The sequence below is a fragment of the Lontra canadensis genome, unplaced genomic scaffold (assembly GCF_010015895.1).
Source record: "Lontra canadensis isolate GAN:19392208 unplaced genomic scaffold, GSC_riverotter_1.0 scaffold30, whole genome shotgun sequence".
NCBI lineage: Eukaryota > Metazoa > Chordata > Mammalia > Carnivora > Mustelidae > Lontra > Lontra canadensis.
Window position 1 is genome coordinate 7,040,605 of NW_022631024.1, and position 72,089 is coordinate 7,112,693.

The following is a 72,089-nucleotide window of genomic DNA, read 5'->3' on the forward strand; positions in this document are numbered from 1 at the left end:
AGGCTCCCGCAAAGACTGGGAAGGGAGGAAAGGCAGAGTTTAAGTCTTTAATACATACATGCATTACGACCCAGTCTCCGTCCAAGGAATGGATACCGTAGCTAGCACACGGTGTGTCCCCCACGAATGCTTAGATATGCTTAGGTACTAACTTGAAGAGCTCTCATTTACTGAACACTTACTTGCTCTAAGCCCGGCAGTCTGCTAAATTCTTAAGTACATCTCCTTCTTTAATCCCCAACACAATGCCATGGGGAAACAATTCTGGAAAGTTGAGCTGCTCATCCAAGGTCACTCAGCTAATATGTGAGGCATGTCGGGCACATCTGGCTGCAGGGTCGAAGTCCTTACCCACCATGGTACAAGTACATGGAGCCTAATAACTCTGGGTCTGGATCTGAGCATTGCCTTGAGCCAAGTAGGAACAGGGTAGGAACCAGTAATAACCTGCAGAGGGAGGAGACCAACTGCCTGCATAGCGTGGAGAGAGCATTACCTGCCTTACAGCCCCACAGGTGGGTTTTGATGTCATTCCCTCTGCTTCTAACTGTATGATCACCACAATCGTGTGTTTCTGATCTTCATATTTCTTCTCCATGAAAATGGGTTGGATAATAACATATCACAGGGTTATCATAAGCATCAGATAGGGATATATATGAAGGGTGGGTACCCAGTAGGTGTTTAGTAAATGTTAGCAGTTATTATCCTGTTTGTAAGCACATGTATGAGGTAAATCATGCCTGGAGAAACTCATATGACAGCCGGGTTTCCAAGACCAAGAATTGTCTCCAGTTGTTGCCATAGGCAGTGTGACATCTGTGGAAGGGAAACACCTTCACAGAGCACCTTTGGGGTCCCAACCCAATATATCACTTAGTTCTTCCCTTTACACTGGGAGAAGCCAAGCCACCCACCCATGAAGTGGCTGGCGGCTCCCAGCTCTGCTTAAGAGGCCAAGGGGCACCTCCGGGTCTAGGGCTGAGTGACAGGAGCAGGAGAAATCATTTCCCCCACCTCTAGTTGGTGCCGAGCACTGGACCCAGAGCCGGGCTGCTCTTGCCCTGGAGTCTCACTGCCCCAGGAGGTCCCATAAGGCATGCTCCAGCTCCTCCAGCTCCAGCTGGCATCCCTCCATCAATGTTCAAAACCAGTCGCCTCTGCTAAGAACAGGGGCAGAAGCTACAGAACCCGCCATTCTTCTTTCTCCTTGCTTTTCCCTCCCATGCAGATGCCTACACACAAGCACTCACATGCACACACACAAACACACAGGCACACATACATACTCGCATGCAAACTCACACACACACACACACACATACACACACACACACACACACCTCTTTCTTCTTTCCTCCAAAAAGCAGAAACCAAGGAGCTACCTGGTGGGGCAATATGGTAGTATTACATCTACCCCAGAAGTACCCCTGTCGCAACTCTGATCTAGCTGGAATGTGGAGGCACAAAGGAAGAAGGAAGCCATTTGCACTGGAGAATCAAGGGAGGCTTCACAGAGGTGGTGGCATTTGGACTATGGTGTCCAGATAATGGGGAAAAGCCAGTGTGATCCAGAGCTTGGATTGGGTGAAGGACAATGGCAGGAAAAGCTATAAAATTAGGCTCAGACTAGTCTTAGGAAGACTTAAATTGGGGTGCCTGGGTGGCTCAGTTAGTTAAGCATCCAATTCTTGGTTTCAGCTCAGGCCTGTCTCAGGGTCTTGGGATTGAGCCTCATGTCAGGCTCCAGGCTCAGTGGGGAATCTGCTTGAGGTTATCTCTCTTCCTTTCCCTCTGCCCACCTCTTTCTCTCTCTCTCTCTCTCTCTCCCTCTCTCTCAAATAAATAAATCTTAGAAAGAGTGACAGAGAAAGAAAGAAAAGAAGGAAGGGATGAAGGAAGGAAGGAAGGGGGGAGGAAGGGAGGAAGGAAAAGAAAGGCCTCGAATGGCATGGCGAGGTCTAAATACCATCCTTAAGGATGGTGTTTCTCAGTCAGGGTGGTGTCTCAGATCCCTGGGGAGAAACTTTGAAGTACACATGCCTTTCCTCCCTACCTCTCTCCCCTTCCACATCCCTTTCACCATTTGACATCTGCGATGGAACCTGGGAATGTGTATTTTAGTAAGGTCCATCATGCAATTCTGAAAAACGTCCTTCTTCCTCCACATTGCAAAGCTCTCTCATAGACAATAGGGAGCCATAGAAGGTGTTTGAGTGGCATGATCCAACTTGAATCTTGGGAAGGTGCTTTTGGCATCTACAGCAAAATATGGTCAGAGGAGAGTGCCCACCACAGGTTTTTGCGGTGCTTTTGTATAAATTAGAGAAAGGCACCCTAATTTCAGCAACATTTTAAAATATTGGCATATTAACCTGAACAATCTTAAGTAGTCTGGCTCTGGCACAGCAGGGTCATGAGCAGATGGCCCCTCCAGCCATGCTTGGTGCCACTGACATGTAAAGAAGGGGAAGGTGGGGGCGCCTGGGTGGCTCAGTGGGTTAAAGTCTCTGCCTTTGGCTCAGGTCATGATCCCCTCCTGGGATTGAGCCCCGCATCATGTTTCTGCTCAGCAGGTAGCCTGCTTCCCTTCCTCTCTTTCTGCCTGCCTCTCTGCCTACTTGTGATCTCTCTCTGTCAAATCAATAAATAAAATCTTTTTAAAAAAATTAAAAATTTAAAATTTAAAAAATTAAAAAAAGAAAGAAGGGGGAGGTGGAGGAAGGGAAGTGAGGGGTCAGGGCCAAGGTGAGGAAAGCTCTGGCCCTGAATTTAATCTGTCCCGTGGGCTAAAATGCACAGAGTCAGAGTCCCAACTTCTTTTTAAGTTGAAGGCCAGAGTGTATGTGTGTCCCATGAAGAATGGGGTGCTGTTGCTGCAGTGTGGTGTGACCTCTGGCTTGGCCAGGCTCTGCCCTGGGGGAGATTTCAGAGGTCGGTGGGCAAACACACACTTCATCCACTCCCACCCTGCCTGACATTGGCATGCATACCATTTACAGAATACACCAAACCCCCAATCTTATCCCTCAGATGGTACTAGATTCAGAGAGAAGGAAAGTGTCATCAAGTCTCCAAAAGAATAAGTGGGTGCTCTCGGGAGTCATCCACAGTGTGATCAAGACAGGAGCAGCTGTTAACATGTGTATTCCCCACCATATGTGTTGTGTGTGGTCTCCCCTGGCTGTGTGCACAATCCGGTGTGCCAGCTGGGAGACCCGATTCTTCATGACCATGCACACCCTTTCATATAAGTTAGTCTATATTTCTTTTTTTTTTAAAGATTTTATTTATTTACTTGACAGAGAGAGATCACAAGCAGGCAGAAAGGCAGGCAGAGAGAGAGGAGGAAGCAGGCTCCCTGCTGAGCAGAGAGCCCGATGCGGGGCTCTATCCCAGGACTCCGAGATCATGACCTGAGCCGAAGGCAGCGGCCTAATCCACTGAGCCACCCAGGCGCCCCAAGTTAGTCTATATTTCTTATATGAATGATGTTTCCTCTGATGTACTGCCCTTGGGCAGTGCACAACCTGAACATCTGTACACAATGGCTCTGACAGTCCAGTGAAAAGTTCTGTGTATCTTGCTCTATCCCCACAGGACTCTTAGGAGAATCGACTAAGAGATGGAAAAGCACTTTGATCCTAGATTTTATTATTATTGTTATTTTACTGCCCTAAAAGAATGCCCCTCCTGGGTCTTTGAATTACCTAGACCATTTCTTTTTCTATTGACTTTGGATCCCTGAGAAAGAATCACATTTTTGTCAAGTTTTAGTTGCGATAGATTTGTGAAATGATGGAATGACAGACCTAAAAGGCACCCTAGGGATTATCTACTCCCATCTCGTGCAGATGGGAAAACTAGAGACAGAGGTGCAGTCCCTGGCCTAAGGACACACAGCAGGTTAGCTTAAGCCCTTCACCTTGACCCATTTGCATGGTGCCATGAGGTGGGAATATTGCTCCGATGGGATGGGTGAGGGGTGTCACAGAAAGGCAGGACATTGGATATCCTCTCATCTCTAAAGCTCTCTCCACAGGGACCTTTTGGAAGCTGAATGGGACAGTGGCCCCCTCTTCCTGTCTGCACCCGAGTCAGCAGGCTGGAGCTGGCTCAGAGCTTGCCAAAAAAAGGAAGTAAACAGGTGTCAGGACAAGGGTGTCCCCACATATCGCCTCGACTGCCTCTGGTGTTCAAAAGACGGTTAACACTTCACATGGAACTCTTGACAGAAATACACTATTTTGTGCAGACTTCCTGACAGGCTGGCAGGAGAGTCTCTGGAGAAACAAAAGGAGATTTATTGGAAAGAAAAGAGAAAGCATTTGGGATTGTATGAGGAGTGGAAGTGGAAATGTTTCTGGTGAAAAGGAGGGCTGGCCACCCGGCAGAGAAAATGCAGACACTTTCGATCCGTCTTGCTCAACAAACTACATCTCCATGATGCCTTTCTAAACAGAATGATTTAATTCTCCCTCTTTACGGGGTCCTTGCTGCTGCTGACTGTTAAAAAAAAAAAAGCGTACAGTTATAGCTCTATGACTATAGAGGCTACCTTTTGGTGACTGGCTTTATGGTCAGAAACGTCATTATTAGACACACTCTGCTTCATGCTAGTCTGTGTTTGCTCTGTCCCCAAAGCAGATGGCAAACTTCTCCCTGTGCAGGGACTACATTGTTCTGAGTACCCCTCCCATTGTCCAACCCAGGGCTGAGAATCCAGCAGGCATTTAAGATCATTTGGAAGGGACTTTATTTAAAAATAGAATAATAGGACAGCTGATCTGAGAAACCTGAACATGCTTTGGGGGGACAGCGAGATGGATTGTTGAAGTATGAACTTGCCTGAGAACCTGAGACAGGTGAGGGAAGCGTGTGTGTTATCAGATGGCAGAAAACAATAACAACGAAGACAACAACAGTAGCAATAGTAAACTCTTCCTTGACCAATGGATGGAAGGGCTGCCTTCTGTAATTGCCAACTCCTTGAATATTTATTTAATAATTCAACAAATATTTATTGAGCACCTGCTATAGCAAATATTGGGCTAGACCTTTGGAGGAGGGGATGGGAAAACAAAGAAGATAAGGTCGCTGGCCCCCCTCAGAGGGATCAGGTGTGGAGGCAGAGTGCAAGGGAGGATAGAGATTGATATCATCAACGTAGGAGCAATGCGCCATTGAAGGAAAGAGGAGGTCCCTTAATTCTGCTAAGGGAGAAATGGTGTCAACTTCACAGACGAGGTAACTCTTGAAGGATGGGGTAGAGGGTTGAGGGGTGGGTAAGGGAGCTGGAAGGGTCTTCTAGACAGGGGAAACTGCCAGAGGTCTTGAAGAGCAGGGGATATTTAAACTGCAACAGGAAGTTCCATGGGGTTTGGAGCAGGTTGGGTAGAAGTGAGAAATGAGCCCATGAGTGCCTGGTCGGGAGATTGGGTGGTTGTGAGCAGGAGAATAGGCCTCTGGTGGGAAACCATTTGGATGGAAAAGAAGAAAAAAACACAGTCAAAAAGACAAGGTTTCAAACACACATAACTGAGCAGCTCTTTGGTGTTGTTAGCCACTTTGGGGAAAAAGACGAAGAATCCAGTTTGGGGGAAGAAATAGTGAACACAGCTCTGCCCACTTCCCTTGGTTAGAGCTACCAGTGCCCAACATTGAATGGTATTCTATTATGAATTATTGTTATCTTCCCATGAGAAACACATCTTTCTTAGAAATGAAGACATATACACAGATATAACAATACAAGACAGACGGGGTACCTTTCAAAATAAACACCTCTGCAAGGCAGAAGTCTCTGCAAGACAATCATTGGAGAAATCAGAAAAGGCTTCCTGGAGGAAGTGGCATTAGATTTCAGCCTTGCAGGATGCATAAGAGTGCGACCCACAGAAATGTTAGTAAGGAGCACAAGCCGAGGAAACAAGGGGCAGTGGGTTAAGGTAGTTTGGCTGTAAGGGAGAGGGAATGGAGAGCAAGCCTGGAAACAGGAAATGCCAGTGGGAATTACTAATGAATTAGGAGCACAATGGGAAGCCACTGAATGTTTTTTAGCAGGGGAAAGACTCTGGACTTCAGAAAGTCCTGGCTGGCAGTAGCAGAGGTCCCAGTGGAGCCATGGAGGGAGCTTGAAATAGGAAAGAGAAAATGACTTTCTGAGCCGCCCATCCCATCTCTCATGGGTTGTCAATTCTTGGGCTCATGATAGCCCTCTTCTGGGACTACCTCAAGAAAAGCTCTCACAGCTAATAATTTTATGTCAAGCCTTGTGTAAAGCCAGGTTGGATTAATTATTGATGCAAACTTAGGCAAATGAAAGCTTGCTCTGGCTTGGCAAGGTTCCCCTCAGCAAAATTAGCTTCCACAGCTCTGACTGCCTCCTGGGGAGAGGCACAGACCTATTGGTAGCTCAGACCCACCAATGGTGGGGAGTGGGGGCGGTGGGACAGGGACACATGCATGGAGGGGCTTTGAACCCCCGACTTCAGATCTGTGCCCAGAATCTTAGCCACTTCCCAGCACCATCTGTGCTAGGGGTGGGAGAGCAGGCCTGGAATGAGCAGGGAGCCGCTCCCAGGCCTCCCGTGGATTCCCTCGCAGCCGGGCGTGTGCAGAACACAGTATCAGAGATAACAGCCTCGCAGATTCAATTCCATCCCATTTAATTAAATGGCTTCAGCGCACACAAATTGCAGCAATGGATGCAGGCTCATGCCAGACACACAGCTGCAGACCTGTGACACAACACACTCTGGAAGGTGCAGCCAAGACCGGTTACCACCCCGAGGGAGCCTAGCACCCAGAAAGGTAAGAAGAGAAAAGGAACACACTCCAGCCTGTACAGCCTCCCAAAGCACATGAGCCTCCTTCAGTCACGCCTTCCACAGACACTGAGAACCTACTATGTGCCGAGTCCTGTGTGTGAAAGAGATGGCCTTGTCATGTAGGGACCCGAGTCTCCTGGAGGCACAGAGGAGCAAAGAGACCATGACATGCTGGTGCCCTCACTGTTTTCATAGGACAGCCCAATGAAGAGTACAGGATAGGCCTGCAGGGCAAAGGGGTCTCAGGTGTGTCTGCACAGTCTTCCTGCAGATGTGAGTCCCTGGAGGGGAGAAGGAGGTTGGAGCACGAAGTGTATTTATCAAGCACACTCTGCTTCACAGGCACCATGAAAGTGCTGGGCATTTGGAGGAAACAAACCTGCAAGCTCCCTGTCAAGCTTCCCTTAAGCCCTGACCTCCTGTAAGCTTGAGGAAGTGTATCCCCAGATATGTGTATCTGGGGAAGTGTATCCCCAGATAGACCCAGACCCCTAGGAGGGGACAAAACTGGAGTAGATCAAGTGAGAGGGAAAAGTATCACTGCAGTATAAGAGGATCAATGACCTTGGCCATATAATTGACTGAGGCATCCCCTCCACCTCCAAGAAATGGACATAATGTGACATGGGCTCTCTACCCATTAGGATTTGCGTGTGAAAGTTCAGGGACATGGGAGGAACTCAACACAGGTCTCAAATGAATGAAACATGGCAGATATTTTTGGTCAAGTGATAAGTGTTCACCACACAGGCGGTGAGCACTGTGTTCTGGTTCTCAGTCTCCTCCCTGTCGAGTGTCAAGTGCAAGGGAGTGTGGTTTGGGGATAGCATTTACTGAACAGTGACTCATTCATTCATTCAACAAATATTTCTGAGCCAGATATTGTTTTTGGATCCTGTGATTATGATAATAAACAAAACAGACCTGGCCCCCTGCCCGCTTGATTTTCATAGTAAGTGGAGAGGTGAATACAAATGAAATGGGCCCACAAGTGAATAAAATCACCCATGGTGGTGAGTGTGCCCTGAGAGGAAAATGCAAGAAAATGTTGGAAATGTAAGCAAATGGTGAAGAAAGAAGGCTTCCTACCGTGGGGACTATGCCAGTGGTTTCCCATGCCCTGGAAGCCTTCCCCAGCTCTGGTCAGGCTGGTTCCTCCTTGTCTCCTCGAACTCAGCTTAGACATCATCTTCTCAAAACAGCCTTCCCTGAACATCCTTAGGCAATCTCTAGTATCACCCCTTTTGAATTTTCCACAGAGCACTCATCATTACCTGCTATTTCCGTTTTCTATGTGTTCCTTCGTTTGTCCATTGCCTGTTTCTGCCTGATAGGATGTAAGCTGTCTGGCAGGTGAAAGCGAGCGCCATCTCCATGTTCCCAGGCTCTGGAACAGCCATAATGGGAGCCATGAAATGCAAAGTCAATCAATGAAGGACACACATCCAGGAAGACAAGGAGCTGAGATTCCAACCATGTCGGAGCCCAGAGCTCTTCCATCCAGATGTCCTCAGAGACAATGATATGAGAAGATGGCAACTAGCATTGAAAGTTTGGTGATCTCTGAAAACATGTGAGCTGTCATGAATCTTATCCCTAATGGGGGGTAAAAATAGAACCTCCTCCTAGAGTTACTGTATAATGTGCTTAGAATATTATATACCGCTGTTGTTAATAGTACTACTAGAGGTGGTGCTGACCATGGTGCTGATCATGGTGGTGGTTGTCATGGAAGTATTTTAAACATTAAAAGCTACTCTCAACAAAGTGAGTAACTGAAGTTCACTTCGAACATCACCAGAGGAATTAGTTCTATTGAAGGCTTCAGAGAGCCTCTTCCTTCTTGATTAGATTAGTGAGAGGACCCCCATGAATCGCTCCAGGGTGACTGCCAATATTTTCTTTGTACTCACAAATAAAAAAAACTGTGCTCTGATAACATGAACCCAGGGTTAGAGAACAGACTGACATAGATTCAAATTCTGACTTTACTCTTTTCAGTTTGCTTGAATCTGAGGAGACTGATAATTCCCTAAGCCTCACTTTCTTCATCTGTGAAATGAGAACAAGAAAAACTGCTGTGTGGGGTTGTTAGAAGGGTAAAATGATACTATGTAACATTGCATATAACATGCAGCACAGCATTGGGCATGTAATAGCTTCTCCAAAAATATCACTCTCTCCCCTCTCACTTTGCTCAAATGGACAGGGATTGATGAAGTCCTAGGGGATGCCCTAAAGACCTTTCTCCTCCTGAACCCAATCCCTAACTTTCCAAGTGACTTCAGGCCACAAACCCACAGTTTTTGAGCCATGGCTTCCCAGGCTTGAGTGCTAGAGTAGCCAATTTTTTCTAGCTTAATTATATCCTCAGAGAAAGTGCCTCATGGTGCATGTACTAAATTAAAACATTAATTAAAATAAAACATGAGCTCAGCAACAATTAAAGCAGGAGGAGAAATATATAATAAAATAATTCATACATACATATATAGCACACCCCAACCTCGGTCCCAAAGCCCTGAGGATCTGAGAATGGCTTGAGAGCTGACACCCAGGGACTGGTTCCCAAATTGTGTGGGATATACAGGGATCCACAGGCTTCCAAAGGATAGGCTCTTTGCATCTCACAGGGTAGAGGTTTTAAAACGTTAGCAGAATTCATCTTTCACCCATCTACTAATTCAAACAAAGGCATCAGGTTAAATGCAGTTAGGTGTTAAGATGCAGAGAAATTCCTTCCGTCATTAAACCATGTTTTTTACACGCTGTTCCATGTTGGTCCCTATGCCAGACCATGGGGATGCAGCAATGGCAGTTTGGTTTCTGGCCCCAGGCAGAGCTTACAGTCCAGTGGTCACTAGGAAGCAGAAGCCAAGAGCACCCAGTAGCTTGGGTCCCATTCTGCAGATTCTTCACTGCTTCCAGAAAACAGGTTGCACTCCCTTCCTCAGAGACTTTGCTTGAGCTACCTCCTCTGTCATGAGCCCCCCTCATCTAACAAAGCCTGTCTCATGGTTCAGAGCCCTGCCCAACACCACCACCTGTCCTGAGAAGGTCATGAGCCTGCCCTAACCAACTCACCCCCACCTACTGCTCCCTTCAATGAGTATCTTCCTTCCCAACTGATTGCACCATCTCCTGGACACAACGTGGACTGTTTAGCACTGATAGGTGTATTTTTGTGAGGGCACACCACAGAATAGGGACCTTACAGAACTAAAAGGGGCCTGAGAGAGGATCTGGTCCACTCCTTTTATTTCACAAACATAGGACCTGAGAGGCCCAGGGCAAAACCAAGGCCACAGTGTTACATGAGATGGCGCAGAGGCAAGCTTCCATCCCCCATCTCTTGACTCCCAGGCCATGCTCTTTCTGTTCCTACTACTTCCAAAATGTCTCCACACCCTTACTTGTTATCCTGTTCCTTCAGGTTTCTGGGTAACAAAAAGAGAGGCTAGTCTGGCTGCAGGATCTAAAGATGTGGGTGGCCAATCTCACTGTAGCCACAGGCAGTGGCTGTCCCTGGCACATCTCAGTGGAACTTGTATGGTGAACAACTTCCTACAAGACTTCCTGATTACTCAGCCCATCCCCAGCTCCCCTCTGTGAGGTCTGCCATGTGATTCGTCAGCTCCTCAAGGAGAAGGGGCTGATAAATCCTTACATTCCTGGTTTCATCAACTCTGCTGTTCCCAAGAGAATTGATTCTCCCTGAATCAGTTTCCTCTGCATTTGTGATAAAAAGGACTTGGAGCAAACACTGGGTGTCACAAACACTGGGTGTCACATCAGCTAACACTGGTGTCAAACACATCAGTTGTCTGAGCTGAAAAGCTATGAGAGACAGCAGTCAACTTGGAGCATGGGTTTGAGTCTCATCTCAGAACATCTTGCTGAACCTCTTCCAACTCTACAGAATCCTCTCCCTCTTTCATTTTCTTCTCTTCCTACCCCTGTGATGGCCAGTGGCTAGGGCACTTTTGGAAGGGATGGAAGGAGAAAGGTCACAGATGTGGTCCAGTCTTCCATCCCAGAAGTGCCCTTCTATCTTCTGCATCACTTCTACTTGTGAATACTGGACAGAGGTCCATTTGGGGCCAGACTTCTTTTCATATCTTGACCCCAAATAAACATAGGGAGCTACTCTTGGAGTTACTCTGGCAATGGGGATTCTGGAATCACATCCCCCTGGTGAATGTTGCGCTCTTTGATTCTTCTGAATCAGGCAAAATCACAGCACTGGGTCAACCAGTACATTCCCATCCATTCAGCAACGTTCCCTGGTGAAAACCTCTGTTTGCTTTTCCTTTACATCACCCTGCCTTTACCCTCAATGACATTAAATTCAACATAAATTGGTCTGACCATTTCTGGTGCCCTCCTAGCTGAGCAGACATCACGGAGCAGAGAAATGGGATGAGGTTTAGAGGCAAGCAGACCTGGATTCAAGCCCTTATTCTGTCCTTCCTAGGTGTGGGATGCAGGACAAATATCCTAACATCTCTGGGCCTCAGTTTCAGTAAATTGGAGATAATAATAGTGTCTGCTTCACAAGTTTTGTGAAGATGATATGAGAAAAAACTATGGAAAATACTTACATAGTGTCTGGCATATAGTACATATTCAATAAATATTAGCTGGGATCACTGGCTACATTGTCATCATTATCCTAATCATTAGTAGTAATAATAATGGTATTAATAATTCTTCTTAATTTAGCACTCATCCTGTTCCTGTCAAAAAGAATGCTTCTAGCAGAAATCCCCACCAAAGTCTGAGTGTTCTTTTAATACAACCCTCACCTGTCCAGGCTTCCACAATTTGGAGCCTCTACTAGAGCTCATGTGAGATTTGGAATCTAACAACATTTATTAAGCACCTACTGTGCAACAGGCTCTGTGATAGGCACCTACAAAAACACACAAGAGAGCTTCTGCTCACTGTCTACTGAAAAACAGACAAGGACACAGCTCAGAGTGGTAGCTTCCCTTGGGGATAGTCACTCATTCCTTCATGATGGCATCACCCCAACATCACCTCCTCCAGAAAGCCTTCCAGCTTACCCCAGAATCCTGAGTTCTCTCTGGTGAAGTCCCACTGTCACCTGATTCAGCAGTTCCTTGATGAGAAGAAATTGCTATCCCTTACACCCTTCCATGGACTCAGTTCTGCTGACCTCAAGTGGGTGATATTCTGAGGATCCATTTCTGTTTCCTTTATACAAATGGGACATCTGAAGGAAGCCAGGTCTGCCTGGTTCCTTACTCCCCTGGTCTCATAATGCAAAAAAGAAGGAGGAGGAGGAGGAGGAGATAAGAGAAGGAGGAGGAGAAGAACTCTTGACCTGGAGTCCACCTGCTTGGTTTACTCTCACTCTTGAGGACTCAGATGAGACACTTCCCTTTCTGGCCCCAAGAGTCTCCATCTACAAAATGAGGCTGCCTTCTGGGACTGTCATGATGACCAACACAGCATGAATCACAGTGGGGCTGATGTGCAATGGGACTTGCAACAAGTCATTTCCATTTTCTCCTGGCCCTTCTCCCTAGAAAGCCACTGACTGGTCACACTTCCCTGCAGAGCCTGGACCCCAGACAGGGCCAGAGAAGTCATATGCAATTAAAATTTCATTACCTTTACCAAGTAGAGTACAGTACATTTACTAATATAATTACACTGCAATTCTCGAAGCCAGTGAACAATGTGCATTTACGAGGTGGTGTCCTCATTAATTACAGTCCCTTCTCTCTTCCTAATCCATAGTCTCACCCATCTTCCTCATCACTTTCTACTGCTCAGAGGAAGAGCCTAACTTTCTTGCAAAAAATATGAAGGTGGGGATTCAAGGGCTGCTTTTATTTCTCCCCTTTGACTCTTCCAGACATACCGATGGCAGATAGAGGAGAGGGGAGGAAAGAAGATCAAAACACCTCTTGCTTCTTGCCTATGCTCCACTACCATGACACTCACCTTGTCTTCTTGGGACAAGAGCTCAAGATGCATGCAGATGAATTTCTGATGCTCTCCCCACCCACACACTCCTCAATTGGACAAGTGCCTTTCTTCAAATTCCCTATGCAGGACTGCTGGCCTTGAAGAGGTAAGATGTCAGGGTTGAGCCCATTTTGGGGAACCCAAAACAAAGCAAGAAGTTGGCCTTGCCCAGAGTTGATAACCTCACACAGCTGAGACAGTCCTGACATCCCAGCACAACCCATCATTGGGTCCGCACAATGCAAGACTCTCATTCACGTCATCATGGCTGTGATGTGCAAAACGCTTTGACTTCTTCAGCTCTCTTACACCTTATCTCTTCTGGCTCTCACATAGGCTCCATGAGGTAAACATTCTTCCCATTTCTCAAGGGATGAACCAAGACTTGGAGAGGTAAAGTGGTTGAACCAAGAATACTCAACTAGACAGTTATGGGGTTAGAATTCAAACCAAGTCTCCTGGAAAACCTCTCCTCTGCCCTCTCCGTGGTGCAAAATGGGAAGAGCCAAGGCTTCACCAGCCCTTAATCTTCCAGCTCTGATGCTTCTTAACTGGGGGCCCTCCTGTGAGTCACTTAACTGGTTCCCCTCTGGTTCCCACTCAAAGTATCCTTCATAGCCCCTGAATCATAAGTATAGGTTTACTGCTGTGATTATTTATTTTCTGGCTCCCACATTAAACTATAAGCTTCTGATCTTATTTATCAATATATCCTCAGTACCTAGCAGAGTACTGGACTCATAGAGGTGTTTAATGAGAATTTATCCAACAACTGAATGAACAGATGAATAAATAGCGAAATAAAGATCTCTCATTATCTGTGTGATATCAAGGGACATGTTTTCTGATATTCCATTTACATCTACTCTGCTGGGCTATTGAGGAAATTAGAAATAAAGTATACAAAGTATTTAGCTCAGTGCCTGACACATAGTAGGTACTTAATAAATGGGGGCTTCTATTATTATTACTTAATCAATACTTCAAGGCCAAGTCTCTCCCCACACGCACACCATGCCACCTCTGTCTTCAGGAAAATGAGGCCTTCAGAAGGTATCAGTGGGACATGTGCTTTGTCACTGACATTTTCATACAGATGAGAAAAGCCCATTAGAGCCATCCCCTGCATATTGGGAGCTGAACTGGTAAATTGCTTTTTCAGCACTCCCATTCGCAGTTACCAATGTGATCATCACTTGTGCTCAAATCCTGTCCTTGGTCCCCAGCACCTGCAGCAGGCAGCATGACAAGAATTCACTTCACCGAGGGTCTTTGATTGTCAAAAAAGAAGAAAGCAATAGTGTTCTTTAAAGCTTGAGTGACCAGGGGTGCCTGGGTGGCTCAGTCAATTGAGCACCCAACTCTTGGTTTTGGCTTGGGTCATGATCTCAGGGTCATGAGATCAAGCTTCTTGAGGGCTCTGTGATCAGGGAGTCTACTTGAGGATTCTCTCCCTCTCTCTTGGCCCCTCTCCCCACTCATGCTCTCTCTCAAATAAATAAATAAATCTTAAAAAAAAAAAAAAAAAACAACCCTCGAGTGACCAGATAGGAGCATGGCTCTGGGAGACTGGGAACTCATGCAATATCTCCCAGTTTGCTGAATGCTCTTATGTAAAGTACTCCCATGGTGGGTCTCAATTTGCCCATCTGTGAACTACAGGTGGTACCCACCTCATATGATTAGTGCAAGTAATGTTAATCACAGTGACCAGTAATTAGGGTTCATTATGTGTCACAAACTGTGCTGAAAGCTTGACTTCATCCCTACATGTTCTCAACAGTTCTTTTCAAATTAGATTATTATCATCCCTTTATTCAGATGAGAAATGGAGATTCACGGAGGTTAAGAAACATGCCCAAGTATGTAGGTGGCAGATCAAAGATTAAGACTCAAGATCTTGACTACCAGGCTAACATGCACTGATGAACATGGGGTGAGATGAGCTTAGCCCCAAGGGGACAGTTATCCCCAATGTTCTGTGATATTAACTCCAACTCTGTCACTAGCTTAGGGATCAGTGTGACAGATCACATTTGGGGCCTTGGGTTCTCCATCTGTGAAATTAAGGAGTTGAACTAGGTGTTATCCAAAGCTGTTTTGCATGTGAACATCCTAGACTAAGATGTCTCAGGTGTGGGTCCAGTGTTATACACAAAGATGATCCAACCATTGTTGCACTGAACTGATCTCCCTAAGCCCCAGTTGAAGGTGGTACAATACAGCACACTGGATATGAGAATCAGATAAGCCAAGGTTAGAATATCAGAGTTGGTTCCTTCCTGCTGGGTGAAAACCCCTTTTGCCTCAATTTTTCCATCTGTGAGATAGAGATAATACCTCCAACCTCACAGAGCACTTGTAACTGTCAAAGTCAACATACCCCAGCCAAGGAAGTCCTATGACCCAGCCACACCAACCTCTCGGACCTCATCTGCTCCCAGGCTTGCTCTCTCCCACTCAGCTTTGTCCACATGCTCCTGCCTCAGGACTTTTGCATTTGCTCTTTTTCTTCATAGGCATCCTTCCTCCAAGTAGAAATTTGATCATTCCCTCATTCCCCCACCAAACCTTTGCTCAAATATCACCTTCCATTACAGCTTTACAAGATCTTTCTATTTAAAATTTGCAAACCTCTCTTTCCACCCTCCCAAAGCCTGCCAAGCTCTCCCTAACTCTTGACCCTGCTACATTTTTCTCTCTCACCCCTTCTCACCACCTGACATGCTATATATTGTCTGTCTCTAAAATGTTGTGATTTCATGATATCAACACTCTGTTTCACTGTGGTATCCCCAACCCCTGGAACAGTGTCTGACACATATTAGGTGCTCACTAAAGACGTCTTGACTAAACAAATGAATGGACAGTGTTATTCAAGGAATAAATACTCTTTCTTTTCCTTCTTCTTCATAAGTCTTGCTATTAATTGAACACTTACTATAAGCCAAACCCAGTGCTAAGCACTCTACTAACAATATCCAAATGTGAGGTCATTGCCAGTACCTGGAACTTCAAACGATTTGCTCTCCCAAGAATCTGAGATGCACTTTCTCTACCTATCATTCTTCGCATCCCTGGTTCTCCCCAGACCGGTCTCTCAGATGTGTTCAAGGAACCAGTGAATCTTTTAATTAAAACAGTCTTCTGTGATGAATCTGTTATTACAGAGCCTTACCTATGTAAAACATTAATAATACAAATTTCATTTGTTTATGTCAGTGCCAAGCATTAATTTTTAATAGCCAAATGTATGAGTTATGAAAGGCATTAATGCAAACCAAATCACCAGCTGAGGATGAAAAGGAAATCTATTTTTTTAGGGTAAGCAGTAGCAATGAAATATTATTGTAGCTTCCAAGCAAGAAGAAGAAAATATCTCTTCACCCATCCACAGCCAGTAAATAAATAAATAAAAAGAAACAGGTGAAGAATGTTTATCAGCGCCTTACCATCAGTTCTAAATTGGAGCAGAGAGCTGTCCCTTTTGTCCTGCTGGATCTCGGGTGACAATTTCAAAGCAAGAAGTTTGTACAAAATTGTCCTAAATATCTGCCCTGGTCACATTAGCACTCCTAGGATAAAATAATAATAATGATGTGTTAATTTGTAAAGCATCATAGATTGACAAACACTTTCTTTCATTACCTCCCCGAGTCCTTCAACTCTGAAAGGGAGGAGAATATATGCCCATTTTACAGATGAGCTCACTGAGGCACAAAACGTTTTGATAACAAGGCCAGCACTGCAGTGACTATTAGTGAGAAAATAAGGCAAGTGGGCAAGAAAAGGCAAGGAAGAAGAAGGGGAGGAAAGAAGACTAGACAGGTGGCCAACAGGAGAATGTGAAGGAAGGGGAGGGAAAGGAAGGAAGATGGAGGCAGGAAGTCTAACTTACAGAACACTCTCCAGGTGCCACACATCTGCCCTTCTCCAGGCCCATTTTCCATCCTCATCAGCCCTCCTCAGAGGCCTAGGAAGCTCATATCTCAGGACTTCCTCACCAGCCTTTGTCCTCCCTGCCATCAGCCAATAGGAGGTTTTCAGGAGAGTGGCAGGTGCATTTTTCCTATGCACTCTGCCCTCCCTGCTTCAGCACCACCCTCCTAGCAATGGCGACACCCCTCTACATTTCCAGCTCCCACCAGTGTCCCCAAGAACTCTCTGCCCTCTCCCTACCCCTTCATCCCTAGAGATGCCAACAGCTCCCCACTGATCCTGACCTCCAGGTGCCTGAATCTCCTGTGTTTCCCCCTTATCTCTGCTCACACCTTTGTAGTTGGTCTCTCCAGGAAACCCTCTTCAACTGAACCATCTGGACTTCATTGAAGATGATTTCTCTGTCCTGCCTGGATCTGACCTACACCATGACTCCTTTCACCAATAGATGAAATTGCATTACCGATAAAGAAGCTGATCAGAAACACATCGGCTATCACTCCCTTGGAGCTTCTCACCTCACTGACAGACATCTCAGACAGTTATTTCTAAACTAAGACTTAAACTTCCAGCCTCTGCAGTCAGGTCCTGTCACATTCTTATGGTTAGCTGGAACAGCTGGAGGCAGGTGCTGCCCTTCCTGAGAAGGTGATAACAACAAGAACATTCAGTTCCTTCCAGACAAAGAGAATGACAGTGTATCGATGTATATTTGACATTGTATGTAAATTATTTAAATATTTTTAAATGTATATATGTGCCTTCATGTGTAACATTTATGTTTACATATCTACCTGTGAAATAAGTATTAAAATCTTTATTTGTAGATGAGGAAATTAAGCTCAGGGGCCATGACTAACTTGCTTTTCTAAGATCATGCAGTCATTTTTTTTTTATTGTTGTTGTTGTTGTTGTTGTTGTTAGCAAAGTGTGTCTTTTACAGAGTGCTGACTCTGGAGCAACATGGTGAATATTATAAATCATCACATTGAATCCCCTCAACAACCTTATGAAATAGTGATACATTCCCATTTCCAAGATGAGGAGATCTGGGCTTAGGTCATGGGAGAATGCATCCATTTGAGTTCAAGTTTTCTGACTCCAAAGCACCTCTGCCTTACTGTGATGGCACAGTAATCCTATAAGACAAGGCCACTGTATTGTCCCTCACACATGTCCTGTGCCATAAAATAATAAGCACTAATTCATTCTCAGTGACCATCCAAGACTATCACACACTGGGGCTAACCTTTCCTCGTAATCAGGTAGAAGACCAGGTCCTCCTAACCACCTGCCCCATCCACTTGCTCCATCTCTTCTCTAATACTCATAGATACTTTTAATCTCATTGAGGACTGAAGTCAAAGATAAAATCCTAGGATGAACAAAATAATTATCCATGCAAAAGAACTAGCCCTGTGGCTCTTCGAGCTTAATAGATTTTTTTTTATTTTAATTTTAAAAGTCATGTACTCTTATAATATCATGTGTTACAGAAGGGAATCAAGTAAAAAATGAATACTACCCATTTCTCATCTGGCTCCAAACCCATTTCTCAGAGGTAACCACTATATATAATTTATGTCTTGACCCCCAGCAGAAATTTTAATATATTTTGTACAAATGAGATTAGGTTAGACAAACGGTTCCATGGCTTCATTTATTTCCTCTAACAATAAATCTTAGATATGCTCCCATAGCAGTACATATACTTCATTCATTAATTCATCAAATATTTATGAAACTCTGCTGTGCCAAGCCCTATGTGAAATCCCGCATGTATGCTGGTAAACGGATTGGTCTTCACCATCACCATCACCTCCATCATCCATCCGAGCAGCTGACCAGTGCCAAGACCCTCACAGTGACCTTCTGTTATTATTAGGACAACCTATGACATGGGTAATGTTAACATCTCCACTTTCCTAATAGAAAATAAGGTATCAGAAGTTAAGAAATCCACACGAAGTCACTATGTTAGTTCCTGGTGGATTTGGGATATGAACCCAGATCTCAGATTCTTTTTTTTTTTAAGATTTTATTTATTTATTTGACAGACAGAGATCACAAGTAGGCAGAGAGGCAGGCAGAGAGAGAGAGGAGGAAGCAGGCTCCCTGCTGAGCAGAGAGCCAGATGTGGGGCTTGATCCCAGGACCCTGGGATCATGACCTGAGCAGAAGGCAGAGGCTTAACCCACTGAGCCACCCAGGTACCCCCAGATCTCAGTTTCTTAAGCAAACATGTAATGTCCTATGGATCTTGTCTTCACTGAGTTCACATTCTGGGAAGTAGGGTGGAAGGGGGAACCTATAACATGCACATATGGTAAGAGCTATTTAAAGAAAACTAACAGGGTCCATATTATTTAGTATCTTATATCATCTTTTAATTAACCATTTACCCATTGATGGATACGTGCATCATTTCTAGTATTTCATGATTACAAACAACATAGACTGAGCATTCTGATCGACCCAGCACCGGGCAACTGTGTTGGGAAGATAAACTACTCAAAATTGAATTAGAGAGGCAAATGACATTTGCCTTGTTTATTTTGATAGATATTCCCAAATTGCCCTGCAAAAAGTGATGTCAGATTGAGTTCCCACGTGTGGCGTCTGTGAGATCCCGTTTCCATTTTCTCTCCAGGACTAGCTGTTAGAAACCGCTTTAGTCTTCAGTGAAAAATAGAATTTCATTTATGTTATTTTCATCTCGTTCCTTTGAGCATCCTCCCATGTGTTTGTTAATTGTGGTCACTTCTCAATTTTGACTCATTATCTTGAGAGAGCTTGTGATTTAAAGAAAAGAACTTAAGATCAGGACACAAGAGATCTGGGATGGGGTCACCCCATCCAAACTTTGCTAGCCAGGAGGTTAGCACTGGGGCCCTAGAACTCAGAAATGTTGGGTCTGCTGCCTCCTCAGGACAACCCTCAGAAGGTTCTGGCACGGCTGCCCAGAGGGGTTCTGCTAGGGGATTCAACCACCCCATGCAAGTCACTTCCAAAGCTTTGGGATAAAGCACCTCAACAGGGGGACCGTGAGGGTCCCCCATGTCCTCTCTGAGCTCACAACCCACAAATTGGATCACTAATAACCAGTTAAAGTGAGGGAAATTCGCTGTCCGTGGACAGTCACATGAGGAAACAAGCTTCTTCCTCTCCTCCCAGCTCAGTGTCTGAGGGGATCATGCAGGGGAAACAGAGGGGACAGTGGACCTCTCCTCCCAAGCCCCACCCCAGCCACTGAGGTCCCTCCACTCAAGACTTCATGGGTGAAAAAGGGAACTTCACACCTCATATGAGGTTGGAGCTTTAAAAACAGACATACATAGGGTGCCTCAGTGGCTCAGTGGGTTAAGCCTCTGCCTTCGGCTCAGGTCATGATCTCAGGGTCCTGGGATTGAGTCCTGCATTAGGTTCTCTGTTCAGCAGGGAGCCTGCTTCTCCCTCTCTCTCTGCCTGCCAGCTTGTGATCTCTCTCTCTCTGTGTGTCAAGTAAATAAAATCTTAAAAAAAAAAAAACAGATAGACTTGAATCCTAATCATCAAAATAAGACTGTTTTAATACCAAAAGTAACTGACAGACAGTCCTGGAATCAGCCTGAGAGTTGTCGTGATGAGAGCCCTCACCGGGCGTGAAAGCGGGGTGCGGCAGGCACAGCTGGTGGCAGTTATGAGGGGGAAGAATTTAAGCATTTCATGTTTATATCCCAACCAGTTAAGACTCTTCATTATTAGTAAATAATGAGAGGATTGACTCAGCCGGTCTTTTCTACTTCTCTAATTCTGAGATTACATGATTTATTCATTCATTCAACGCGCATTTGAAAAGTATTTACACACCAGGAGCCGTGCCAGCCTGTAAGGCTGAAGAAAGGAAAGAGCTCTCTCCCCATTCTGCCGGGGCTTTGCGCCCATGAGGAAGACAGGCTCCACAAAGCAATGGCCACACCATGGCATGGTAAGGCAGGTGTATGCGAGAGCCAGTGGGACAGAGGGACAGGGAAGCTGAAAAGGAACTGAGTCTCAAACGATGAGAATGAGGCTGGTGTGGTGAAGGAGATGATCGCACAGAGAGGAGGTGGGGAGTCAAGCCAAGGAGCTTGAACTCAGCCCTTCGAGAAATGGGAATTCATGGGAAATTTGGGGACAGGAGGTGTCATGGTCAGTGTGTGTTTTCCAAGGATGATCTGGATCCAGTCTGGAAAATAGATTGCAGGAGCTGGGAAGAGAGGAGAGTGGAGGCAGAATCAGGCCTTGCATCTATTATCCCCTGTGTGTCTGAGCGCCCCGAGGAGGCAAGGCCAGGAAAGCACCTTGTCCTCCTTTCTTTCTGTCCCCACAGCCTAAGCAAGAACAATCTCCTCTCCTTCACAGAGATACTGTCCCAGCAGAGTGGGGACCTCTCAAGACAGAAAGCCTGAATTAGGAGAGAGGATGGAACGAAGTAGGGAGAGAGGCCCTTGGCTTTCATAGCTATAAATTCTGCCCCAGTGAATTTCTCCCCAAACATAACCCACAGCGACATTGACGAGGACCCCCTACATCCAATACAGGCCTAGATTCACCTACAGGCAAAGCTTATCAAAGAAGTGGGAAAGCATCCCCCTTGTGTGAACACCCTCTTGTCACAAACAAGTCTCACAGATCATAGCACAGCATCCTCCTGGTGGAAGGAAAAGATGATGCTGTCCTCAGGCTTGCTGGTTTATTGCTTGCTTGGACACTGAGAAAGAGACATCAGAGGACTACTGAATGGGGTCCTGTCCTTCAGGTTTAAGCAGCTCATGAAGAGCCTACAGGATGGTAGGAATGGACATATGTCCGTGGCATCTTCATCCTGAGCCCCCAGCTCCATCCTGGGGTACACAGCCACGGTCCTCCATGCCCCGAGAGCTCCACACAGCCACCTTCCTCTCTCAGCGCAGATGTGACATTTGCACCTCCTCTTTTTCCTTAGACCTTTTAAAATCCTTTCCTTAACGTCCTCCCCCACACCCCCACCACCCTGCCATATAATTCCTACTTACCCTGTGTCTATGAATTAATTGTCAGTAACCTTCACCACACCTGGTTCCATTGCAGGAAGTGGTATTTAGATCACAAAAGCAGAAGAGAAGGGCTGTGTTGGTTTCCCAGAGCTACCGGCACAAATTACCATAAACAACAGAAATGTATTCTCACAGCCCCAAAGGCTAAACGTCACAACACAAGGTGTCAGAGGGCCACTCTCTCTCTGAAGCTACGAGGGAAGCATCCTTCGTTGCCTCCCCCTTAGTTTCTGGTGACTCCTGCCATTCGTATGCATTGCTTGGCTTGCGGCTGTGTTTATCCAGTCTCTGTCTCTGTCTTCACATGGCTTCTGTCCTCTGAGTTCTTGTGTATATGTGGCCTCTCCTCTTATAAGAGCACTAGTCACCGGATTTAGGACCCACCCTAATCCAGTAGAACCTCATCTGAAATTAACCAATTACATCTGCAAAGACCTTATTTCTAAATAAGGTCATCTTCAGAGGTTTCAAATTATATATGAAGCTGAGGGGACATTCTTCCACCCTATACAAGGGACAAGATCCTCTGGAGAAGTGCATTAAAAAGAAAATCAGACCATTTGCACTACGAAAACTGAGCTCTTCCTCGAATCTCTCCAGGACCTAATAATGCTAAAATAGACTCTTTCTCCTGCCCGAGGTTGAGCCATCTCACCCCAGATTGTTTCTAAACAGCCAAGTGAACGGGGCTTATCCCAGGACCCTAGAATCTGGAACGCCTGATTCCAATTTGGGTTCTTTCCATGTCACCACACTATCTCAGGAAAACAGGTGTGTGTGTGTCTCCACGTCGCTACACATTGGGTTCCCTGGGGGGGATGGAGCCAATGACCCACAGAGAATGAGGAAGACAGAATTTGCTTTCTCAGCACTGTGGTGCCCAAAGCCTGGGGCTGGTGTTCCAAGGGGCAGGCCTTGGCTCTGGCCGGGAGACACCAGATGAGTTTAGCTCAGCATCTAGACTGTTCTACCTCCTAGCAAGGAGCCTAGTGGTGAGTCACTCACACCATGCTCTTAAGTTGGAAAGGGGAGGTGGTCTCCTATGGCATTTATAAAACCTTTTCTAGTAAGACGCAGATGGATTTTGATCCTTGCCTCTGCTCACTGGTAGGAAAAGGGAAGTTGAGTGGTTTCCAGGACCTGGGAATGGCAGACCTTTCTTTCTTTCTTTCTTTCTTTCTTTCTTTCTTTCTTTCTTTCTTCCTTCCTTCCTTCCTTCCTTCCTTCCTTCCTTCCTTTCTTTTTGCCTTCCTTCCTTCTTTATTTTCTTTCTTTCTTTCTTTGTTTCTTCCTTACTTACTTCTTTCTTTCTTTCTTTCTTCTTTCTTCCTTCCTTCCTTCTTTCTTTCTTCTTTCTTTCTTTCTTTCTTTCTTTCTTTCTTTCTTTCTTTCTTTCTTTTTCTTTTAACCAACTCATATGAACCTCGATTGTATCCAGGTCAATGCAGTGAATGGCAGCCCCAGGACTCAACTCAGCTCCTATCAGGTGAGAGACCATAGAGTCCCAGAAAGATGAGAGAGAGAGAAGCAAAGTTGGGGGAAGGCAGCAGATAGAAAGAGATAAACTTGAAGGTAAATGTGCCAAGTTTACTCCCATCTACAGAGCCCCAAGGCAGGTGTACATGGATAGGCTGGAGCTGTGAGCTTTCAGCATAGAGTGTGGGTTAGCAGGGGCATGGACGGATGATTGGTGTCTGGAATGTGTAACCCAGGATGGTCTAGCTGGCTGGCCTGAGACCGAATCCCAAACCTGCAATTTCCCTGCTGCAGGACCTCCAGGATTGCCACTGCTGTTGGCCTCCACTTCCTTACCTGTGCCCGGGATGGTACCCTGGTGGCTGTGACGGTTGAATGAGCTCGTGTACTTTCAGAATGTATTTACACACCCACCTTGTTCCAAAAAGGATTTGTGGCACCTGTGAGATGATACAGACGCAGCACTTAGCGCATTGCTTAGCATGTAATAGGTCCTCAATCAACGTTAACCTTCCTTCCGAAAGAAACCAGCAGCAATTCAGTCTAATTCAATGTGGAGAGAATTCAGCAGCCAAACTGAATTAGGGAAATGTAAGTATTTTTAGAGAAAAGTAGTCTAAGTAAGTAGATCACCTATTCTTCCAATAAAAAAATAATAACTTGGGAAACTGGGTAACAATATGAAAAAATGTTATGATGTAAGTTAAAAGGCAGTGAAATAAAATAAAATAAATTTGTAAAGGGGGGGGAAGGCAGTAACTAACACTGCATTTGCATGAGGCTTTGTATGCTGTGCCAATTTAACAAGACAGAGAAATTTTACCACCCCTGCCCCTGCCCTGCAGACTTTCTTTTGTAAGGAAATGGCATGTGTTTGGGGAAACTATTTGGGAAGAGGGAGGCTAAATGCAGAAATGAACCTGAGTGAGGCAAAGGAGAGACCTTTCCTGTGACTCCAGAGAAGAGGAGTCATGGATGAGAAATTAAGCAGGAAAGGAAAAGAGGACAGAGCAGGGGGAAAAGGGCAGGAGACCACCTGTTGCAGACTACCTGGGACCTTCTCAAGAGCCCCCCCACCAGTCAAGTTCATGCCCAAGTGATAGGGGGGCTTGTCAGGGCTTTGAGGGAAGTGCCTGGACTTTGTGCTCAAACAGATGTGAAGAAAAATAAAAATACTGTGTACAGACAGGATCATGGACAGAGCCAAGCCAGGAAGCAGGGGGCACAGAAACCTGCAGAAATTGCGAGAAGACTTCAAACACCGTGGCAGTACTGAGTCAGAGAATCAGGGGGTATGCTGACATCAGCGTTACGTTTTTTATACACGAAGAGAGATATAGAGAAAAAATGCACTCGGAGGAAAAACCGTGGTTAATATAATGGTGTATGTCACTGGAGCGTTCCTTCCATGCAGGTGCACACACACATGCGCGCATGTACAATCACATACACCCGATCTTCTGCCCTCCACTACCTCTCCACCACTACTACTCAGGCATGTAGCATGAGCATTTCAGGTGGCACTAAATTTCTTCTTCTATTTCGTTTTTAATGGCTGCATAGTGTTCCATACTATGGTAGCATAGGATGTAACCAATTCCCTGATTTTGGAATCCACTATTCTAAATACTCTTCCAATGCATGTTTTCATCCATAAATCTGTGCATGAACAGACATGGTCATTACTTCAGGATCCATCTCTAGAACGAGAACTGCGGGATCTAACAAGTGTATGTATTTAAAGCTTTGGTGACATGTGGCGAAATTGCCCTCCGTGGATATTGTACATATTTTAGACACCACCAGCCATGCACCAAAACGACCGTTTCCTCCACGTGCTCACTTAGCATTGGGAGCCGTGATTCTCCTTCATCTCTGCCAATTCAAGGAGTGAACATTGCATATCATCGTTGCTTTAATTTCTGTTTCTTTGATCACCAGGGAGATCATTGTGTATTGTTTACCAAACACTCAACCTTTCTAGTCCACTTTTTATTGAATTATGTGCCCATGTCCTTTGCCCATTTTATTAGAGTTTCTTTGTTTTTTTCTTGTATTCTTAAGCTTCAACCATTTGTCTGCCATGTATGTTGTAACTGTTTCTTTGGTTTATATTTAGCTTTTTGACTTACTTATGAAGTTTTCAAAGCATAGTAGTTTTGTTTTTGTTTTTGTTTTTGTTTTTTTAGTTTTATCTACAAATTTTTTTTTAGTATGAGTTTTTTAAAATATATTTTTAATACTTAGAAAGGTTTTCCCCATTCTGCAACCAGGTAAACTTTTTTATTATTTCTAACCCAAATACACTTTTTTTTAAACTTTTCTTGTCTTCAGTCTACTTGGAGCTGAGGGATCTGTATAAGGCAGTGATCTAAATCCATGTGTTTAATGAATAGTCAATCATCTTGACGTCATTTATTGACTGACCCATTATGTTCCATTAATGTGACACATCACCTCTGTTGTGAGTAGTATTCCACACACCTGATGCAGCTGAGGTCTTTGCACTGACTCCATCTGACTTGGTATAAAATCTTGAATCACAATTTTTTCTCTCAAAACTTGATCAAAATTGCTGTGTCATCTTTCCCTATTTAGCTTGCATTCCCTATTTTTCTAACCTCTAAAAGCTTTACACACAAGAAGAGCCATTTGTGTTATGAAGGTTTAGAAAAATTTGTCTAACTATTTAAGATTCTACCATTTGGGGAGGTAAATTCTTTGAGATTTTCCCCCTCGAGCACTCTCACGTCTGTTGTCATATCATATCGTGTTCACTTAATGCATTTTATCTTTTCTAGAGAATTATTCAGTTTATCCAGATTTTCAAAGTCATTAACTCAAAGAGTTTTACATAGTATTTTAGCTCAATTTCCACTTTATCAGAGTTTTGATTCCCTTTCTTGTATTCAGTGTTGAATGCTTAAGCTTTGTCCCTTCTAATTGCTACGATTGTCAAAGATTGTTTTATATTCATCTTCTCTGCTAATTAAATCTGAAACTGATTTACCAATTCTACTACTCTTCTCTTTTCTAATTTATTAATTTCTGTTCTTAAATGTATTCTGTTCTGTTTAAATAATTCATCAACATGGCAGACTCTTTTTTAACAGCCAAACAAAAGTGCCAGACTTCAGGACAGGATCAATGGCATTTCGTGTCCCGGGGATGTGAGCTGCATCCTCACGATGGCCAGGGCTGCCGGGCAGGGTTTGGAGACAGGTCTCTTCCTAGCTGGTTCCGCATGAATTCAGCGTGCTTTTCTTATTCCACGGCACTGATGCGTCCAGCAAAGCTTGTTCACAAAGTCAGGGTGAAGGGAAACACCTGAGTGCCCTTGAGAAAACACAAACTACCCTGAGAGATCTCAGATTCTAGCAGACACGGGAGAAATGATAGGGATAAAGCTGCCTAATGAACTGATGGGGATGGAACCAGGAGAGTTTAAGCAATGAAGATCTGAGTAATGGGAGACAAGTTCCCTGCTTTCGCATCTCCAAAGTGCTGTCAGGGACTAGAGAGCAGAATCATTTTGCTGAAGTCCAAAGCTAGGCCAGTAGGAGCTCAGTGGAAGAGAGATACGGACTATCCGGAGGTACAGTGTCCAGCTCTCCCTTGTATTGCTTCTGTTGTCATTGTCATTCATCCCCAAGGCCACCAGGAACATACTTGCAGTCAAAGTTGACCCTTTGCTCTTCACAGTGGGAAAGAACACATCCCAAGGGAACCACAAAGAGAGTCAGGAAGGTGCGGGGCGGGGCGTGGAGGTGGTGCCAGGAATGACTCACTATCAGATTTAAGCCTCTGTTAGGCAATGTGGGAGGGCTCAAGGAAGTGGGTTCACATGATTGGATGCCACCAGCAAGTGGCATAATTCTGTAACTGCTCATCTTAGTAAGTCCTCCGAAAAGGGAAGGAAGAACACGGCAAGGCTGAAAGTGACATAGAAAAGAACCATCACTCATTTTAGCTGGAAAAAGGATTGTTTGGCATGCTGTGACTGGAACCATGCACTTACGGTCTGTGTCCAGGCAAGATTACAAAGTGGTCTTGCTGTTTGTCTCATTTGCTGCAGTCAACGGGTGACCTTGTCTGACTCTGGGGTTCTGTGAGGGTGCTTGTGTCCCACGGGAGAAGGTCATGGCCCAGGCGGAGCACCAGGCCAGCTCCTAACAACACTGAGGCTTAGCTGTGAGTGAGTATCAGAGGCTGCTCCTGTCTTTCATGGCCACACAAGAAAATCAGTTCCATAGTTTACCTCCCATTGGTTCTGACTCTGAGTGTTCAATGCTGACCTCACTGTCTTCCCCTTAAACTTGACCTTTGTCCAGTGTGCCCCACTTTGGTAAGTGGAACCTCTGCCCACATTGGAACACAGGTGAGATATCTGGGTATCATTCTAATCTCTTCCCACTCCCTTGCCTCTTTGCATTTAATCCCATCACAAATCCCATTGATTCTGCCTCAAAATTAAACTCAAACCCCTAGAAGTGTTTTTGCTTTTGTCAGATCTTGACTGCCCAGGTTGGCATCCAGGGAGGAGGCCACATGGATGGCCACTGTCCTCTTTTCCACTAGGGCCTGGGATCGGTTTGGACTTTGGAGAAAAGCCAAAGGGGATGTGCAGGTAAAAGGTTGTACATGGCTTAGGACACAGTCCCCATGTGGTGTTGGGACCCTGGTCACTGTGTATGGTATAGAATCAGGGAGAGAACACTTTCTCCAACTCCACCAAAGTCTGCCATCCTCTTGGAGTGAGGTTGCCAGCAGAGAAGGGCAGGTGTGTCCAAAGAAGCTGAAATCTACAGAAACAGCATGGAAAACAGAAACAGAGACCTTTGTGGGGGAAACCAGAGCAGACAAATAAGAACAGACTTTTCATGAGCATTTAAAAGCCAGGAGAGACTCAATCTGGAAGATTTAGGTCAGCAAAATATGAATACAAATATTCATATGATTCTGTTGGTAGACCTAGGCTTGAAGTCTGTGCCCAGATAATTTACAGGGCCCTGGACTAGTGCTTCTCAAACGTTCAGGAACTAAGGACCAGTTGGTGTTGATGTTGACTCCCAACCCATTGTGGGCTGTTGGGGGAACTGCTGTGTGTGACCAAGACATGATTTGTTCCCCCTGCAACTCACCATCTATTTCCGGCTACACACAGGCTGGTCTGTACCCCTGTTCAAGAAGCCCTTTGATCACATGCTTGGATGTCTCAGCAATGCCCCATTGTTGCAAAAGGTTTTAAATACTTACTTCCACCCATTCTCTGGACTTACTGCTCCTCTGCCCAAGAGGAGGGGCCAGTGGGTTGGGAAAAGCAGGGTGGATGTTTTCTTCCCAGCAGTTCACAGACCAGCACCAATTTGGGAACCTCAGTTTGTCGAACATTGTCCTTGATCATCAAAGTCAATGATATCACTTAAAAGTCACCTAGTTTCATATGCCCTCTTCTCAAGACTGTGGCATTTTACCTAGCCAGGGTTGACTGAATGTCTCAGACTCATAGAGGCCAAGATGGAATTAGGACCTGGGAGAAGTCAGCAAGAATGTGACTGTCCAGTTGCATCTGCTGTCAAAGATGATGTGTATATGAGTTTCTTATAACTGCTGTGACAAACACAAACTTGGGGTCTTAAAAGAGTACGAATTGATTTTCTTACAGGTCTACAGATCAAAAGTCCAAAATGAGTCTCAGGGACAAAAAACAAGGCAGGACAGAGCTGGTTTCTTCTGGAAGCTCCAGGGAACAACTCATTTTTGCTTCTTTCCAGCTTCTAGAGTCCATGGCCACACCACCCTAAGACCTGCCTCGACATCACATCGCTGTCTCCAGCCTTTGACCCACTTGCCTTTCTCTTATAAGGACCTTTTTGATTATAGCTAGGGACCCTAGATAATGTCCCCAACTCAAAATCTTTAACATGATCATGTCTGTAAAGTCCCTTCCCCTGTATAAGTTAAGATTCCCCGGTCCTGGCAATTATCCAGCCACCCACAGTAGGGAAAGTATATATATATATATATATATTTTTTTTTTTTTTGAGGTGTCTTACATCAGGCCTGATTTCCACGAAAAAAGGGCTGGTTTTAAATCCTCCTAGGCTTGTGTTCAAACTCGAGCTCAGACATTTCTTTATGGTGTGACCTGTAGCATGTCCTTTTCATCTTTTCTGAGTCTCAATTAGTCCATTTGTAAAGTGGGGTCATCTACCTACCTCACGGGGTTACTGTTAGCATAAATATAAATGTGTACTCCAAGGGCAGAACACCCAGTAGGTGGTTCCTTTGCTTTTGGGGGGGGCAGGTAGTCCTGTGTCTTCTGTGCCTTGGGGCTCCTATCTCACTAATAATCCTCAGGGGATGCATGTTATTGTAACTTCACATGTGTCTCTCTCTTGTTCGTCTTTTATCTCCAGGAAATCCACCCCCAACTCCACCCTCCCAGCCAATGCCTACAGCAGCAAAGGCATTTTTCCAGCCTGGCCTAAACAGAGCAGAGACAGCAGGCAGCGCCCAGGAGGCTGGCCACAGGAAGATACACAGCCAGACCTGCCTCCTCCCCATCCTCTTTGAGGCCAGACATGAAAAGCCTTTATAGAGAGATGCAGGGAATTGTCATTAGAGCCTTTCTTCTCTTGATAATGGTCCTGCCAGAACCAGAAGAAGAAAAAAAAATGTTGATGTGCTATTTATTATAATATGTGGGCTGCAGGGTATATACAATCATGGAAATCATTCTTTATCCAAAACTGCTACTGTAATTGTGCCAGTTTTAATACTGTGTACAATCTGAAATTTTCCTATTGGTGGTCTCAAAGAAAAATTAGAGAATTTTAGCATTTTAGGGGAATCCGATGCCATTTAATACATCTTCCAAAAAAAATCCAATATATAGTGATTCCATCTCTACTTGCATATCTCTAGTGACAGGAAGCTCATTACCAATTTCCTCCAAAGATCTTGCTGTTTTCTTTAAGGTCTTGAGGGTGAAAAACCACTCTCCCCTCTTCTTTTGAATCAGTTGTGAAAGAGGTAAGTCAGCTGGGGATAACCTATCAGCCTCAATGCTCATAAAGCAGGACTAGAGTAGGAAAATTGGACGTGAAACCAGAATGGGCTTTCTATGCCAGCCCTCTGGTCCAGGGCCAGCTTACAGTGCGAAGTGGATCTGTGAGCAGCCTCCCCCCAATCCAGCCCCTCGGGGGAGCCTAGCTACCTCACATGCCACTTGGGCTTAGAGGACACAGGAAGGCAGTCCTGTGCTTGTTTGAGAGAAAGAGAGTGGCAGGTGGCCCCTTGCTCCACCATATTCTCAGGGACCAATAAATGCAAACTCTCACCATCTCACCGATGGGGTAAATGCCTCCTCCCATGGCTCAGAGGCAACAACAGCCTAAAACCCAGTGGAAGCTTTCTCTTTCAAACTTCCAAATGTTCTTGTTCCATGGGCCAGCGGTAACACGGTGAGGGGAAGTGTGGTTCTGCCCCATGTGATTGTTTCGGTCTGTTTGATTGCTTTCTTTATGAACCAAAGCCTGTTTTCCATTCAAATCCATCCATCCTTCCCAGTTCTCCGCTCTGTCAAGGACTCCTTGACGATACGCATGCACCACCATGGGCTCCCTCATCTGGCAAATCTCCGTTCACACCACGACCCCGCTACTGACTCGTCCTGGGCAAATTGCTCTACTTCTCTGAGTCTCCAAATCCTCACCTGTGAAATGCAGGTGATGATGGTCCCTCCCTCTTGAGGGTTTATGGCAATCCACTGAGATAACACTCAGCACTGGAGTACTGTCAAAGTTTCATAAAAACTCACCCGTTGTCACTGGCTCAGGGAGTAGTGGAAACATCCCATAGTATAATATAGCACAGAGCACGGAGCCCAGCAGGTGGAAGGACTCTAAGCGGCTGCTTCAGGGAATGCAAGAGAAAACCCGGGGCCCAGACTACACCGTTTTCCAGATACCTCACTGAGGGGGAGGTGGCCGACGAAAACCGTGGCTTGCTCACGCACTGGCATCTGTAGGACATGCTTATTCATCCATCCAACATTTTCTCACTCCTACTCTGGCTCAAGCCCCACTCCAGGGCCTGAGGCCACGGATGTTAGTTTGAGGCCGCCCCGGTCCTCACAGGGCCCACGCACCTAGCTAAGGCTGCAGTGCATAGCTACAGACTGCGTGCCTCCAAGAGGAGGAAGATGGCTTCCTTGCGGTGTGCTTGGGGATGCTTTCTGGAGAAGCGGGCATTTGAAGTGAGCTCTGAAAGGTGGCTAGAACTGGATGGGTAGAGTATATCAATCATTAATGCCACAATACATGCTCTGTAACAGCCCACCCCAAGACTCTGGGGCTTGACACAAAAAGCACGTGATTTTGCTCGTGAGTCTGTGCCTGGTCGAGTGGCTCCGATGATCGTGGCTGGCACTTTCACACAACTCGCTGTTGGCTGAACATCAGATGGCCTAGAATGGCTTGGACTCAAAAAACAGGGTAACTTTCTCCACAAGCTTCTCATCCTGCAGCAGGATTGTCCACAGACAGTCTCCAAGGGACCACAAGGAAAGAGCAAGCCACAGTGTGCACATGATCTTCAAGCCTCTGTCTGTGTCACATTCGCTGACAAGTCCCGTGGCTGAGGCCAGTGTCCAAGGGAGGACCCTGCAACGTTATGGTGCACAGGAAGGAAAGGGGAAGAGCAGAGCCCTTTAACTTCATCAGTCTGCACAGGAGGAGGGAAGAGGAGAGCAAGAGGGGAGGCCCAATGAGTCCTCATCACAGGGGAAGAAGGAGCTCTCCCCTCCCATCTGGACCCAGACGCACCCCAGTCAAGACAAACCCATTTCTTGGGCATCTACACGTGCCTGACATTCAGCACCACTGTCTCATTTCAAGGCAGAAATTCCCATCTTATAGATGAGAAATTAAGGCTTACAGCCTTACAGTGGAAGAACCAGGATTCTACCCCTGGTCTGTCAGACCCAAAACCCTGTGTATTTTTGACCACCTCCCTTTCATGTCCATTAGGAACAGAGAGGGAATTAAAGATTGGACTCTGATGTTCCAGAGCCAGAAGTCTGCCTCTGATCCCATCTTTGGTAGAGAGCTACCCCGCTTTCTATCAAGCCTTACTTTGCTCCAGAGCTCGCCTTCCTCACCACCACCAAGACCCTCCCCGCACTCACAGCCTGCATTCCCAAATCCCTATTTGAGCTTAATTAGGTTTGCACTAAGTTCATGAGTTTCCATAAACTTAATGGGCTCTAAAGAGAAAATAGAGATCTTTCTCGCCAGGTGTTTATTTCCTTCCCAAGTTGTCCCCACTGCACTCTGAGACTCATTTCCAAGTTCCATCTGGTTAATGGGTGCAGGTGAGATCGAGCAAGGCAAGACATCCCCTCCCCAACGTGCCCCCACCTTGGCCCCAACGACAGCACACTCAGATGTTCCCCTACTCCCCTCACAAGACGGGAATGAAGTGAGGAACTCAACAGGCCAGGCTCTGCCCCAAATCCAGCCTCACATCTGGCCCTAGACATCTTTGAAAAGGGCCTACTATGCGCTGAGCACTGCACCTATACTCTTACATTTCCTTGAGCAAACTGGCAGAGTATAGATTCTACCTCTGTTGATTTTGGCTTCTTTCGAGCTAAGGAAATGGATTTGTAGGGGTAATTTGCACCAGGTCACCCAACTATATAAATAATAACTAATAATAAAGTTTAAACCTTGCCTGTCAACCATACACCCACCTACCTCCCCTCTCTGGGGACTCGGCAAGCATAAAGGTAGTGATCTTGAAAGCAAAAAACCAAATCCCCCACAAGGCAAAGGCAAAGAAAAAAACCCCAAGCAGTGGCCTCTGGAGGGTAGAGATGACCAAAGCCTTTGTTCTGTCTCTCTTTGTTGTCTCTCTCCCCAGGGAGGCTGCTCAGTACCCTGTCCCAGGACATGTGGTTCCCACTGGTCCTCAGTCTGAGACGAATACGATATGACCTTCACCCAGGTCCACAGGCCGTTGTGGGGAACCGATTCTGCCTGGGGCTCAGAGCAAGCTTGGTGGTTAGGGGACAGTCTGCGTGGGTTGTGAAGGATGAGGGAAGTTCACAGAGCAGATGGAGAGGGACAGAGGGAGCTCTGAAACAGAAAATGCAAAAGGCCAGAGACTTGAAAGCGTTTACCTTATCCCCCGAGTGGGTCTGGGATCAGGTAAATCCAGAGGATGAAGTGATCAGGGCTATGGAAATGGAGAACGGCTTCCAAGGGCCTCAAGTGTCCGAAAAAACCATTTGGGTTTCGTCCTGTGCACAGCGGAGGGTTTTTAAGCATATAAAGCCACATGACTGCAGATGGGATTTGGAAAGCTCCGTCCAGGGAGATTGATTTGAGGAGGTAGATACTAAGAGAAAATGAACTTTGGAGGGACTGTGACAGGTCAGGTAACAGTCGGGTACTACGCTCGGGCCCTGGGAGCTTTCCCAGTCATGCTGGCACAGGAGTCTGCAAACTCGGGCCAGGGAGTCACCTGCCCCCTGCTGCCTATTTTTTGTAAATAACATTTGAAAAAACAGCATCACCGTCCACTTATTTACGTACTGTCCCGGTTGTTTTCCTACTACACCAGTAGGGCTGAGTGGTTGCCACCAAGACTGTCCCACCTGCAAATCCTAAAATATTTACTCCCAGATCCTTTCCAGAAAAGCTTGTTGGTACCTGTGTGCGAGGGAACTGCTACGATCCCATTTTACCCACGAGGAAACTAAGACCCTGAGAGGTGAGGCCACTTGTCCAAGGTCACACAGCCTGTAAGTGGAGGCAGAGGGGTAGACCAGGAGGCCGGTGGCAGAATCATAGAGTGAAACTGGGAAGGCGGCTCCAGAATGCCTGACCCCAAACCCACTGTGGCGATCCCTCTGGCACCACCCAGTCCCCTTGGGTCCAGCCACCACTGAAGTCAGCCAAAGAGACTCAGGCGCCTCTTTGTCAGCCAGAGCCTTCCCTCTGGTCCCCAAACCAGCATCAAATGACTAATTTAAAACCTAATGCTTCCACCATGTCCACCCTGGCTGCCCCTTCGTCGGCTTATCGCATCCTATTCAAATCCAAAATAAATTATTTCAGCTCTGCAGCCTTTGGATAAAGAAAAAAAATGAAATTAAAAAATAAAAGAGGAAGAAGGAAAAGCTTTGAAGGGACAGCCTGCCTGCCTCCCTCGCCTGCAGTTTCAGGCCTTTTTTCTCAGCTGGCACTGATAACCTTCAGGGGCCCGGGCTGCCAGGACAGAGCCACACCTCTTCCCAGACCCTCGACCTTCCACAGGTAGCAGGACAGAGACAGGCAAAGATTTAGGCACACGAGAGTCCTCTCTGTCCCTCCAGCTTGACAAAGCCCTGTCTACCTCGACCGATCACAATCCTGTGTTTTCAGTGGGGAAGGATTGCTGAGGAGAGAAGGGGGGGACCCGTTGATAATCATTCATTCGTTCTTCAAGTTTGTATTACTCCCTCTTCTGTATATACACCAGGTGCTGGGCTAAAAGCCAGCCGTGCACCATTCTCATCAAACCATCAAGCCCACTGTCCTTCCCAGTGGACAAAGCCTTTTCTCTTTGATCTCCCTAGACCCTCCTGTTAATTCCCTGAGCAAGCTGGGGGCAAAATCATTAGAGAGCTTCCCTCCATGGATGGGGTGGGTAGGTGACAGAATGTCTCTGATTCTGTCCCTCAGAGTCCCTGGCAGCGGAATGGGCTGGTTAAGTCTGGCCAGACTGACGTGGGCTTGCCGGCTGTGTGATCATGGGACAGGGCTCTTCCCCTTTCTGAGTCCCATTTTACCCATTTCTGAAATGGGAAAAAAAATGAAATCTATTTGGTGGGATCATGAAGGGGCTTAAAATGAACAGTAGTAAGAATTTCATGCGCAGTAAGTTCTCACTGAATGATTGGCAGGTCTGCTAACGATGCTGATGTTGCTGATGGATAAGATGACAAAGAAGGAAGGGAAGGACAGTGGCGATTGTTTGGCACCACAGCTGACTCCCCGTGGCCCTTACTCTGCCTCGGTGGAATGCCAAAATACTGGTGTGGGTCCTGACTGCACCATAGACGTCCTCCTTGACCTTGGACAGATCTTCCCACTTCTCTCCTCTCAACTTTCCTACAACAAATGAGGGAGATGTGCAAGACAATCTCTGAAACTTTGTGTTGGTCTCACTTGCTGGGAATTTAAGCCCCAAGAAGCCAGAAAGGACCATCCCAGGCCCTGGGTGGAGGGAACAGATGGAAGGCAAAGGCAGAGCAGACACCTTGCACGTTGAATGCCTCAACTGTCTTTAAAAAAACGTGCTCCTTCCAGCCCCGGGCAGCTTAGAGGGGGTCTCTCTTCTGCCTTCCCTGATTCCAGAGGGACAGTTGTAGACAGAGAACCCTGGCAGGGAGGATCAGAACCTGTGTCACAGATTTCCTGAGCATTGAGGGACTCCATGTGTGTAGCAGCTGGGGACCATCCTTGAGAGGTTGTTTGAGGAAACTGCTGGCAGGGCAGGGGTGGATCTCCAGGAGCACATCTGGAACTGAAGATGTCTTCCCCACCTTGCCTCTTGCTCCGGTCCTCAGCAGTCTCCATTCCCAAGTGGACGGGCCCGACTCAGATGCCCTCAGTGCTCAGATGGGACAGCCCACATACAGGGAACACCCAAGACACAGCCATGGGCTTTTGTCATCGCCCCCCGTCTGGGAAAGTGTGCAGGTGGGAACCAAGACTCCATACAAGGGCAGACTGACATCCAGCCACTGTATGAGGTCAGGGGCAAGTTCATGGACCTGCCCTTCTCTCACCCTCCCTGCACTCCAGGCTCCCTGGTGCATACTGACTCCCCAGTTAATAGTGACTTGTGCACCATTCCGTGGTCTGACCCCCAAAATGACCCTGAAAGCCCTTGGGAGGGATCTGGCCGTGTTTTAAATCTTCTGAGGAAGAATTACCCTCCACCCCTTGGTTCAGGACGGTCCCTACCCACAGCCCCAAGTCCAAGCAGGATAATCAGGGACTCCTCATCTCAGAGCTGCGTGACTTTGAGCAAGTTCATGAAACTCCCAAATGCCTTCCTCTGTACAATGCAAAGAACCATCCCTGCAGCCCAGACTTGTCAGCAGGATTGAAAACCTTAAGAATGCCTGGGTTGGGGGGTTTCCACTGTTGGGGGGGTAGTTTCTTGTTCTTCGTGTGTCAGGCAATATGCTAAAGGCGCACAGCCGTGGACTCATTTAATCCCTGCAGCCTCCCTTTGTCCCTGCTCTCCATGGCAGGGAGATAAAGCCCCGAGAGAACTAGAGACTTGCTCTGTGTTGCCCAGCTAGTGAGTGACAGAGCCAAGCTTTGGAAACAGGCTCTCAAACACTGTGCTCCCCAGCTTTCTTCATGACGGGCCTGGAGTGGTCTAGATCATAATCCCCGCCTGGCCCACTGGGACTCTGAAGCTCAGGGAGGTTAAGGGTTTGCTCAGAGCCATGCAAGAGCTCAGTTGTGTGGCTACCATGTACCCCGGCTGGGGGCAGAGCTGGTCCGCCTGACCCCCAACCCCCAGACTCTCCCTGTGACTCCCAGATGCCTCTGCTCACCATGTTTCATTACTTAAAAAGAAGGAAAGAAAAAAAACGCCCTGAACAGTTAGCAGCAATGAGGCCGATGGAAGACATCACATTGGTATTAAATTATGGATAGAGCTGGGCTTGCAGCCCACTCCCTCCCCCTGCCACGCTCCAGCCTCCTCGCCCACCTCTGGGCCGGCCTCTGACAGCTTGTCAGGAAAGGTTTCTCTGCACTATGGGTGACTTGCTAATGGGCTGATTATGCCACTGGTGTGACCAGGAGGGAGTGAGGAAGCACCTTGGCTTAACCTCCAAACCTCTACAAGGAGATTTCACCTCCATCCAGACAAGAGCTGGGCCCTCTGGGTGGGTGGGAGAGGGGGCTGGCTGCATAACCTTCTCCCTTGGTGCCTTTTCCCAACCAGCATTTAAGGCAGGCAGCCTGGTGTAGGGAAAGGTTCAGAGAGACCAGATCTTCTATTCCAGCTCCAAGACCTACCTAGCTGTGTGACCTTGGGGAAGTTGCTTGCCTTCTCTGAGCTCTAGCTTCCTCTTCTGCACCATAGAGATAAATAACAGTACAAACCACATAAGGTCCTGACAAGGTAATGTGAGAGGAACAGGCTCAGGGACAAAGATTGAAGTTGGATCTCAGACTTCCTGAGTCTAGCAAGTTAGTAGAGATGACAGGGTGGGAATCGGCAATTAAAATAAAAAATAAATAAACTGTACCTCTGAAGAAAACTGAGATGGAAGGAAAAGATGCACTGATAAATGATGTCCTCAGCCGCCCTTTCTGATGGCCAAGACTTAAGCCTCTAACTGTCCCCCAAGTGGAAGAAAGGTTACAGCTGACATGGAGGTAGGGAGGTGGCCCAGACAAGAGGGAGCTGTGCACAGGTAAGGAATCGCTTCTTATTAGATGTTTATTCTGAGCCAAGCATTCTGTGAACTGCACCCTGTCAACCCCCTAAGCAGCACCAGGAAGCAGGTTTCTATTTTACCCATTTCACAGATGAGGCAAGTAAAGTTCAGAGAAGAGGATTGCCCTGCTGAGAATCACATTGCTAAGTCATAAAACCAGGGTCTAAACCCAAATAAACCTGACCACAAATCCTGCGTCTTCTCCACACACTTATGGCCTGATGGGCCAAGAGGTCAACCAGCTGTCTGGATCTGCCCGTGATGCCCTCGGTACCTTCTGTTGGGCCTGGAAAGGGGAGGTCAGGGCAGAGCTGAGGCCAAAGGACAGGGAGGGAAAAGGAAAAAGTCCCCTACTGCCTGGGGATGGTAGGAGGAAGAGGAGGACCAACAGGTATATGCTTCTGAGATGCATGGCCGGTGTCAGCAAATTGATTTTCCTTCACCTCTCTGGACCTCCCCCTTTCCACTTAGACTTGGGACTCCTCATACCTGCCTCACCAGGATTAAATGAGATGGTGCAGGGTGCTCTGCAGATGACCTGGCACATGGGAGGTGCTCAATAAGTATCAGCTGCTCTCCATGGCAGCATGCCCAGCAAGTCCAGGTGAGAACACCAGCCCCAAAGAGCTCATGATTAAAGCATGTGTGCTTCCATCATTCACATGTGTGTGTCTGTGCAGGTGCATGTGCAGGTGCGATCATGGGCGTCCTGGGTGAGCATGGGCCGGGCTTGCCACCAGGGGTGTTGAAATAACATCTTGCCTATCCTCAGGATGCCTTAGAAGAGAAAGAGAATAAGCGTGAAAGTGACCAGAAAGGGAAAAGAGAAAACAGAGAGAGAAAAGAAAGGGAAGAACATCTGGAAACTCATGGTCTGTCTCTCTGTCTCTCCCTGTCTATTTCTGAGTATCTTTCTCCCTGTATATGTGTGTGTGTCTGTGTGTCTCTCTCTGTCTCTCTCCTGGTCTCTCCCTGTCTCTCTCTCTCTCACAGACACACAGAGCATACAGTCTCTGGGCAATAGCCATGCACATGGCCCTACTGCATGCAGGCACAGGCTTGTACAGACACTCCTTGACCTCTGCCAATGTTCACTCTCCCTCTTCTCCCTACGCACACACCCGTGACCCAGATAGCATCAGACCCACACATCAATCACCTGTCCACCCAGGCTGTCTCCAAATCTGCATTCCTGCTCTATGGGAAGCAGTCTCTCTACACCCACATCCATAGCAGAACCCCGTGGGTGCCCACACTGCCCACAACACTCTGCATTCTCCACTGAAACACTGGTCCCTACCGTGGAACTGCCGTCCCACTGTTGTTATCTTGGACCACCCACACATGGGGACCTGCTAGGGGTTGGAAGTTGGGGGGACATATGTGATAAGAGGGAACCTTTCTTCCTGGCCCCCAATGTTTCCTCCCAGATGTAAAAGCATAATCCGTGTAATTCCCGCTCGCTCTCTCTAGTAAGCATGCGCTCTCTCTCTCCCTTCTCTTCCCAGGGGACATGGAGAGACTAATGTTATCTGATTTGTGAATTGAGGAAGAAAAACTATGCATGCTCAGCTCAGCTCAGCTCAGCCCTCTTTCTTGGGAACAAGCCCGAGCTCCGGGCATGTAGTTCTCCGCTCCTCCCAGCCGCCATATTGGGAGAACATGTCCGCCATCCAGCACTCCTCCAACTGGATGGGTCAGCCTTCCCAAATGTCAAGGCCAGTGAACAGAGACTATTGGCTCTCACACTAGGCCATGAGCTGCCTCAGAGACCCTGACAACATACTCGTCCATTCATCCAAACAGTGTACACCCACCCCCCATCTTACCTGCATACATTTCCCTTCTCATCTAAAACCCATTCCAATTTACAACCTACCTCCCATAGCAACCCCACGCTCTTGGTACAGATGCACACCTTCCCCGAGCACCTCCCCGCCCACATGCCCTTCCCTACCCCCATTCCCCATGTCCCCATGACAAGCCCCTCCTAACTTTTCCTCCAACTCCCCTCCCACACTACCCGGATCTCACTGCAAGTCATCCCCCTGCCAACACAGGCAAAACCAGGTCCTGTCACAAAGCAATTCTGCCCAGCCCACCAGATTTTTCACTTGGCTCAGATAGATAACTAACAGGACCATCTTCCCAGCTAATGGGAAAGAAATCTGGTGAGCTCAGTTGTTGCCGATACGCATTTAAATGGCTGCATCTAGGAGGGAAATCTAAAATGAGAGCGTGAAGGGAGGCTGGGACACTGGGGGAAATTTCGCTGTAATAACTGTGTGAGGCGAAGCAAATCAACAGAAAGCTGTACACTTGCTTGGGGAGAGACAGAAGACTCTACTGTAACACGTGCACTCGGAAACTTATTGGAATCTTAACACTTTTAATATAATGGCATTAGTGTCACGGTTCCTTATGTATAAACTTCACCCGCCATACATAATGAACGCAGAGCTATTTCCCAGTGCATGTGATGCTTGGATGTGGGTGCAGGCAGAGGTTATGGGCTTAATGATATCTTTAGATATCTTGTAGCCCAGAAGTACAGATGGAGCCTTCATTTGAAGACAGAGCAGACCTAGTTCAAAGCTAGGCTCTCCCACTTATACATTAGGTGACCTTGGACAGATTTCTTCACTCAGGAAACATCCATCTCCTTGTCCATAAAATAGAGATAATGATGCATACCTCCAGAGTTGAATCAAAGATCCCATAAGTTATAAAAAAGCACTTGACAAATAATAAGCACTTCATACATATCATTAATAGCCCTGGTTTGAATCTTGCCTCCAACACATCTTAATGGAGTAACCTTGAGAAGGCTATGTCACCTCCCTGTTCCTCAGTTGCTTTATTGTAAGATGGGGACGTTCACAGTCCTCACCTGGGTGATGCATGCGGAGCACTGAGTGCAATGCCTGCGCTTTCTACTTGCTTGGTTCACACCAGTTACCAGCACCATCACCACCACTGGTTAAATATGCTAAAGTTTATCAAGCACCTATTACGTGGTGCCTTGAAGGACAGAAGAAAAAAGAACATGAACCCAGACCGTAAGCCTATGAGCTGCCCTAAAAACCACATTTCTGAGAAGTGGATGAAAGAATCAGAATGATACAACCAAAAAAAGAGAAGACTCAGGGAGATGTGTTTACAAAGCACAAACACCTTAAGGTTTTCATAGAACAAGGAAAATGAGATTGTTCTGTGGGACCAGAGAGGGCTGAGCCAGGACTGGGGTGGGGACCATGAGGCTAAAGGGGTGCAATTTTAGCAGCATTCAATGAACTTTCAGATGAATTATCTAACAATGGATGGCCAAAGAGTTAAAAAGGATTAAAAAAAAAAAAAACTCTCTTACAGGAAATAATTAAGTAAAGCTTTAACCATTTAAGGGAAGAAATGGAATCCCATAATTTGAGGGAAATTTTGATCATCATCCTACCCAACCACAGCTACCACGTCCACATGCCTGTTTGGAACGAACTCACCAATTGCTTCTTACCTGGTTTCAAAATGTAGCTACAAGGATTTGTAGCTTTCTATTAAAAATGTTTCATCACAATGTCCACTTGATGAAGTTTTATTTTCCTGGAAGTTATGAATTCAGCTTCAACCTTAAGGTCACCTGCTCCCCTAGCCATAGGATGGCCTCAGGATCAATGGTCCCTGGTCTGAGATGGGACTTGGGACACAGAGTGTATGTGGCCCATGGTGAGGACCATGATGATATCCATGGGAGGTAGCCAGAGGGAACAGCAAATGCAAAAGCCGAGAGGAAGGAAGAAGACAGCCTGTCTTTGCCTCTGGAGCAGCAAGAACTGAGATTGGGGGACACAAGAGGCCAGATCATGAATGGTCTTGGAGGCCATCACGAGAACTGTGGATGTCGTCTTGAGTGTGGTAGGAAGCCAAGGGCAGGACTCAAGGGGGGGAATCACACTTGACTTGCTCCAGTCCTCCTATTCTTCATCTCAGCTAACCTTCTAATTAACCATGTCCCTCGGGCCACAAACCTTAGCGTTATCCCTGACTCTTCTCTTTCTTTCCTGTTGGCTGTGTTTCCCAATGGAACGTGTCTCTGATCACATAGCATCACCTCATCCCTGCCACCTGAGCTAAAGCCATGTACCACCTGGACTGTGGCAGAACTGTCTCCCTTCCACCCTCACTCCTCAGTCCATCAGGGAGAGTGCCACTGCATATCACACACATCCACATATATGCATTTGCCTGGTAGAAAAAACCATTTGCGAGAAAGGACCATCCTCTGTGGACAACGGGAAGACTTCTTCCAAAGAAAGAGAACCAAAAGCAAATCCAAGAATAAGAAGTTGAGATACAAGACATCTAAGTCAGAGAGGGTAGTAATAATGTAAGCTCCCAAGGTCTGTGCAGAAATCCTGAGATGTCTGGGCTTCCATAGAGGATAGAAGGAGGATCTGATCCAAATGTATCTGGGTCTTAGGAGGCTGAGAAATTCCAATTCACTTCTGTGATATGAATACATCTAAGAGATTACGGAGAAGGAAATACAACAAACTGGTAAGAGGCAGCTGTGCAAGCATGGATAATCTTTTCTTTTCCTCATTTTCTCAAGCTTCAAAATTGCCAACAGTGACTATGTTTTATAATCATAACAAATATATTAGAAGTAAAAATCATCAAATGGGATCCCATAAGTTTCTGCATTTCTCCTGGTATAGATTGAACACCTAAGAAAGTAGGACAGGTTCTTCCTGTTCTAGAGAACACATTCCAATGATGGACTTGAAGCTGGACAGTGATGTGTCACAGACTGGGGTTGAATGTCAATGCTGACACCTATGATCATTTGATGGGCTCTGGGCCATAGACATATCTCCCCATAGACATATCCTAAGCCTGTGCTGCCAGTGTTTGAGACCTGAGCACAGGATAGCTTGTTCACCGGTTGCATTTTGCAGGATTCCATCTGGAGTTGCAAGCTTCTAAGACCCTTTTTTTTTTCTTTTTTTGGGGTGAGGAGGAGGGGCAGAAGGAAAAGGAGAGGGAGAATCTTAAGCAGGCTCCATGCCCAGTGCAGAGCCCAATGAGGGCTCTATCTCATGACCCTGAGATCCTGACCCAAGCCAAAATCAAGAGTCAGACACTTAACTGATGGAGCCACCCAGGTTCCCTGTGCTGAGACCTTTTCTGAGTCTGAATCTGTCTTCTAAAACATCCACAGACCCTCCCAGCATCCTGTCCCTGGAAAACTGACATATGCATGCCATTCACATCTTTATTCAGTTATAATATCTAACAAATATTTACCAAGCATGTTCCACGGGTCTGGACACATTTTAAGAGGCTTACATGTTTTAACTCAATCCTCACAACCGATAGATAGATGTTAGCAGCATCATCATTTGATAGATGAGCAAAATGAGGGATCCAGAGGTTAAGTATCTTCTCCAAGACCTCAGCAAAAAAAGGGGCAGGAGGCGGGATTTGGCTCTGTGCTCTTTGACACCACACTACCCAGTCTCTCAAGTTCTTGAGGTCCTGCTCTGCGTCAGGCTTTCTGATAGTGATGCAGACCCAGAAAGGACTAGGCACCTCCCTGCAGAAAGCCTAGGAGGTGCTGTGTTTAAATATAGTCAGTGTTATGCTGACTTTCCTACTGTGGGTCCTTGGGCAAGTTACTTGCCCACTCTGTTCTTTGGCTTCTTCCCCTGCAAAAAGGAAGCTGAAATTAACACCTGCTTTATGAAACAGTTGAGAGGATTAGATGGGTTAACATAAGTAAGGTACTTAGAGCACCTGGCACCTACAAAGTGTTCAATTAATGTTACAAATTATTATTATTAATTATTATTACTATTATAGGATATAATGCAACACAAAAAGAAGACTGCTCCGTGCTTCCTAAGACGTCTTCAGAGAGGTTCTGAGAGCTGAGTATTGGAGGAGGAGCAGCCTTTGCTGTCTGTAAGCAGCAAGGTGGAGCTCAGGACAGCAGGAGCCAAGGCCCGGAGGTCCCCAGGCATGAAGCAGCACATCTTCACTCCCCATGGGCTTTTAACCACAGGCTGTTGTTCTCCCCACACCCAGGAATTGGGGGCAACTTCCACTGATGACCTGTGCAAACCACCCTAATGTGTGGCCTCTGGGGTTGGATGGCAACGGAAGACTTTTTCTGGGCTTTAGCTCTGTTTAGCGCTGGAAGAGTGCAAGCTTCAGCTTCAAAGAGAAAAGGCATTTGAAAGGCTTATGAAAGGGCTTAGGAGCCTTCTTGTACATCAAACACACGTTACAAAGCAACATTCTGATGAGTTAAGTGCAAATGAATCAGAAACACAAGGATTAAATTTCCCTTGAAATACACACAGGTTTAAAGATTAAGAGGAAATTGCCTGGCGAAACGTGTTTCGGGTTAAACACGGTGAAGGAGTTCAAGTTGGTTCCTGTCTGCCACTTGCCTTTATCATTAGTGTAAATAACAACAATAATAATAGTATCAACACTGCTTGATATACTTCTGGCTCTCTCGGGGCCTATGGGAAGCTGGTAGGTAGGTGCAGAGAATGTTTACACGTAATGATTAAAATGGAAGGATACGCAGAGAACCAAGATGGCATGCGAGAGCTGGGCCGCTGTCTGTGACACCAGTTTCTGCTTTGCTGCTTGACTCCCAGCTAGGCTGTATCTCCCATGCCGTGTTTCAGCCAACAGAACACGGGCATAGGAGGGTATGTCATCTCTAGGTCTGGTTCTAGGTAATCTTGAAGGCCACATCTCAAAGATGGCAGAGTCTTTATCCATTCCACAGCCGGTGGGCATCATGTGAACCCAAAATAAACTATCGTGTGAAGCCATCCAATTTTTAGGACTTCTTGTCTCCGCAGCGAATGTCCCTTTCACAAAGACAGATAGTTGAAGGGCCACATGGCAGAATAAAAAGAAACTCGGACCATAGTTCCAGGCACCTGAGTCCTAATCACTGCCTCAAACATGCGGTGTGGGGCTCTGGGCCAGTCCCCTTCCCCTTCTCTGGGTCTCAGTTTCCCTTCTGGTAAAATGAGGAGAGTAGATACGGTGCTTGCCAAAGCCTGGCTGTAAGTTTGCAGATTAAATGAGTCTAAATAACAAAGTTTAATTCTCTTCTCGTCAACAAGGGTTTATTAAACACCTACTAATTTTCAAGCATTGGAGCTACGGAGATATGCAAGTCCAGGCATTGAGAGTATAAGCTTAAAGGTAAATGATTATAATATAAAAGAGCAGAAAGCAAATGAGAGATGATAGATAGATTGGGGGAGAGAGACCAACCGGATTTGCCTGGTAGGAAGTGGTAGCATAAAAGAAAACCACCAGAGAGGCACCTGGGTGGCTTAGTTGGTTAAGCGTCTGCCTTCAGCTCAGGTCACGATCTTGGGGTCCCGGGATCGAGCCCATGTGAGACTCCCTGCTCAACGGGGAGTCTGCTTCTCTCTCTCCCTCTGCCCCCTATCCTCCACCCTGCTCACGCTCCCTCTCTCTCTCAAATAAATCAATAAAATCTGGAAGGATGGAAAAAAGAAAGGAAAAGAAAAAGCAAGAAAGGCACAAGAAGACAATGACATTTGAACTCATCTGGGAGGAGAGAGGGCTGCTGTCAGGCTGACAAGCAGCCTTCCATACAGATCCAGGGACTTCAGAGCTGATAAGGGTTCTTATTTCACAGACGGAGAAACTAAGGCCCAGAGGACTTACTTAGACACATTGCTGATTAGTAGTAGCATACTTGGGGGTCATTAACAAATTTCCCAGAGTTTTAGTCCCAGTCCAGAATTTTTTTTAGCAGTGAAAACCTCTGGGAAGCGAGCAGGGCATCCCCCACAAGGTGTGGGGTAAGAGGATCTGTCTTAGTCCATTCGGGCTGCTGTACAAAATATCTCAGACTGGGTAGCTTATTAGCAAAGACCATGTGCCTGCATGGTGGGAGAGGGAGAGGACCATGTGTTTGCACTGTGGGAGAGAGGTGCAGGCTTCTCAAATACCTTCAGTGACAAAAACGTCCTAGGAGCCCTCTGACACCTCAGACCAGAGTAGGAGGTATATTTGTTGTCCATGGTTGATGCAACAGCTTGCCACAGATCCAGCAGCTTAAATAATGCAAATTCACTTATCCTACAGTTGTGTAGGCTGGGAGTCCAGCAACGGGTGGACTGAGCTGAAATCAAGGTGTCAGCAAGGACTGTATTCCTTTTTGGAGGCCTTTGGTGGTCAGTCCACTTCCTTGCTTCCAGAGTCCACCAGCTCCCATCATTGTATCCTGAGTGTCTAGAACAGCATTTTGTGCAAAGTAGATGTTCCTCTCAAGTTTCTGGAGGCCACTTGCATTCCTTGGCTCATGGCCCTTTACCCTCCACATGCAATGCTGGCAGGGGTGGTGGGAGCCTTCTGATACTGTACCTCTCTGACACTCTCTGCTGCCCCCCTCTTATGTTTGTAAGGATTCTTGTGATTACATTAAGGTGACCTGCATAATTCAGGACATTCTCCCTATTTAAAAGTCACCTAATTGGCATCTCAGTGCCATCTTCTACCTTAATTCTCCTTTGCCACATCATTTACCATATTCCCAGGTTCCAGGACTCAGGACATGGACATCTTTGGGGGACCATTATTGTGATTATCACAGAGGAGAAAGTGTCTTTTCATTCTTTTATACTTTATTAAGTGCCTGTTGAATGCCATTCACTGCTCTGGGGTCTATGGACAGAGTAACAAGACAGATCTTTTCTCTGCTGTTGTAGAACACACAGATGAAAAAGACACGGAAATGGACACCAACCAGGAGTGATGACACAACAGAGGAGGTATGGTGCTAAGGGTTGGAAGACATCTCCAAACCGAATGTATCTGAATTTTTTGCTTTGCCTCATGCCCAGATTAAGAGTCAAGACATATCTCCCAAATGGGTTAGTCTCTATCAAAAAAGAAGAAGAAGAAGAAGAAGAAGAAGAAGAAGAAGAAGAAGAAGAAGAAGAAGAAGAAGTAGAAGAAGAAGAAGAAGAAGAAGAAGAAACAAGATTTATTTTTAATGAACCTGTCTTAGCTCTGAATAATCACTGCTTCCTTTTCTAGGGTGACTTTATTATAGCTTAGTTTGGATGCTTGTTTGAGTGAAACATCAGCCATGTGCCAAAGGCTGTTCTAGATGCTGAGGATACAATGTGAGAAAGACAGCACAGCCTACAGGGAGGTGAAGAGGAGTCTGTGTGCAGCCACCACAGAGGACGACAGTGTCTCTACTCTTCAATGTGGGGTCCCGGGGAGCAGGACAGAGTGGGGGTCAGAGTCACATAGCAGATATTACAATATATAGACAAAAAACCACAGCCAGGGGTTCACAGGTTAACAAGGGTCAGGAAGAGAGTCTGCTTCAAAACATCAAGAGGTCCACCCTAAAGACAGTCTGAGTCCAAAATCAGAGACTGGAAGCAGGCAGAGAGGAGTCAGAAGGACACTGCTGAGTTGGTCTACAGAAGGTACTCCTACCCATAATATGAGCATTAAATAAAGTTCAGCTAAAATAGAAAATGTTTTCTTGGTCCTCCACAGATGAGTAAGTGTTTCCAGGTGTGGTGGTAGGTGTTGGCCCAGCATCATGGAATTGACATGAGGTCATATCTGGGCTACCGTGATGGAGGATGAGACACAGACCTCAGCCACCCCAGCTGCCCCCAGTGGTGGCCAGCCAACGATCAGACATATAAGTAAGCATACCCAGCAAAGACCAGAAGAAACACAACTGCTCTGACTAAAAAGACAAATTCCCAGACTCGTGAGCTAAATAAATGCTCATTGTGTTAAGCCAGTGAGTTTGGGGGAGGTTTGTTACACAGCACTATTACGACAATACATAATTGATATCCATATCCATGCTGCAAGGAACACTGGGAACAATATCTAGTATTTTCAGCCTCACTAATGAGAAAGAATAATGGTTACTGGGTAGACAACAAACAATGTCTGCTACAGCAGCCAAGAGGAATGACAAATATCTACAAGTCCATAAAAAACCAAAGATAATGCCAGTGTAATTCTTCAAAAGGGATTGGCCAGTGGGTGAAGGGTTAAGCAAGGAATGAGATCAAAGTAGCCAAGTCCTTATGCAGCCAAGATTTATCGTGTCTTTCTGCCTGAGTTGTGATGATAAATACATCAGGGACTGTATTATCAGCAAGACAATGGCAAAATCATGGGATGGCTCCCTATAATACAGAATTCATGAGTCTCTGGAAGTAGTCTGAATTAAAGCACTTCCCCTAGGTCATTTCAGCAGAGTTTGGACATTCACATTTTTAATACATAGTCCGACTGAGTTCCCACACCTGGCAAATACCTCAGAGAACCCTCACAACTCACCCCGGGTATGGTCCAAACCAAACCCTACAACCAAAAGTGGAATTAACCCATGTCCTTAGCTTCCACAGTCCCTTGTATTCGGGTTATGTGTTTCATTTCCAAATAACCTTCATGACCTCTTAGAACACTTCCCTCTACCAGAGGAGGTTGATGTCAACCCCCATCTCAGATGAGAACATGGAGGGCTGAGAGGTTGTCCCTTGCCCACTGTCATGAACAAAATGAGGAGAAAGCGTTTGCTCCTTCTGTTTTGCAGCTCTGTCCACAGAGCTCCCTGTGTCTTCCCTCTTCACCTAACCTGAGTCTCTGCTCAAACACCACCTCTTCAAGGACAACTTGCTGCATCACCCTTTCTACATTACCACCCTGTGTTGTTCCCTCACTCTGTTTTATTTTTGTTAATAGCTCTTATGCTGCCTGACATGGTGTCACATATTTTCCTATTAATTTTTAGTAAGTCTCCTTGATAAGAGTGCAAGCTTTCTAAGGGCAAGAACCTTGTTATGCTTACAGCTATATTCACAGTACCTATGGCAGTGACTGATACACAGTAGACAGTCAAGAAATATTTGTTAAAGAAATGAATGAATGAATGAATGTGATAATCAGGTTGACCTCTATTCCACACCTGTGGAGGCTCAGAGCCATACAGGGTCATTCTAACTCTGACCGCTCACTTCCGAAGAATGTATCTATTAATGGAACAGTTCCTTTCTGCTCATGTTTCACCTCTATCCCACACCACCTAAACCCAGTGAGAAACCCAGATGTCTCCATAATTGTCACCAGAAACTTTCCATGCATGCATAGCATTTTCAGGCAGAGTCAAGTTTACTCATTTGGCGTAGGGAGTGAGAGAAGAGGTTGACATTATATGAAGACAAACAATTTCACAGCACACATTAGGCATCACAGCTTTTAAGATGTCCTCTGGTCCCATCACCATCAAGGAATTTCCAGGGTACTTCTCCCAGTCCCTCATCCCTCTTGCTCTCAAGCTCCCCTTCTCCTTGCCCTTCCCCTCCCTTCCCTCTCATCTCACCTTCCTAGGTAAAATGGCACTTTGGGCATCTCTTTTCAATGATTTACATGGCCTGGCCTCTCTGCTGCACAAAGGCATTTTCATGAACCAAGACAACAACTTCCCTAGAAGAAATTCATGTCCCAACTTTCAAGAAGTTGGCTATGCTATGCTGGGAAAGTCTAGGAAGATCAGAGCTCCCTCATCTATAAACACAAAGCAAGTTGGAAACAACCACCCTTTCTTATACACCTATATGTCCATTACCTATATGTCCCAGACACAACATGACATAGAGACTATGTTCTCCATGACGGAAACTAGATAGCTGAACCTCAAGGAAGACCAAACCTACCTTCAGTAACTGAGCCAGTTTTCACGTTCAGATCCGTATTCTAATGATGGCCCAAAACTGTGCATCTTCACCCCACCTGTTCCTCTCCTGATTTCAGCAAATAGCATTCCAGACAGGAACCTCAGAGTCCTCCTAGAGTCTCCTGCTCCTTCACTTCTCATGCTACATCTCCACTTAGTCTCCCTAAATGTCACTCAGCCCAGCACCTGCACCCCTTGGCCCCCTCCTCTGCCACAGTTGTGGCCAACATCTCCCCACTGGACATGGTCTTCCAGACCCTACCTATGCCCCCACCTCCAGGATGGCCCCCTCCAGTCCCCTACACAAAAACTGCTGCCAATGGGGTCTTAGTAACTTATATTTAGTTGTGTCACTCTCTTGATTACAAGCCTTCCATGACTCCCTATTGCCTTAGGAGGAAAACCAAACTCCTTCCTTAGGAGGAAAACCACACGGCCCTTCAAGATTTGGGCTTATAGATGTCCCCACTGCAGCCCTCATACTGCAGACAGAACAGCGACTCTTCTCCATCAGTCTTTCTCTCTCATTATCACCCTTTGCACAACCAGTGTGTTCAGCCTTCAGCTTCATCTCCCACATTTTCTCTGTCTGAAAGTTCTTACTCTCCTTTCATGGCTCAGATCACTGTCCCCACTCTCACCACACATCCAAGCCACCTTTCTCTGGACTCCACGGCAGCCATGCTTGTTCTAACACTGCCCTCATCACACTGGACCACAAGACCCACTTTACGTGTCCAACTACCCCACTAAACCATGACCATCTGGAAGGCAGGGACTGAATAATTTTACCGTCTCCTCTATGTCTGTCCTTTGTGGGTGCTGAACACATAGTAAATACCCAATGAGGATTTGTTGAATGAATGAATGAATGAATGACTTAAAATAACCCCTGCCTCCTTCTACCACTAAAAATGATGCACAGACCCACCAACACCCCACTACCACCTGCTCTGTCGTATTTTATTCTCTTTCTTGGTAATTTCATGAATCAAGTTTTTCATCTTTCCGTCTTGTGATTTGACAACTCTGTGTGTATATATATATATATATATATATATATATATTTCTAGAATTTGAATAATGTATAAATCCTCTTTAAAGGAAAGTGCTTTCCGCAGGCCACCCCAGTTCCTCCAGATACTCTGACCCAACTCTGAAAAACATTGAGTTCATAAAATGAAGTCTTATTCTATGAAAATGTCTTTTGATGATGAATTAGCACTGCTAGAGAAGCTTTGGCTATAAAACCTGTAAAAATAAAGAAGGAAATGAAAGCAAAATAATAATAATAAATTCTCATAACTCAAGGAGACTCAAGAACATGGTTGCAGACCCCCAAGCTTCATGATCCCAGTTTGAGAAACACTGGACTAAACTCTTAGAACTATAGAAAACCCAAGACCACCTTACCCAACTTTCTTGTCACACAGATGACAAAGCTGAGACCCAGAGAGGGGCATGGTTTGCTCAAGGTCACACAGCAATGCAGAGGGAACCTGGAACTCCTGGTGCTTAGTTGTTCTTGCATCTATGTTCCCTTCTGAATTATCTTGATAGCCATTTCCCTAATCATATAATTACAACCTCCATCTACTTCATTTTTTCCAGATGTCCAAAGCCTTTGAGGAATACTTTTAACCTTTTCTTATTGTTGCTGAAAAAATGGCAGACTGGTACAAAAAGAGAGGTTTCCATGTACATTCCTCTGGGAGACAGAAACAACTGCCACCAAAAGAAATGTGCGTGGAGATGACCCTCGTAACCTGAACCTTTCTCACAGCCACACAGAAGCCTTCACCAGCACCTCATGCATTCCTTCAGCAAGTATTAATTGAGCCCTTATTGTGTGCCCAAGTCCCTCCAAGTCAGGAGACTGAGTCTCATGGAAAGAAAGTGACTGGCCCAAGACCTGACCCAGTAAATGGCAAACCCCAGACACAATTAAAATAAACTGACTCATTTAATTTGAATTCCCTGGGCTCTTGAAAGCAGTTTGCTTTAGAGCGAAGATCCCATGCAAAACTGATCGATGGATCTGAAAGGAGACATACACTTTAAAATAATAAACAAGAAACCATTTATAAGGAAAGAAAAATTGAAGGGCAGAAAGTAATGAATCACCATTGCAAGTCGGCACAAAAAGAAAAATTAGTTCATAAAAATGCAGTTGGATAAATAATAGGTTATTTCATCATGTAAATATGTCCCCAAAATAACTTTATTGAAACGAAAACATCTATCGCACCCCAAACTGTTCATCACACTAACGTATATCTAGAATCCTAACAAATTTATGAAAATGTTATATTCCGTAATCTTCCTGATCCAATGCAAATAAATAGTTGTGCTTCGACTGTCTCGTTACGAAATGATTAATCACAGCTGCCAAAAGCAGCCAAGAAGCTAATTTTGATTTCTCACATTGTGGGTGGCATTTGGGGGAGTCTCCAAGGACTGTATCTCTGAGCATGGGACCTTCTGGAATAAAGATCTCATTCCTCTGCCTCCCCCCATTGGGGCCAACCCGGGGAAGAATCATCATTCTCATTTTGGAAGCTGAGTACAGCTTTTTCTAGCTAAAGAAATTCAAGAGTTTCTTGTTGGACAGAATGAGTCAAGAGAGGAAGGAAGGAAACTAATATTCACTGTGGTCATTTTTTTTTATCCTCAATACGCCTACCCTGCAGGGATGAACTACTATTATTGACTCCAGGTGAGAAAATTGAGGCCCGAATCTTCCCCAAATCACTTAAAGATCAGCCTAGCAGAAAGGTGACCTACTTGTTCAGGCTCGCCCAAGGCTTTGGGCATTGCAAGTCTCATGTCCCAGAAACCCCCTCCCGTGTTGGCAAACTGGGACAAGTGATCACTATACCCAGCAGCTCAAATGTGGGTTTCCCTGATCTCAAAACCCTAGGCTCTTTATAGTTGTACAATGCCTCCAAGAAATCTCAGGGACTGCAATTTGGTGGGTTTGGAGACAGAGGACAGGGCTTGAATCCCAGCTCAGCTTCTAGTCCTAGAAGCCATGTGCCCTCTGGTGCAGCTGCTAAATCCCTAACATAAATTGGGGCAGGAGAAGATGGAGATCACACTTAACTCATCTCTACCCCTGATTTCCACCTGCCCTCTCGTTATCGGCCCCATACTCACCATCCTAGACTCAAAAGTGGAGATGATATAAAACCTCTTCCACCTCTGTTTACAATCCTATTCAACTACCTATGTAATTAGGGAAAAATTTTTTTTTTAACTTTTACTTTAGAAATGCTGTTCCAGTTTTTAAAGAGTTTATTTTGGAAAGGATGCTAGTTCCTGTAGGAAAAAAAATGTTTCTGGCTGAAACTGTGAATTTTGTAACCGCAAGTTCTTTCAAAGGCAGGAAGGCAAACTCTTAAAAGGATGGTTACTAAGGAGACAATTGTATTTAAATTATCAGCTCACAATAGGCCCAGCAAAGATATTGATTGGAAGTGAGAGGGTAAAATTATTTTCTTCAAACTGGGAGAAAACCCGAGGGTCTGGCTAGAGGCTCACCCTTCCCCAGGTGGAGAAAGACAGTGATTGTAGTGGTTTCCTTTATTTAATTGCAAATGCTGAGAACTGAAAAAAGATGCTTGCTCTTTTTCTCCATAATATTCTCTCCCTCCAGTTAGCTGGACCTGGGAGGAACAAGCAAAAAGAGAAAGGAAATGGGTTGTGCTCACCAAGGAACTAATGGTTCATAGGAGAAGCTTTCCTACTAATCCTGAAGCCACATGAGAAACTAATAATAGTAAAAACATGTGTACTCCTGTCTATATGAGTGAAATTTTTAAAATATTGTCCTTTGTGAGCACATTGAAGCCTCACAATAACCCAGTGAGGTTGCTGACTATTATCATCATTATTATTATTATCATTTCCATTTTACAGAGAGGAAAGCTGAAAAGGATTAAACAAGCAGTTAGAGGTCTCAGAAACATACTTGGCATAGCTAGGATTTGAACCCAGACATTTTACTGGGTTCATTTCACTCACCCCTAGAGGCTCCACGACCACCTACTTCTTCCTTAAAGACTTCCCAGATCCCTGCCCTGCCCTCTCGCAGCCCCAGTTCCAGCCCTGGGCTCTGTGTGCACACCACCCCCCACAACCCCCCCCGCCCTCCCCCCCCACACACCCACGCCATCCAGCACTGAACCAGAAGGGTGATAACTGCACTCACTCATGTTTCTGATCTGTTTGAGCCCCTGGGCCAATCGTTTTTTTTCCCCATCTCTGCCCCATGCCCAGTGCTGTGCCTGGCACCTAGAAAATGCCCAGTAAATGTTTCTCAAATAAATGATTCAGGGAATGATCATTCCAGAGTCTGGTGACTTCATATGATTTGAGTTATTGCATTTTCTCCCCTATCTGGAAAGAAAAGCTCCCAGACGACCCCTCAGCTGTGTTCTGATATTGTAAATAATTGATCATAAAGATGAAACGCACAAGCTGGACAGAGACCAGGGAACCTGTCAATATCGTGGGAATAAATCTCCATTCACAGGGGCCCAGAGCCTGAGCTGGCTTCCCAAGGCCATTAAGCTATCACTGCGGCTCAGGCATTAGTTGGAATAAAGTGTTTGTGTTTGTTTGTTATCATTTCTTAGTAAAACTAATTAAGGAACTAATTGATTGTTTTGTTGTTCTACTAATTAACTCCATATGGTGCCCATTTCCATGGAGATAGACTATGAGTTATGGGAAGGACTCTGATTTAACGTGTTGTTTCTGGGTTTGGGGACAATCCTTTAGAATTAAGTATCCTTTCCAATCTCATTTCCTTTCATTGCCACAGCCATGTTCTTGGCCTCCCCAGCTCCACAAGGGTGGGGATCTGGGGCCTTCCAGGGGGCAGGCAGGGAAGCACAGGGAGGAGGGAAGAGCTCAGGGCTGGAGAAGATAGTAGAGAAAGTCCTGGGCTCAGATGATAATACCTGTGGCGAGGCTTCCATTTTTTAGCACCGACTGTATACCTGGTGCCATGCTTAACATTGTGTATACATTACCACAGACCCTGCCAATGACCAACACCCACATTAGTCGTCCCAGTTTTGCAGAAGAAGAAACCCGAGTTCTCAGAGTCACTTGCGTAAGGTCATCCAGCTAACTGGTGTGTTCATTCATTGATTCAACAGATCCGTACGTAGCACCCTCAATGGGTGAGGCACAGTTCTCAACTCTGAAGCAGCTCTGAATCAGATTCCCTCCTTCCCCCACGGCCCGTATGTTCTAGAAGGGAAAACAGATAATAAATAAGAAAACAAATAAGATTATTTCAGGCAATGATGAAGGCAAGAAAGAAAACAAGTCCGGGTGGTAAGAGAGTGATGGTGGTACATTTTTAAATCTGTTGGGTAGAGGGGTGTCTGGGTGGCTCAGTCAGTTAAGCACCTGCCTTCTGCTCTGGTCACGATCTTGGGGTCCTGAGATCGAGTCCCACGATGGGCTTCCTACCCAGCAGGGAGTCTGCTTGTCCCTCTGCCTCTGTTTCTCTCTATGCTAGTGCTCTCCTTCTCCCTCTTTTTCTCTCTCAAATAAGTAAAATTTTTTAAAAGTCTGTTGGTTAGGAAAGACCTCTGTGAAACAGGTGACATCTGAACTGGAATTGGATGAGAAGAAGAAAACAGCCATGTGACTGTCTCAGGTGTGACCCTTCTGGACAAAAAGAACAGTAAACAGAATGCCAAAGCAGGAAGGCACTTACAGTGTCCCAGGACCTACTGGAAGTCCAGGCAGAGGGAACCAGGGGGAGAAGGGAAGGGGAGGTGAGGTCAGAGGGCAGGGGTCCAGGCTATGAGACCCTTAGATATCTCAGGAGAATCTAAATTCTCTTTTGTGTGGACAATTCAGTCCACCTAACTCTAGATCCCACCTTCTTCTCATAGCCTGTGAGTACGGGTACCGCCTGGGCCATCCCACAAACACATGCAGGACACTCACAGAGCACCTCGACTAGATGCTGGAATGCAGTCATGACAGGGTCCTTTGAGACAGACCTGCTCGGTGACTCCTCACCTTGAATCCTCAGATTCTCAAGAATCAGAGAAATTAGTCTCAGGACACCTGGGCCAGGAATGGACATGCCCTTTAACCAAAGAGAGGTCCCAATGCTTAGGTCAACCTTTCTTGAAGGTCTAGGTCATTATGCAGGCTACTGTTCAGTAAATGTTCACCTTCTTTCCCTTCCCATGGGGAGTGGGATATCCTTCCCCACCAGCTGATGCTGGGCTGAGCCGTGTGACTTGCTTTGGCCAATAGAATGTCAGCAGATATAATGGGAGCACAAGCATTACATGTGGGTTGCCTAGGCCTTGTACTCTAGTGATCTATCATGAGACAGCTTCTCCAGCAACTGCTGTCCTTCAGCCCCCCCAAAAAACCCAAGTTCTAGAGCCAAGCCCAGCCAGCCATCACTTGGAAGAGTTACCCAGCAAAACCTGGCCAAGATCAGCTAAACCACAGTTGATCCACAAGCTGGTAAGCTGAAAAACACTTATTGTTATAAGCTACTGACCTCTAGGGATGTTTGTTACACAGTATTACTGAAGCGATAGCTAAATATACCTATGATGGGGGCACCTGGGTGGCTCAGTGGGTTAAACCTCTGCCATCAGCTCAGGTCATGATCTCAGGGTCCTGGGATCGAGACCCGCATCGGGCTCTCTGCTCAGCAGGGAGCCTGCCCCCCCCAACCCAGCCTGCCTCTCTGCCTACTTGTGATCTCTCTCTCTGTCAAATAAATAAATAAAATCTTTATATATATATATATATATATATATATATATATATATATATATATACCTATGATGTCCAAACCCTTGACTAGAGGCTGGAATGCAGAAATAAACATGGTTAAGGAATTTTATCTACCTTTGAGGAGCTGAGAGTTTAATAATGACTCTCTTTTAGAAATCATAATTATATTAACTCAAGTTAGAAACGCTGGTAATTTTACTTTGAGTGCTGCCCTGACTGGTATTTACATAATTACAAATGTTAAAGTCACAACATTAGGTATAACTTCGTGCACATAAAGGCGGTGGTGACTAATAAAGGGAAGTCATGGTATGGTCAAAGTTTGCAGCCTTGGGACCCAGACATACTGAGCTCAAATCCTGATTTTGCCTTTTAGTAGCTAGATGACTTTGGAAAAGAAATGTAAACTTTCTGGGTCCTGGTTTTTACATCTCTACAGTGGAAAAAAATAATGCCCCTTTCCGAATGAAGTTGTCAGTTTTTTACAAAAATATATGTCAAATGCCCAGCATGATGTGGTTCTTCAGACACTCCCCTTTTAGCTGTAGGTTCTTAATAAACATGTAAGGGACAGGTTCCATATAAGGTGGGATTTGGGTGTTCAAATTCCATTGCCAGTACCCTCCCACTCTGAGGTTTCCTGAGGCTTCCTGAAACTATCCACAAAATATCCCAATGAAGAATCAAGCAAACTGTATTAACAGAAAAGCTAATAACCCCCAAAGTAGGGCTTCTGCGTCCAAGTTGAGTTCAGGAAGGAGGCTGAGGCCGAGAAGCTAGGAGCAGCTTTTTTTCCTCCACTTGGCCTGCCCCAACAGCCCCAAGGAAAGAGGAAATCCATCTGCTTCTCCCTCATCACAGACTGGAGAGTGAGCTGGGGGCTGGCTTACCATCTGCACTCAGAATGCATACTTCTTTTCCCATGTCATGGATGTGGTGGGTGCCAACACATGGAAGGTCATAGCCTTTCCATAAAGTGTTTTTGAGGAAGGTCTCCAAGAGGAGGAGGGAGTATGGCTGGTAGTGGTTCCCCAAAGGGGAGAAGACTCCAGAGCAGAAGTTCCATCCTCCCTGAGCCCAAACTGAAATGAATACTGAGGGGTAGAATTATGTCCCCTTGGTTCCTACAAAAATGGAATTATTAGATGTTTAATGTGACAGCCAAAAGAAAAGAAGAAAAGTGTGTTTGTGGAGCTGTGGCACAAAGAGAGTGTTCAGATTGATGGAAGTGATAGCTCTACTCCATTTCATCCTGATTTGGCAAATCATCCCATTCTGGATGCCATGGCTTTAAGTGGACATTACTACCTACCATGTACTGAGAAGGTCATTTTATGTTTGAGAAACCAAAGTCCAAAGAGATCAAGTGACCATCTTGAATTCATCCATCTGGAAGTGGCAGAGTCAGAACTTGAATCCCCATCTCCCTGACTCTGTAGCTTGATCTCTTGGGGCCTCTGAGTAATCATGTTGGTGGTTAGGTTAGGGGTAGGCTGGTGTTTGTCAGACATGTGAGCTACCAGGCCTCATCTAGTTCCCTCTAGAAATTGGGCTTAGGAATATCAGAGTATCTGCCAGGTAGCAAATACCATGACATTCCTCCTATATGCCAGTCACTGTTCTAGACCCAGCGGACGCAATTGTGGACAAGATAGTCAGGATCCTTGTCCTTTATGTGCTTAGTTTCTAGTGGGGTGAAATAGCAAACAAGGAAGAAGGAAGGAAGAAGGGAATAAGGAAGGAGAATGGAGAGAAGGAGGGAGGGAAAGAAAATTTCAGTTATCGATCCATGTTATGAAGAACATATTATCAGTTAACAGAGAATTCCTGTGAAACTGAGTGGCTAGTGTTTAGCCAGAATGGTTGGCAAAGGGATCACTAAAGAGTGCCATTTGAGTTAATATCTGAAAGATGAGGTAACAACCAGACAGAGGATACAAGCAATGCAAAGGTTTTGATACAGGAATAAAGTCCAGTGGACATGTTCAAGTATTCAGCATACACTTGACTATAAAGGTTCAAAGCTCATTGTAGAAGCTCAGGCTTAAAATATAAAATCAAATAGAAAATCAAGAGTCTTTTCAGCATGTAAAAGACAGCATTTGATGAGATCATACACAGAGCACGTGCACCTGGACAAGAGAAGCAGCCGAGGATGGGTCCTGGGGTCCCCCGGCACTGAGAAATCCTTGGAGCCAGTAAAGAAGCCTCAGGGAGTGGCTGGGGAGGGTAGATGGAAGGCCAGGGAAGTAGGTATAAGAGGATGTGTTTTGAGAATTAAGAAGTGACAATGTTCAGTTCTACGGAGAACCCAGCATAGTGATGCCTGGAGCTGGCCTTGGCTTTGGCAAGACTGGTCCTTTGTGAACTTGATATGAGCAAGCCAGTGAAAGGAGGTGGGAGGAAGCTTGATTGGAGTGGATCAAGGAGAGAACAAGAGCAGAGGAAGGTTAGAGTGCCAAGGACTCTTCCAGAGAAGTCTGTTTCAAAGGGAGGCAGAGAATCAGTACAGAAAGTTGACAGTGACATAAAGGCCTACTTGTAGGCCCAAGGGACCAACTCTGCACAGAGGAAACTGTGATACTGGATAAAGACAGAAAAAGAATTAGTGGGGTCCTTTGAGGGCTCAGGAAGAGATAGGACCCCAGGCTTATGTGGCAGACTGACCTTCACGGCAGCAAGGACAAATCGGAGCCACTACCTTTGCCCTGGGCAGGACATGGCCCACAAGTGAGAGTCCTTGTTACTCCCAGGTGTCTTCTCTTCTTGAGTCTCTCCTTGTACCTGGCACCAAAGCCCATGGTCCTGTCATCATCCCTGTGTTTAAGTAGAACCACCTCTTCCTAGTACATGCACCTTGCTAGGCCAAGAGTTTACTGACACTGTACATAATGTTCTCAGCAATGCCAAGATGTTTGTAAGCCCATTTTAGATTTGACAATACGTATGAATTCAAACCTTGGTCATTCACTCTGCAAAACCAATACCTTCCCCCACCCAGGTCTTGGTTTCTCCAACTACCAAATGAGAAGTGGGGTCAGGAAATTCGAGAAGGCCCCAGTGAATTCTCAAAAGAGCCAAACTTGCTCTCTCTTGTGCCACTTCAGGTTCCAACAGTCCTTGAGACTTTCTGAGAACTAGGAGTAGTGACCACAGGAAGCAGGTTCTCCTACCCATTCCCTCCCCAAGTTTAGGACAGCCTCCAGCTCACCTCAAGTGCAGCTACTCTCCCAAATTTTCCCATATCCCCTCCCTGCCTTCTTTCCTCCATTCCCTGTCGCTAGCCTTTCCAATTGTTTATTGCCTCTGATGTGTCTGAAGCTCCAAGATAATTGTTGCAGGAGAAGCAATCAGCTCATCCTTCGACAAGTCATCAAGACACACAGGCAAGCTGGAGTATTAGGCTGTCAATTTCCGGGCCCTTCCAAATGTTAGAACAATTTTGGTGAATTACAAGCAATAGAAAATCGCTTTGGGTGCTCATTAGGCAGGAGGCAGGAGCGATGATGAATGCTTGGAAGCAGAGGCAGAAGTAGGCTTTCCTGGAGCCACAAGCCCACCATCCAGCATCTTCTGGGAATGGCTCACTTAACCCTCACTCTTCTGGAGAAAGCTCAAGGATCCCCCACAGTTTGATGAATGGAGATAATTCCTCCTGACCCTGGACAATTCACTGTGCATTTATGAGGCACTCACTGCCTATGCTGGGTCCCTGCAATGAGCAAAACATACTTGCTATTTGACTGCTCAGGCCAATTAAAGACACACATTGAAAGTCCAAAAAAGACAAAACAGTCCAAGAACTATAGGAGGAAGGGGAAAGAGAGATTGATTCTGACCAGAGGAGGGGAGTAAGGGTGGCTTTACAGAAGTGGTGCCCCTTGAGTGGGGTCTTGAAGAATGAGTAGAACATTAAAATACACTCTTACTCCATGATTAACAATAATAATAATGTTGATGATGGTAATGGCTAACACTTATACAGTGCTTATATAAGGCTATTATGTTCAAGTTTTGTAAGTAAGAGCTTTACATACATGTTAAATTATGTAATAATTCCCAATAAGTCTTAGGTTGATACTAATATTTCCCCCATTTTATAGATGAGTAAACTGAACTATAAAGAGGTTAAGTAATTCCTTAAAGAATTATAGCCAACAAGTGTCCCTGTAGGGATACAAAAGAAGTATAAGACTGACTTACTGAAAGCAGACCTGGAGTAGTTCTCATAGCTTTGGGGAAAATGGGAGATCAATGTTGAATAGGAGGAATGTCAGCCAAGAAGACCAGAGTTCACATCCAGGCTCTACCACCTATAACTCAAGTGGCTACTCAGGTGATTTGGGGGAAATACTTAGACTTTCTAAGCCTCAGCTTCCTTAGGAGAGTCAGCATGGTCCCAGGTGTCCAGCAGCAATATTCAGAAATAGTGGCTGATGGAGGTCGTCAGCTCCAGAAAACTGGATCCGCCATTCATTCCATTGTTCATGGCATTCATTGAGCACCTGTTGTGGGCCTTACACCAGGCTAAGTACTGGAGAGAAAGATAAATGAGACCAAATCCTTATTCTTATGGAAAATACAGTGCGGTAGGGAATGCTTTTAAGTATTAATCTAAGGGTTTTCTCTCAGATTCTAGAATCACTGAATTCTCCCCATTGGACCCAAAGTATCTGTCTTCTACCCCATTCCCCAGGCTGTACATGTAGGTATAAGTCATTCTTTGCAGAATATAAAACAAAGGTTGCTGTGAACACTGTCAAATGCAAAGGGAGTCAGATGCACAGCAGCAGAACTAGATTTTCTGATTGCAGAGATCACATAAGTGACAGAAGAATGAAGAAAGAGAGATAAAAAAACTTGGGAAGCCACGATGAGGACCAGAAAGGATGGAGGGGAGATTTGTTTAGGAAAAGAAAAGGATGTGAAACTAAAGTGTCAGGGTATACAGGAACACAAACTCACTCAAGGGGACCCTGCTGGCCAGAAGTCAACCCTATCAACCATTGTTCAACCAGCTTGCAATTGGGTTGGTCTGTGCCCCACAAACAATGCTCATGATTTGTCCACCCCATGAAAACCATCGCAGGGTCTTTGACACCTGCTGGATCCCCAGAGCAGAGGATGGAGGCCTGGGGAATCTTGTGGAATGATATATAACATGAAAGAAAAATCTCAACCTCTGACTAAGGAGGGACCAGAAGGAGTCAACTTGAAATCGCCTCATTTCAATATCTGGAGAGGAAGTCAGCGAAATGAAGGCAGTGGAGATGTGGGATCAGGATGGAACCTGCACAGAGTCCAGTGTCACAAAGGAGAATGAGGCCAATTCTACAAGTAAAGACAATGGGTTGAAGTCAGGAAAACTTTTAAGACCTTTCAGCTTAGTCCTAGTCCCACTCAGTATGTCTTGGGGTAGAGAGGAAAGGTCATGAAGCCCAGCAGTAGCAAGACTGAAGGGCTTGGGTAAACAGGAGGCAAAAAGATGGAAACATTACTTGGTATAGAAAACATTCTTCAGATATGAGCCAGAATAGAAGTGGAAGGGTTGGGGAGGGGGCTCATGTCACGGACAGTCCTAGCTCAGGTGGCAGGATGAAGTCATGCATGGAGTTAAGGGGGCTCCAGCTTTGGGAATAGAGGGACAGTAAGGAGTGAGGTAAGGTCTGGAAGCTGGACCACAAAAGATATGTAAAACTTCATGCAAAATGTTTGCATTTTGATCCCAAAGTCAATAGTCTAAGTCCAAGATGGAAGAAATAAGGTGGAGAGGACTTTATATGAAAAAGATTTAAAAGTAAGAGATAACTACAAGCTCTGTAGAAGCCAGCCCTACATTAAGCCCTGATTTGTTACAGTTATCCTGAATGTATCACACACTCAAATGTATAGTCAGGATGTCATAGAGACTGGCAGAAGAAACAGGAAACTAAAGATGCATGGACAAGTGGGTGGCCTGATAAAAAGCACCCAGGCTGAATTAGATAAACACGGATTCAAATCCTGACTGGGGCGCTTAGTAGCTATGCAAATTTAGGTGAGCTATTCTGTTTCTCTAAGCCTTCATCTCCTCAACTGGACAGGTTATTTGGAAGATTAGAGAAAACAGATGTAAAGCAACTAATAGAAAGCCTGGCACAAAATGGGTTGCACAAAATATACTTATCTTTAATGCTGATGAAAGTGATAATGATGGTAATGATGGAGGTGGTGGCGATGATGATGATAATGATGGAGATGATGGTAATGATGATGGAGGTGGTGGTGATGAGGAGAGGAAGATGGAGGTGGTGGTGATGATGATGGTAATGATGGAGGTGATGGTGATGATGATGGAGGTGGAGGTGATGATGATGGTAATGATGGAGGTGATGGTGGTGATGATGGAGGTGGAGGTGATGACGATGATAATGATGGAGGTAATGGTAATGATGATGGAGGTGGTGATAAGGAGAGGAAGACGGAGGTCGTGATGACGATGATAATGATGGAGGTGATGGTGATGATGATGGAGGTGGTGGTTAGGAGGAGGAGGAGGATGGAGTGGTGATGATGATGATGATAATGATAGAGGTGATGGTAATGATGATGGAGATGGTGGTGAGGAGGAGGAGGATGATGGAGGTGGTGATGGTGATGATGATGATGATGATGATGATGGAAGTGGTGGTGGTGATAGTGATGATGATATGTTGGAGGTGGTAGTGATGGTGGTAATGACAAATAAGATTATAATGTTGTCCTTTAATTAAGCCAAGCAGTGATAACACATTCTCACCACACCCCATAGATCTTGGATACTCTTAAGACCTTGAGAGGTGGAGAATAAGCATCCAAGTGGAAAGTAAAAGAAATTTAACAGCTGTGGACCTCTGAGAAGGCAAATACTATGTTTCATAGCCAGCAGAAGCTCATCCTGGGGGTGGACAGTAACAACAGCTGTCATCTGCTGGGCCCTTACTATGGGCAGGAAGGCACTAGGTCTTCAATATTCATTATCACGTTTCAGCTCACAACACTCTGAGAGGTAAGGACAGTGGTCCCAACAGAGGGAATAGACTGTAAAAAGGCACTGAAAAGGAGGAGTTGGAGGCTGGCAGCGGACAGCAAAGAGGAGAGTGGGGTGAGACAGAGCTGAATAGGGTAAGTGAACCAATACCTATAAAGCTCCTAAAATAGTACCTAGTATGTAGTAAATGCTCAGTGAACTCAGACTCTGTATCATCACTGCCATCATAAAGGACTCTGTGAGAGTCGGGGTTATACCAAGAAGGGAGAAGTGTGCCACAGGAGGGAGAAAGCTGTCACAAGAGGCATGCAAGCAGTGGTCATCGGGAATATTTAAGGGACTGCAGAAGAACAGGTTGAAGCATTAGGATGAGGCAAGACTTGGATACACAGGGTCCAGGAACCATTTCAAACATTACCTGGAAGCTAAGGAACTGAGAGAGAAGGGGCTCAGTAGATATGGAGCTATCTGGGGTTCCCTGAAAGCCTTCTGTAAAGGTGAACCCTATGTCCAGCATACATCCAACCATTATCTTTTGCCTGGGCCAGAGGTAAATTCTACCGGAGGTGTCCAGTTCAACCCTGGACATAAATGCCGCAAATAGGCAGACTTTCTCCCTGTGCCTTAATCCCTTTTCAACTTGTCCTGCCTCCTTTGTTCTCCCATTTTAATGATTCCATTCCCTCCTCCAGCCCCCCTTGACAGCCACCATGGATCAACCCCACGGCAGGGAGCCCTATAATTGGCAGCAACGTTGCCAACACTCAGCTGTGCAGGCGGAGAGGCATTTAGTGGTGTTTGTTCTATACAGGGGGAAAAGGGGGGGAGTTCTTCAAAACCAAGTAGCTCCAGTAGCTTGTTCAACACGATTTCAAGGTGATAAATTGGACCTGATTTTTTTTGTCATTTTTTCTCCTGCAGGTTCTTCTGACAAGTGGCCACTGCTGAGCTTGCTGGAGGAGACAGAATTGCTTTCACCGACAGCTCATGCCTTCCCGCTGCCTCCTTTCCTCTCCTCCCTCCCTTCTTCCAGGAACTAACACCAACCAACGCAGGACCAGCCCCACTGTGGGGCCCAGCAGACCCAGGACTGCATATCTGAGCAAAGGCCAAGGCTTCTGAGTTCTGGAAAGAAAGATCTAGAAAGAAGGGTACATCCATTCACTGAAGTGTGGCTGTAGGGACCTTGAGAATGGGGCCCAGAAGCTCATGCTCTGGACATCCTCTCCCCCACCTCACCCTCACTTCTCACGTAGTTCATTCATTCCACAAGCATTTACTGAGTCCCTACTACATACCAGGGCATGGTATTAGGAATACATATGTGAACAGAAACAAAAAATCCCCACCCTGGTTGATAAGAGAGGAGACACAGGCAATCAACAATACATATACTAAACTGGGAAGCTATATCTATTCGGAGGATATTGCGTGCTATGGGGAAAAAACTAAGCCTAGGAGGGAGGAGTGATTGAGAATGTGGAGTGGGAATGGAGAAAACTCAGTGTTCAGTAAGATGAATAAGATAGCTCTTCCTGAAGCAGTGACATCAGAGCAAAGCCTGAACAAGTTCCTTCATTCACTCACTTCCTCATCCCTCCTCCAGATAGTCATTCATTTAATCACTAAGCCAATCAACCCTCCATTCCCCCATCCAGTGATAGCCCTAGTCCCTAGTTCTCTCTCATTCATACATTCATTCACACCTTCATTCACCCAGCAATGTCTCAGGCCCTGAGCTCTTTTCCAACCACAAATATGCCTCATGCCCCCTCTTCTGGACCTGTTCACATAGCCTGGGGTGTGACTTCTGCCTGTCTCCCCCTGCAGTGCTTGGCTTAGAATTATCCCCTCCAGGAAGCATCTCTAACTTGCCGTCAAGGTTAAGGGCCCTAGCTCCTGTGTCCATCTCCCACAGCATTGCTCCAGCAGTTAATTTCTTAGCCTGACACCCTCACAAGACCATGAGCTCCTTGAATTTGGGGATAGTGTCTTATTCCTACAGCTGGCATCCTCACTTGGCACATGATCAATATTTAGTAAATACTTCTAAAGATAATCAATGGTCAAGAACAGTCTGTGCAGAGAACTAGAAGGAGAATCACTGACCAACCGGGGATACAATCCACAAGGAAGGTGAAGAGAGCATCTGTGTTGAGCTCATCTATGCCCCAATGGGCCATACAGACCTGAGTAAGCTGCACACTGACCATATGAAACAGGCATTTTTAACTTCACATCATAGATGAGGACATGGAAGCTCAAAGAGCTCAAATGCTTGCCAAAGATCACATGAGCAATATATGGTCCAGCTGGAATTCACCCCCAAGTCTGTCTGACCCTTCAAGCTCTGCTCTTGCCACATCCCTGGGCTGTCTCCCTCAAGACAAGTAAAGTCCATCTGGTCACTTTGAGAATGAGCCCAGAGTTCTGGGGCCACATTCATGGGGTCCTGGACCCCACCTTAACTATCTGCTGCTGGCTGATATAAGATTATTTTCCTGATTCTGCATTTAAATGGGCCCAGACCTCCCCAAGACTGCAGAGACCTGGCCTCAGACCTTTTAACTGGTAATTACTCTGCAGCCACAGTGTGAGATCATCCATTAACCTGAGGCCAGAGTGCGCCCTGCTAATCAGCCAGCTCAGATTCCATCAAGCAGCTGGGCTGATTGCAGACCTTAATCATGAAGGGACAGGCACAATAAGACTGTCCAGCCCTCCTCCAAGCCCAAAGGGGAAGAAAGTTTTATTACAGAGGGGCTGACATTTGGCACTCTTTGCAAGGAGAAGTTGCCATAGGCCATGTCTTAGCCAAGACTACTTCATATCCATACAAGACCAAAAGTAGAGTAAGAGCTTGAAACAGGTAGACGGGATAGAACATGAGACAGAGTTCAAGGGAAGAAAAAGAAGGGAATTCTTTGAGCACTATGGCCCAAACCTTGGCCCAAGCACTGCCCTGGGAATTCACTTATACTGCCTTTACTCTTCAAATAATATTGCAATGTTGGTGTACTTGAGCCTCACAAAGGGGAAGCTTGGGTTCAAGGAAATGAAGAAATTTTCAAGCTCATACAGCTGGTAAATGGCAGAACTAAGAATCAAAGGTGAATCTTACTGGCTCTAAGTCCATGCCCTCTCTACCATCTCCAAGTATCTAACTTCGAGACTGGCTGATTTCCTTGTGTTAGGGATTTCAAAGAGGTTCGCCTACTGGTTGAGACTGATGTGCAATGGTCATCATTGCCACAATTGCATGTGAAGAGAACTGTGACTCACCTGAAGAAGGGGCCCTATTCCTAGTGGAATTCTAGGTACTGTGTGAGATGACTGGGGGGCTCTGTCAGCCAGGAAGACTTTCTAGGCCCTCCCAGTGCCTATTTATAATAATCTTACCCTCTCTGCTTTCTTTAATCACTTTGATCATGAAAGAACAGCAAGGAAAACTCGAGATCCTGTAGATATTCTTGACAAATTCTTTGGAGTATAAAAATAAGAGTTATGATGTTCCTGGAAACAAAGGTAAAAGATGTCCACCTGGGAGCAAGGTGGACCAGTTCTGGGAAGAAGACTTCATCATTGGGGTGAAGAAGAAAAGGAACGTCTAGAGAGGCAGGGTTCTTTATGGCCAACATGAGGTAGGCAAATAATGTCATTCTGTCACCCATGCTGAGATGATGGCCTGGGAGCCTAAATGGGGCCTAGACAAGTGATTCCAGCATCTTGCCGAAGACCAGGGGGATTCTTTACCTCCCCCCACAATTCTACAAATCTAATCCATATACCTACTCATTGGGTTCTCTACTCCTGTGCCCAATCCCCCTATGTCACATTGCCCTACTTTATTTACTGCTTTCATGGCACCTCTTTCTGTAATTACCTTCTTTAGTCTGTTTATTACTTGGGTTTTTTTTTGTCTTCCCCATTAAAATGTTAGCACCCAGGAAGGAGGGGATCTTGTCTGACTTGCTCACTGTTGTAGATCTCAGCAGCTAAGATAGATAACTCGCACATAGTAGGTGCTTGATAAATATTTTTTGAATGAAGAATATTGGGGTTAGGGTCACAGGATGAATAAAGGATGGGGCCCCTCAGAGAAGAACAACTAGAGGCAGAATGAGTAGTGGGATCTGAATTGTTGTCTGAAATTTGGAGTATAGCATCTTCTTCCAGGGTACAAAGATAAGGAAAATCACAAGATAGCTAGTTCCAAAGGATCATTCTTGACTGGTCTTTCTCTACCAGTCGCTTTCCAATAACATTTACCTTCTAAAAATTCCTCACATCTGTCCACTTCTCACCATTGTTTTCCCTGTACCCATCCAAGTTGGTCAGTCTTTGCCTACTTTCCCCCAAAATTGAAATTACCAATAAAAAAATTACAATTTACTTTGTTTTTCCTTCTTTCTATCTGAAGCACAACCATCCATGTCTCCTGCCACTTACCAAAATGTCCCTGCAGTGTCCATGATATTAGCATGTATTGACAAGCTTAAGGAAGAAGAGCTCTCTGCCCTGACTGCTATTTCCTATATTAACTATAAATCCCATTAATTCCAGCCAAAAGACATTCATTGAGCATCTGCTCTGTGCCCAATGCCATAGTGAGGAGGCAGAGATGAACAAAACATGGTCCATGAAAACCCAGAGCCTGTAGAAGAATTAATCCAAGACTGGATTTTATTCTTTTTATTCTGGGTTCCTTGAAGACCTGCTGTAGCAGAGGCCTAGCAGGAAACCAGTGGCATATGCAACCATGGTCACTGAGATGAGTTTAATAAAGTCTCTTATTTACAAAGACAAGGGCAAGGCTAAAGAAAACCAACAAAAGTTAACACAGTATTTTGGAGTCACCATTCCTAGGCCTGAGTGGGAAAGAGAAGGAAGCAGTTACCAAAACCCAGAGCAAGGGTCAGAAGCTTGGCAGGGGCTTGTCTGAGGAGAAAGGAACAGAAAATTAGTCTGATCTCTCTTTTCCCACCTTTGGATGTCTTGCTGCTACCTCCCATCGTCTGAATCCAATAGGAATCCAAAACTCAAGGGGCTACAATGCAGTGCTTAGGGCTGGCCTCCCAGCACACAGAGCGGTGAGGAGGAGGACAGAGAGAGGATCGGGAGGGGCAAACAGACATATCCAGCATACCTGCCTGCTATGGAGAACTGGATGTGATCCTGGGATGGACCTGACCTTCCCCCTTTCCACCCAGAAACTTCCCTCTGATCAGCCTGAGCTCTTATTTCCAGGAATGTATCACAGGGGGGAGTTTGTGGCACAACGTGCTATTGTTGAAGCACCCCGAGAGACTCGCAAGCCTTATTGAAATTCTCTCCCTCTCCCCAACCCTCCTGGTAGCATTGCAGGATTACTGCAGCTCATATCATCTGTCTCCAAAAGATTAAACCATCCCCTGGAAAAGGCCACTGTGTCCCAAAGGAGAAAAGACCATTTAGGCTCATTCCCTCAAGAAACTGACTTTCTAGAAAAAAATGTACAGGTTGATTTCTTCCCCAGCCTGAGAAGAAGCTGCTGTTTTTTCAAGGGGACAGACGGGTAGGAGGGCAGTGTTGTGTGTCTCAGGAACTTTTGTCTTCCACATCAACCCCTCCTCAAAGCTCTGTCTGGGTGGGACTATTGAGAAAACCAACAGTGAAAGCAGCAATGAAAACAACTGACATTTATTTGTTGACCCCTTTCCTGTATGGCACCATATGCTATACTTAGATGCCTACACACGTGCTACACTCGAATTATCTGATTGGATGGTCATATCTCCATGTAGTTGCTCTCATTAATGACTCCATTTCATAGAAGAGGAGACTGAGGCACAGCAAGGTTAAGTGAAGAACCAAACATTACAAGTTGGGATTGGAATTAAGTCCAAGTCTCTCTCTAAAGCAAAATTCCTGAACTTGGGGATATTCTTCCCCCAGGGGACATGTGGTAATATGTAGAAATATTTTTGATTGTCACAACTGGGGGGAATGAGTGCTAATGGCCCCTAAGTGTAGAGCCCAGGGACATTTCCAAATAACCTACAATGCACAGGACCATCCCCACAACAAAGAATTACCTGGCCCCAAATGTCAGCAGTGTTGAGCAGATCCCTGCTCTAAAGTCTTCCCGTACCCATCATGGCACCTGTCTTGTCACAGTGGTCCCTCAGCCTGAGAAAAGCTCCACAGGAAAAGCTCAACAGGAAAGCTCGACAGGAAAGACCAACAAAAAAATGTTGGTTTTTGGCTTAATAACATTGGGGAGCCCTGGGGGAATTCTAAATAGGGAAGACACCTGGTGAATTTGAATTTGAATTTGAAGAAGATACTTCCAGCCACTGGGTGAAGAATGAACCAGAAGGCCTTGGGGGGAAAACATTGGGGAGACTATTATAATCCAGATGATGGTTGACTACATAAAAGGGTAACAGGGAGACAGAGACAAGCAGGGTGAGTTTGGGATGTATTTAGAAGGAGGCAAACACAACAGGACTTGGGGAGGAGAAGGAAGTATGAGAGATGGCTGCCAGTCTTCTGGCCTGAGAGGCAAGGTGGACGTGGAATTATTCCCTTTGATTTTATAGATTTCACTTCTCTTTTTCTCTCTTTCTGTAACTACCTCTCTAACAAACAACTGTGTTTCTTGATGCTCCCCTAGGGTTGAGCAGCCTACATGGCAGCCTGCACATTCTAGGTTGTCAGACTTTCTGGCCTGAGTTCTTGACTTTGGGTTGACCATTCCCTAGGAAGACCTGAGTCTCCAACTTTGGGAACAAAACTACCAAAAGCAAGTTCAGTCCAAACAAGGGAAGACCTAAGTAAGCCCTTGAAAGCCACTAACTCTAGCTCTTTACAAGACTCCCTATATGCAGGGAGGAGAAGCGGTCAGTGGGGAACTAGGAGGAGAGAGAAGTTAGGACCCATGAGTAGAAGTGATGAAGAGGCATATTTCAGTTTAATGAAAGAACTATCTAACAATGAAAACCATTGAACCATTAACATTGTGTCTCTTGTGAAGAAATAAGCTCCTGATACACCAGAGGCACCCCAGCATCTGCGAGATAGGATCTTGGGCCAGATATCCTCAAAGTCACATTCAGCTCTGAGAGTGTAAGGGGCAAACGAGGCATAGTGATCTCTCCACATTGGCCTTTATGAAACCCAGATGATTTCTCCAACAAACTCAGAATGTCTATGGCCCTAGCTGAGAAAAATTATACCAACATCCTGACCACATCACTTATTAAAAAACACTCCCTGCAGGGCCGGAAAAATCTTCCAAATTTTTTTTTTTTAATGTATCAGCGATTTGCTTACAGCCTCTGACAGAATTTCAATAAATGTTCCCTCAACATAAATGCACTGCTCTTCCCTCTAATGAGCACTTTCTCTGCTCCCACCCACCTAAATACCACCATGTTCTGTCCTGCCATTTGGATAGGAGTTGGAGAGAAAATCAGACATAATTCAGGACATGGTGCAGGGACAGCCACGCCTATACCTTGAGTTGAGTCATGAAGTATCCTGAGAAGTCTAACCTGGATCCTCTCCAGCCTCAACTTTATCCTGAGCTCCAGACCCACAGAGACAACTGTCCATGAAGTGGCTCTTCTAAGAAGTTCCAAGGGCAGCTCAGACCCTCCGGGTCCTGCATACAGCTCATTGTCCCTCTTTTTCCCACCCAAATGCACTCCTACCCCAGTGTCCCCAGTTTCACAGAACAGCACACAAGCCACTCAGTCCTACTGGATTATTTTGGACTCAGACTGATCTTTCACTCCCTATAACCATCTGCCTCTGTCCTAGTTTGGGTTCCCCCAGAAGCAAACCCCGAGGCAAGGATTTAAACACAAGTAGTTATTTGGGAGGTGCAGGAAGCCTGAGGTGAAGGAGTGGGGATGGGATGTAGGTTGGAAAGGAAATCAACCAAGAATGCATTTCTCAAGCCATCTGTGCTGTGGGCAGTTGAAGCTCAATTCCATGTGGGAACTTGAGGAAATGGTGTAGAAACATCAAGAAACTCAGAGTCACAGCGTCATTTGTGGGTGGAGGGCACTTCTCAGGGTGGAGGGCTACTATTAATTCCCTGGCACTTACATCCTGTCTTACCTACAGGCAGTTCCCCAGCCTCAGTGAAAGCCCTCAGGCAAAGAGATACAGATGCTGCAGTTGAAAGGAAGCCAGAAGGTGAAGGCTCCAGTTTTGGATCTCCTGTCCCTCTTCTAGGTACATGACTTCAGGTAAGACACTGAACATCTCTGTACTTGGTTTCAGGGGGTTTTGTTTGTTTGTTATTTTCAAGTGAAAATTGGGCATGAAAATTACATCTTCATCATAAGATGATTAAATGAGCTGGTGTATGTAAAGTGCTTAGAACAGCACCTGGGCACATGGTGGGTGTCCAATAATAAGACCTTGATCGTGTTACCTCTTGGAGGTCTTCCCTCTGAGCTCTAGACCCTGAAGTTGTGAGTTTTGCTACTTGCCGAAAGATTCAGAGCCTAGGGGATGCTAGTGATTCTCAGAGAAAACTCTTCACCAAGGATTGAAGATACTATTGATAGAGCAGATGCCTTGGGACAAGGGAGCCACAGAGGTGTGAGTGCTGCATGAGTTTGCTCATCATGGGTGTTAAACCCAGAAACCAAAGATATAAAAGACACCTAGAGCAAAGTCCTCCCCAACCCAGGGAGGACTTGTG